General features: G+C 38.1%; 1 pseudogene; it reads left to right on the forward strand.

The window, feature by feature from the left end:
- Window positions 1–14499: 14499 nt before the first annotated feature.
- LOC138398778 (tigger transposable element-derived protein 1-like) lies at window positions 14500–25519 on the forward strand (annotated as a pseudogene).
- Window positions 25520–72089: the final 46570 nt, after the last annotated feature.

The following is a 72089-nucleotide window of genomic DNA, read 5'->3' on the forward strand; positions in this document are numbered from 1 at the left end:
AGTCAGGAGAGCCTTCCAGGCCTCCTAAGTCATGCCTCAAGGGCATCTAAGGATTTGCCAAGGTGGTAAAGCCCCTCCTCTATGTGTTGCCCTGCTTGAAGCAATTTGGTACTTGATATGACAGGGAATATTAATGGTTTAGGAAATTCTAGGGAGAAGGAAAACTAGACAATCCAGTTATTTCCTGATGATAAGAAATTTTGGTAAAAGGAGAACTGTTTAAAGTCATTACAGTGATATTTAACAAAATATTCATATTCTAAAGAAATAAAGATCCTCCTCTGTGCCCACATAATATAGCCATCTAAAGAAATTCTCTCACTTATCTTTACAGACTCCCCAGAACCCATCCGAGTGCCTGGCCAAATAGATGCCCAATAAATCTCAACCCGACATCAACTCAACATCCACGCAGCCAACAAAGTCAGAATATAGAGCTCGCATTGTCTCCTTATACATCTAACTGTGGCTATGTGCCATGGTTAGACCTTACAATCAAGCACATAAACAAACCATTTTCTCCTAATTAACAGAGCCCACAGCATTGTATATCAGGTATGGTTGAGATATTTATTCTCCAGGAGCCAAATTTAAAAACTTTCCAATTTCCCTTTAATTTCTAAATGTGAGCTTCCTTGGGAAATAATTCAGTTGTGATTTACTATAGAACTATAACAAACCTAGAAATCCCCATCTAGATTAATTCTATTAGTTCGTTTCATGTTTCTCTCAGGTCTTCTCAATTTATCTCTTTCAATGCTGTCTTGAAAGGAAGAGTCACTGATAAAACATCAGTTCACATTCTGCCAAACTAAGGCATACAGAAAACAGGCTTTCTGATTTATTTTTTACAAATTATTTCAGTAATGTAACAATTCTGAATTTTTTTTTTTTTTTTTTTTTTTTTTTTTTTTTTTTGTTGTTGAGACAGAGTCTCACTTTGTTGCCCAGGCTAGAGTGAGTGCCGTGGCGTCAGCTTAGCTCACAGCAACCTCAGACTCCTTGGCTTAAGCGATCCTACTGCCTCAGCCTCCCTAGTAGCTGGGACTACAGGCATGCACCACTATGCCCGGCTAATTTTTTCTATATAGATTTTTAGTTGTCCATATAATGTCTTTCTATTTTTAGTAGAGACGGGGTCTCGCTCAGGCTGGTCTCGAACTCCTGACCTTGAGCAATCCACCCGCCTCGGCCTCCCAGAGTGCTAGGATTACAGGCGTGAGCCACCGCGCCCGGCCAACAATTCTGAATTGAAACATGTTGTAAGCACAAAATTCACAATGGATTTTGAAGACAGCATAAAAAAATGTAAAACATCTTGTGAATAATTTTTATGTTGATTATGTGGTGAAAATGATAATGTTTTCAACATTGGCTTAAAAAATATGTTATTGAAATACAAGGAAAAATGATTTCAATAGAATGAACCCAGAGTTTTCATCTATAAAGTCAATTTTTTGCCATGGACCTCCTTAAGAGTTTGGTCAAACCAATCAATAAATGAATAAAATGAAATACACAGAATTACAAAGAAACTCAAGTGTTATTAATTTTGACATGCCATGGGCCAACACTGAGTTTTCTATTCCCTGAAATGTAGATCTGTGAATAGGGCTCTTAACTTGCATATGATTAACTATTGTAGAATACCAACCCTAATATGCCTAAATTGACTTATAATTAAATATAGAATTAATAATTTAGCAACTTAAATTATTAAATAAAAAAAATTATTCATGACATTTGTTCGTTAAAGACAGTAAGACGACATTATCCAAGAGGGACTACTGCAATGGTGGCTTTGCAGTAGGGGAAAGAGATCAGGCTCAACTCAAAATAAAACAAGGACAAGAAGGGATTTACAGCTAAGGACTGGGGGTGGGGGTGGTCAGTGAATGGAAAATTACTAAGAGGAAACACCAAAGCCAGGGGGATTCTTGTGAGCTAGACTCAACAGGATTCTTGCTGAAGGCAGGCAGGGGTAATAAGATATTGAGGGTGAGAGAATGAGGAATTTGATCAGACATGGAAGGTAATCACATACCCAAGGTGGGGGATTTTTACTAAACCAACCTAGCAGGATTCTTGCTAAAACTGGACTAGGTGAGCCAATGACAAAGCCCAAGGATGAGGCCTAGAGAGAAAGAGGAATCAGAGGAATCTGACTCAAGTTTGGTCAAGGAGTGAATCTTTGTCACTCTAAATAAACAAATTTAGCAATCTTGGTGTTAGTCTCTCCTGGCCGACTGCTCTTGTACTGTACCTGCTTTGCCACATCAATATCACTTAGACTCCAACTTTTCCAAGTTCCACCCAAATCAAGTTAATTTCAATTCACTGAGATGTTCTTGAGAATGTTTAAGAATGGTTGCAATAGGATGCTCTCGTTCCTCCACAAACAACTTTCTTCTATCACCTGAAATTTTATGTCATTTGCCTCTTCTGCATATACATCTGGAATATATCAGTGAATACATTTTCTGTATACTTGCTCTCCTCCTCTCGACCAGGAATAACCAGTGAAAAGATCCTTCTTGGTCGTTGTTCTCTTGGAGGATGAAGATGCAGTTCTCTGTGACCTGACAGAGTTTGAACCTAGGGATTGCTCTACAGATGATTTGTTGCCTCCTTATCAGAGACTCTTCCTACAGTGTACTGAGTTCTGAAAGGTACTATGTGAGCTGGAGATGACAGCTGAAAAGGTAAATGAACTTGAGATTTAATAATAAATATTTATTTTTAACTTAATTACAATGATAATTAGCATTATTATCATGACTGTCATTATTGAGCCCACCTGTTGAATAATCTTAAATATATTATTTGTAGGACATGCCCTAAAATTGGATTTTATTGAAAGAGAGTATGTACAGTTCATGTATAAGCATTTGTGAATACATATGCTATGGAGTTTATTTATTCAACAAATATTTTTTAAGTGCCTACTCTATATCAGACACAATATAAACTATTATTCACCCATTAAGTTTGTCTTATTCCCCTGGGAACTCCGGAAATATGCTGAATTTAAAACAATAAAACGATGTTGATGTGGTCCACCCAACTAAATTTCTAACAGCTTCCAGCTCTAATTCTATCCAAGTGCAAAATTTCTAGCAATGAACAGTGGCTATTTTCATTTGGCTTTCAAATATGTTGTAATGACACTTTCAAAACTTAATCACCAAAATCTCATCTTTAGAAATTTGTGAAAGATATGAAAAACATCAGCCCAAAGGCAAAACAATTTAGCAACTTCAAAGTGAAAGCAGAGATTTGCTGGGGAAGGAATCTACCTGAGCTCTTGTTTTCCTTCTGAAAAGAGGAGCGTGTGTAGTCTGTTTTTATGAAAGGCCATTTCCACTTTGATTTACCAATAAAAAAGGTGCTAATTAAGGCTCAAAGTCAAAGATTTTTACCAAAAGGAATATGATGAGCCCATTCCAATGCTAGCAATTTATTTGGCTGATATCACAGCTTCTAAATATGAGAAACAAAAAATACGGAAATGAATGCAAACCTTCCAACGTCCTTTTTCCCAGCATCTTTGAGCACACAGCTAAAACTATATAATACCCTAAATACGTGTGTTAAGAATAGGGTCTTTTGCTAAGTAAAGATGATTCATTCCTAATCATACCAAAGCCAGTGTCTTACTTTCTGGAAAGACAACAGGACCAAACGTCTATTTGTTGGTTGGAATTACTTTAAATTATTTTCAAAACGTCAAAAAAGAAATTACATTTTCTTTCTTTTGTGTATTTTTCCAATTCCTTTTAAAAACAAAATGTTCATTTTGGGCCCTGACAGCTAAAATAGAAACATCTTTGGCATAAACTCAGCTTTTTAGCCTGCAGGCAAAATATAAAATTGTTGTTAAATTGGAGTGGACCAGAAAGTGGATGATAAAACTCATCCATGAAACTTCTGCTAATAACAAACATTTGTCCCATGGCACGTACTGTAAGTAATAACACATGACAGAGGATGGATGTGTCACTGTCCTGAACAGCAGGCTTTGGTGCCTGTAGGCCAAGTTCATCTAGCTCTTCAACTGTGGCTTCCTATGAAACTGCCAGGGTTTTCATTAAATGTCCTTTTTTAAAACGAGGAAATTTCTCTTTGGTGTTGTGGCCTCAGTTGCTGTAGAGTTTTAAAGGTAGCTTGGGTTGTTGTGTTATTTAACATGACCAAGAACAAGTTTCAGGTTCTATTTTCTTTTCTTTTTTTTTATTTGTATACATTCATGGGGTACAAGTGGAATTTTGCTACATTGATATATTGCATTGTGTTGAAGTTAGAGCCTTCAGTACATACATCACTGAAGCAATGCACATTATACCCACCAAAAAACCTCTCATCATTGATGATCATATGGTTTCTGTCCTTAATTCTGTATATTTGATGTATCACATTTATTGATTTGCATATGTTGAACCATCCTTGCATCCTTGGTACAAAATCCCCTTGATTGTGGTATATTATCCTTTTGATGTGCTATTGGATTTGATTTGTTAGTATTTTATTGAAGATTTTTGCATTTATGTTCATCCTCTGTAGTTTTCTCTTTTTGTTGTTGTTGTTTTTGTTGTATCCTTACCTGCTTTTGGTATCAGGGTTATACTAGCCTCAAAAAAGGGGTTAGGGAGAATTCCTTTCTCCTAGATTTTTTGGAACAGTTTCAGGAGGATAGGTATTCGTTCTTCACATGTTCAGTAAAATTTGGCTGTGACTTCATTTGGTCCTGGGCTTTTTGTTGTTGTTTTGGGGAGACTTTTTATATCTGATTCAATCTTGCTACTCAATATCGGTCTGCTCAGGAGTTCTATTTCTTCCTGTTTCAATCTCGGGACATTGTATGTTTCCAGGAACTTATCCATTTCCTCCAGGTTTTCTGTTTCCTAAGAATTATACCATTTATGCATTTTGCCTATATTTCTCTTTCACTCAGTAGTCAGAAAGAGACAGGAAGCAATTCTGAGAGAGGCAGATAGATGGTAGCAGGAGGGACCATAGATACAGTAAGTCCTTCCCTTTCTGCGGCTTTGTTTGATCATGTTTTACTGAATCTAAGACATCATTGATGATGAGATGCATCCGTATTTCATGTATTGACAAAGACTCTCCTTGACCAAACTTTGTCAAGCTCCTCCAAGCCCTCTTCCCAACTAGGCCTCAACCTGGCCCCTATCTTCCTTGGGCCTGCATAGACCAGTTATAGCAAGAATCTGTTAGGTCAGTTTAGCAAGAATTCCCCTACCCTTGATGTCTCCCCTTAGTAGTTTTCCATCCACTGAAACCCCCACTCCACGCTGTTCCGTGGCTGTAAATCCCCACTTATCCTCGCTGTGTTCAGAATTAAGCCCAGTTCTGTACTGAGGTTTCTTTTCCCCCGTTGCAGTGGTTCCTGAACAAAACCTGTCTCCGCTGCTTTAACTACTTCCCCGCTCTGGTTCTCTTTGATGGTACCAATACAAAAAAAGAATGTACACTTCTGATCAACCTAAGATATAACACCAAAAAGATAGTCCTCTTAAAGCCTGGGTGGGCCACACAGCTTTCATTGTCCGGAAATTTCTTTTTATCTATTCCAAATTATTTGGCATTTTCTCTTTCCTTCTGTTGCACTGCCTGGCCTGTAGTAAGAATTCTTTTGCACTTATCTCAGTAACAAAATGTAATAAAGCCTCATAGACCTGTAAGATTTCCCTTCTTAGGTCTCCTAAAGCACTTAGTTTCTCTTTCCAAGAAAAGAAGGAATTGTAGTCATTACTCTGACAAGAAACATTTGCTTCACTGATATCAAATCCATGGCCAGTTGCCGTGTTTCCTTGTCTTTCTGTATGTTCAAGTCACTTTCTGTGTCAATACTGAATAATAGTATAATGATGTTGAAGACATTTTAAATAGTAATTAAACTCAGCATGCACCTTTCCAACACTTAACATAAACTCAGTTGACAACAACAACAACAACAACATAAACAGTTATGGCCAAGTTTGCAGGCAGACTACTGATGACAGCAATGCTAATATGCCTCTCATTTCAGAGATGCTAAAATATGAACAAAAAATGTGTATCATAGAATTAGCAGAACACGGTGTTATCTGCTTACACACAGTACAGGGGTGGCAAACTCAGATGCTCACAGACCAATTAAATCATGGATGTTAGTTCCACCCTATATAGGAAACACGTGCCTTCTTTCCATGTCAAATACTTTTTGTCTCACTTTAACGGAAGTGTGGATTGCAAGGAATGCTGCACACCACAAGGAAAGCACCAGGCTCCTGTGTTGGCTCCACAGCAGGGAATGGCAGCAAACTGAGGAATGCATGTTCCATCTAAATGGGGCAGATACCACACAGCTCAGGCCAAGCAATATCTTGTCGACAATCCTTAAGACTTTGGATGCAATATTGCCCAATCTTCTGATTTTTCAAAAGAAACTGGAAATCTGAGTTTTTCAGTGAAATTCCTTAAAAACTTATTCAAAAATTTCAAAACACCATGGACACCACACAAAGCAAATCTGTGGGCCGTATTTGGTTCCCAGTTCCACGATCGATGGTCTGTGCAAGACACACCTAACATAGGTGAGCCATGTTATAAACATTACCATTTGTCCTATGGATACATTTAACCCAAAAACTATCAGCGTGACTTGAAAGGTAAGCATATCATGGTAACATCTTTGCCCATGAAGCATTAGGGCACATTAGGTACCAGTAGAAGAAATATTCAACCAGAAGAGTCTTTTGTCAGTTCATTTTAGATATGTTTCTTGTAACTAATCGTCTATGTGTAATAGAATCAACTCACTTGAAGGATTTCAAGGCTTGGAACTGGGAGGAAGTAGTTTTTCAGAAAGTTAAAATTGGTTGTTTTTTAGGCACAAAATATTTGTTAAAGAATAAGAATGACTGCTCTCATTCCGATTCTGATATTGCTTGGTGCTCCTTAAAAGACAGCCTTGCTGACCAGCAGACGTGCTGCTAGGAGCCTCCTAGCTCTCTTGGGGTTGTGTGAGGGGAAAGCCCAGACCCAGGACCCAGAGGACCTGGAATGGGACATGTGTCTGACTACTTGGGAATGCCCCTTGCATTGTCCTCTGCTTCCCAGGCTGAGAAATTATAGCTCTTTTTTTTTTTTTTTTTTTAATCTAGGAGAAGGGAGATGGGAGAATGAGAAAGTAGACATCAATTATGGCTCATCTCAATGCATTCACCTCTGGTTTAAAGGCTTGGGTCAGCCAGGGTTCTGAATCCTGAGCACACCTGCTCTCATAAAGGAATTCGAGGCATGAGATCCTCCATGGATACCTGATTTTCTGGGACTCAATTTTACCATCGGTAAAATAAGTAGATGACATTTAACAAGTGTTTTTCAATCTGTGCTCTGAGATATTTTAGGGACTCAGATAATGTGCTTAAGGAAGTGGGGGACTTGGTTTTATGGTTTGTATTTGGTCTTAAGAATAAGTTTTCCATTTAACAGGAAAATTCATCTTAAAAATGCAGTGTTTGAAAATCACTGTCTAGGTGATCTGAGGGATCTGTAAAGGGACTTCTCTAGCTCTAACACTCTGTGATTATAAAATTTCCTCAGCTTGCATGTACTTTTCAATACTGTTCTCACAAAGTAAAATGCAGAGACATTTTTAGATTAAATAATTACTCCAGCTTTTACCCAAAATATGACTCAACATAAAAGTTCTGGTAAGGCTGAGTAGGAAAAGGTACAAATGGCTTTGATTTTTTTTCTTCCAAATGAAGCTTTCTTTTTCAGATTTTCCAAGAGATGACAGGCAAAGAGTCTGAATCTGGGAAAAGTAGCTCACACTCAGAAAAAGGAGACCTCGTGTCTACCCACTGTCAAACACGTACTCCCTGATGGGTCGTGTATATACAAGTAAAGAAGAGAACTGGGAAATTTTCCACATATGAAGGCTCAAGACTATTTTCTCCTGGAAATGCAGGAAATTGTGGTTAAAACAAACCCCACTGTGCAAAGCAGGCATAAATGTAACTACTCCTTAAACATACCCAGTGATTTCCCTCCCTCCTGCCTGTGCCTCGAACATCCTCCATCCCTCTCACCCCCACCTGTCTAAGTCCAGGTCACGGACAGGCTGAAAGGAATGATGAGTCCATTTCCGATCTCTTCCTTCCTGAACTCCTCTCTTCTCAACCCCTATAGAACCTGTTTCCTTTTTTTAGTTTTTGTTTTTGGCTTAAACAACAGAAATTATTTTCTCACTGTTGTGGAGGCTAGAAATCCAAGAGCAAGGTATCAGTAGGCTTGGTACCCCCTGAGGCCTCTCTTCATGGTTTGCAGATGGCCGCCTTCTCGCTGTGTCCCCAGCGGGTCTTTCCTCTCTGCGTGTGTGCCCCTGGTGGCCCTGTTATCTTTTATACTCACTTTCTACAAACGGCTAGTTTCATCAACTCCATATGGACATACATATGTATAACTTTTAGCCACATACTCCTGAAGTGTGGACCCATTACTGCTTTTTTGTGTATCCTCTATGGCATCTTGCAAGAAGATAAATAGGTAATCAAGAAATCAGTTAAAGGATTAGATATACTAACTGAACAATTTTTGCATTTATGGGCAAAACACTATTACTATATGATGAATTATAATACAGGTTCAATAACATGGCACTTTGAGAAAAAAATGAAAACAACCTCATTGTTCCTATAGTGGTATTAGACTAGATAGTATCAAGAAAAGTGCTTATAGTTTAACAGAGAGTAAAGAAAGTAAGATCTTTTATAATACTACAAGTTTAATAATATATTTAAAGAAAAGTCATATTTAAAAACCTAGAAGATATTTCAAAATAATGCTTAGGACTATTGAGTTCAGAGTAGCGCTTCTATTTTTCAAAAAGTTAATAATGAGACATGTTATTTTTATAATATAGGATATAATAAAAAAGGAATGTGCTTTGAGTTTCTTTGCTAAAGGTGGCATATTATCAGTAGGACTTTGCTGTAACATGAATTCGAGGCCCACATAATAGCCAGTTTTTAGAAGAAGTCATTTATAGCAAATGCACTTTCTGGTAGTTTGCAGACTGAAAGGTGAGTAGCCCCTTCCGTGGGTGTCATTGCAGGCCTTCCTCTTCATTAATTCCGTTCCACGGAGAACAGGGCTGTAGCAACATGCCTGTGTCCTCCTACCAAAGAAAATTTCACAAGTAATTGAACCAATTTGTTTCCTAGTGTGTGTTTATCCTCATTAAGAACCCGGAGAGTGAAAAAACATGGCAATTATCTTCGAGGTCTCTAACACGCTTTCATGTTTTAAGCCATGGGCTGGATTAAGTCCTGAAAGATCCAATCTAGTAAAAGCAATAAAGTCTACTAGTAACCCAAGGAAAAGCCTCAGAACATTCTGTCCTCTGGCAAGTACTGACCTGGGTCTGTATGATGAGCCACTAGACAAGTGTTTCCAGGGATAAGGGGCATGCCTGCTCCCGGCCAGCTTTAAAGGGGTGTGTGCACGTGTGTGAGTGTACGCACACCCTCTCTCTCACATACATACACACACACACACACGTATGTGTGTGTGTATATGTATATATATTAGTTTTTAAGAAAATATTCTTTACTCAAGACATAAAAAAAGAAAAAGAAGGTGAGATGTTTCATCACTTCTTTCAGAAGGAGCTTGTTACTTCAAAAGACTTGCCCAAAGGAATATGTCTAAAATAACCCATTCTGCCTTCATATTTCTACAGCTTGAAATACACACAACTCATCCCAAGTTCCTTTTCTTGCCTCAATTCTGTTACTGCTCACCTTACCAAGAAAATGCCCCATTGAGCAACATAAAATTTCAGTGTAATCTCTTTCACAGCTCTTTGTTATGTGACAGAGTCCCATGTAATTAGATAGATTCACAAGTCTGCTCTGGTGTTGCTGGAAACTATTTTATCTTCCTAATTAAAAGAACAACCTTTCCCAAACCCTTCCCCTTTCTTCTCCTTTTTTTCTACCTCGGATGCAGTTGTGAGGGTCAGAGTTGCAGCAGCCACATTGCAATTATGATGGAACAGGTGAGAAGAATGCAGAAATCTTGGATCTAACATTGGTGAGTTGCTGAAATCAAACCAGAAATCAACTATCCAGTTGGATTTTTCTGTAGGCAAAAGTATCCTTAACTCTTGTAACTTGCTTATTGCCAACTTCAGTTACTCAGTTCCATTTGTCGTTCTGTTTCTCTGACTCCTTCTCCATTGTTCTTGGGCCCACGTGTGAAAATGCATCCATTTTAAAGTCATGCCTATTATGCACATTGCATCACACCCAGTGTCTACCAGTGTATATGCTCTAAGAATATGTGTTTGGAGACATACTTCTCCAAAATAGAGGAATAAGGACAGAGGATAGAGAGAATTTTGTGATCAAATATATTCGGGAAACATTGGATATTCTTGTTCCTTTCTAGAGTTTCACAATACACATAAACTAATAAAGACTTTGAAAAGCAGAAATAGTATAGTAGAGAAATATGAGTAACATTCAGAAGCTTCCAGACCTTATTGACCACTGAACTGATATTTAAAGCAATCCCCTTGTCATCTCTTGTGCATCCCTCAGAACTGGGGTACTGAGGGCCACATGTGGGAAACACTATACTGCATTCATCCATAATTATTTCAATAATTATCCTTTTACATGTTCTTATTTACAAATGGTCCACATGTTCAGAAAAATCTTAGAAAAACTCCTAGGAATTCAAAACAACAGATACGTCAACACATATCAAACAAAGGCAGGTAATCATGAAATACGTGGTTACTGCTGGCTAGTTACAAATTCTCCCATTTTCTTGGCTAGCAGATGCTGTCGCTGATACTATCAGCGGTTGTAGCTTGCATGTGTATTTCTGGACGAGACAACTCTTTCCAGACTAAATGCCTGAGACGTGTATTCCTCAATTAGTCTTTGCTGCTGCTCTCTGTGAGGACAATCGCTGTGATGCTGTGAAACCAGCAATTCTTTTTCTAATCTGTGACACATTTGGTTTGTCATGAGTTCCTAAGATCCCTCTTCATCTTTAATACCGAACTTGCTTTGCCTCTGGGTATAGTTTGTTCTCTCCGCAGAGGTAGCTGAAGTGCCTCCACGAAACTGTAGGTTGTAACCACCACCCCCAGCAGCCTTTTCCAAACTGCTTACCCTGTGCCATGAGCCCAACTGTAGCAATCAGGGTGTGTTTGTTTTTTTCCTTTGCTCTCTTTGCATTGTCTCAACTCTTGAGCCAGAGTAACTTAAGCACCAAGGTCTTGTCGGGTTTTGCAACCATGAACAGCCTTACAAAGTCTAGGCGTTTTGCCAGAAATCTAAACTTTGTTGAACTATGTTAAAAGGTTAAGCATTTCACAGAGTTGGGTTCCCCCACCCCCACTGCACTCCCAGCCTCTGCCTTGTTCTTAAATGTCTGTTTTATCAAGAAATAGAATAACTAATCATGTGCTGGATAGAACATTTTCAACCATCACACTGTAACCATAGCAGTGCTAAAAACCCCAAACAAATGTTAATCACACTTCTCTCCTTAATCAAAAAGAGCTGAGGATGGAGAGTCAATTTAGTTTGTTTTAAGACGAAATGCTAGACGCTTTCCATAAAATATAGTTTTTAAAGTGAAGTTCTTATTAACTGCTTGTAATAATTTCTACAAATGAATGGCAATGCGTAAAAATACATCACAACCTTTCCAGTATGGAGGGAAATATAAAATACTGGCTCCTTGGCCCCTAGTTTTGAAAGCTTCCTGTGTTCGTTTCCTGGAACACTAGAAGCCTGTTTAGTCTCGGGCAGGACACTTCCAAGCTCTTCAAGCCCACAGTCAACAAGGATATTGAACAGAAAAGAAGTAAAAAAAAGTCCAGGAATCATCCCTGATTCACCCAGTTTCCTCAGTCCCACACCCCATCTGAGGATAATTGCTGTCGGCCTCTCTGCTGAAACGGTTCCCATGTTTGCCTAGTTCTCTCTGTCCCCACTGTGGCCACCCTCCTTCCAGCCACCACCCCCTTTTGCCTGGACTCACACAGTAGCCTCCGAATCGCTCTCCTTTCTTCCACTCTGCCTCCTTTCCCAGAGCAACCAGGCTGTCAGGTTGCCTGTGCCTTAGAATAAAAATACAGGCATCTTATTCTGCTTTATGAAGCTTCATCTTAAAACCACCCCTCTTTCCCCTACCAAATTCATACCATTTGAGGGCCTTCCTTTTTTCTTGCAAGTATGCCATCTGCTTTTGGGCCATCATGGGACATGCCCTTCCGCCATCTTTATCTGGTCGGCTGCCCGCTGCCTTAGTTCTCAGCTTGAGAGTCATCTCTCCAGGACAGCTGTCCCCAACAACACAATTTAAAACCCTCCTCTGCAAACCCTCAGGAATTCTCTACAGAATCCCCTTTTTAAATATTCTACCTGGCACTCTCCCTATCTGATATTTTTTCTATGTATCTATGAATCACCTCTCTTCTGACTCCCTCCACTGGTCTTGAGCAGGAATCATATCTAGTTTATTGCTGTATCTACAGTGTTGTACCCTCCTGTGCTTGGAACACAGGAATAACAAAATAAATATGTACAGAATAAATACATGAGTGAAACAAGAACTGAAAACTGGGGGCTTCCTTCAGCTCTTGTGGCCCAGCAATCGGAAGATGAAACAAGAAGAGTTATCAGGTACTTTTGGGTAAAGGTATGTCAGGGGTTGGATACCCTGATAGATGTTTTGGGGTGTGCCAAGAGCCTTTATGACCTCAACCAAAGAAAATACAGGTTCTTACCTACACAGAGGGAGCTATGTTTGTGTACTCTCTTAGGGAAGTGAACTCTTCCAGGCAGCTGTTTGTATCTTTTCCATTTTTGGTATAATATTTCCAACACAATCTCCTCAGAAGAAATTTCCCTAAGCAAAGGACATATTATTTTTGCTTAACGTATTAAGGTAAATCAATGGGGGGGTTTCTACTACATTGTCACAACAGTTATAAGGAGTCCACAAATACTCTTAAGTAACATAGTGTCCTCATTTCTCAGCAAATAGCCAACTTAAATGACTCCATATACATAGGTTGAAAATTATATCTGCAATCAAAGATCAGAGCCAAAGTTGGTCACTGGAAAAGTGCTTAACAAATCTTTGGCTTCTAAGTCAGGTTTCATCTGGAGCCAGGATTAACAAGGGAAAGCATGACTAGAATGGAATGTGAGGTTTGAGCACTGGGGAGAAGATGTCCCCAGGGCTATGAACTGCCTTTGGTCAGCAACCCTGGCTTGTTTCAGTCTTATGCAATTTTGCTGTCTTGACCAGTCAATGGGATGGGAAGAAAACTGGGAAAGGAACCTGGTCGAACAAACACATCGAAATATGTTTTATAAGATAAGAGAAAAGGGAAAGATCATGTAAGGTCACTTCTGACAGAATGCAAATAATGACAAGCTTATTGATAAGAGGAAGAGCAAGGAAGTTGACTAGCCCCAATGTTATAAATAAGGAGCTTACAGAAGGCACCACTTTTCTGAAATTCTTGCTTCCACAGAGGCAACCAAAGTAGAAACTGATCTGTTAAAATTAGTACCTGCAAAGAGCTTCTCATAAAACTGTTGCCCTACCATTGGTCACACCATATAAATGTGTAAAAATAAAAGGTGATAATGATAAGGAACTAGGTACTCCAAAAATGTCACAAGGGAAAGCATATGACAAGGAAAAGAATTGCAATCGCTTTTGAAAAATAACATGAAAAGAAAGAAAAGAAAAGAAAAATTATAGACCTGGATCAAATAGGCCATTTCTATCTCCATTTACTTATTGAGTATGTCTTTATTGGGCAACACTTTGTGCCAGGCATTGCATCTGGCACTGTGGATGTAAACATAAATGAGTTATAGATCTTGAAGATAGATTTCACGAAAATGTGGTCTCTGGCAACTCATATACAAGTTGGAGGTGGTCAGAGCAGCACTACCAGGCCAAGGAGGGACTGTTCAGTGAGAAGGGAGAAATATGAGCATGGTAAGGCCCTGAGTCATTGCTGAAAATATTGATTAAATAGAGGCATACCTCCTTTTATGGCACTTTGCATTATTTATGGTACTTCACAGATATTGCAGGTTTCTTGGCTTTTTTTTTTTTTCACAAATTGAAGTTTTATATAAACCTCACTTTGAGCAAGTGTATCAGTTCCATTTTTCCAACAGCGTGTACTCACTTCGTGTCTCTGTGTCACATTTTGGTAATATTCACAATATTTCAAACTTTTTCATTATAATTATATCTGTTGTGAAGATCTGTGATCAGTGATCTTTGATGTTACTATTATAATTATTTGGGGGCACCACAAGCCACGCTTACATGAGACAGCAGGCTTAATCTAAGTGCTGTGTGTGTTCTGACTGCTCCACCAACTGGCCACACTGTTCCTCTCTCTCCTCAGGCCTCCTTATTCCCTGAGAAACAAGAATGATCGAAATTAATCCAAGTAGTAACCCCACAATTGCCTCTACGTGTTCAAGTAAAAGGAAGAGTTGCATGTCTCTCACTTTAAATCAAAAGCTAGAAATGATTAAGCTTAGTAAGGAAGCCATGTCAAAGCCAAGATAGACTGAAAGTTAGGGCTCCTTCTGTAAAAAGTTGGTCAAGTTGTGAATGCAAAGGGAAAGTTCTTGAAGGAAATCAAAGTGCTACTCCGGTGAACACATGAAAGATAAGAAAGCGAAACATCTTCCTTGCCAATATGGAGAAAGTTTTAGCGGTCTAGATAGAAGATCAAACCAGCCACAACACTCCCTTAAGCCAAAGCCTAATCCAGAGCAAGATCTTAACTCTCTTCAATTCTTTGAAGGCTGAGAGAGGTGAGGGAGCTTCAGAAGAAAAGTTTGAAGCTAAAAGAGGTTGGTTCATGAGGTTTAAGGAAAGAAACCCTCTCCAGAATATAAAAGTGCAAGGTGAAAAAGAAAGTGCTGATGGAGAAGCTATAGCAAGTTATCCAGAAGATCTAGATAAGATAAGTAATGAAGGTGGCTACACTAAACAACAGATTTTCAGTGTGGATGAAATAGGCTTATATTAGAAGAAGATACCACCTAGGACTTTTATAGCTAGAGAGGAGAAGTCAATGCCTGGCTTCAAAGATTCAAAGGACAGGCTAACTCTTGTTAGGGGCTAATGCAGCTGGTAACTAAGCTGAAACCATTTACCATTCTGAAAATCCTAGGGCCCTTAAGAATTATGCTAAATCTACTTTGTCTGTGCTCTATAAGTAGAACAACAAAGCCTATATGACAGCGTATCTGTTTACAACAGGGTTTACCGAACATTTTAAGCCCACCATTGAAACCTACTGCTCAGAAAAAAAGATTTCTTTCCAAAATAGTACTGCTCATTGACAATGCACCTGGTCATCCAAGGGTTCTGATGGAGAGGTACAAGGAAATTAATGTTGTTTTCATGCCTGCTAACATAACATCTATTCTGCAGCCCATAGATCAAGGAGTAATTTCTACTTTCAAGTTTTATTACTTAAGAAATATATTTTGTAAGGGGATAGGTGCCATAGATAGTAATCCTCTGAAGGATTTGGGCAAAATACATTGAAAACCTTCTGCAAAGGATTGACCATTCTAGATGCCATTAAGGACATTCATGATTCATGGAAGGAAGTCAAAATATCAACATTATTATGAGTTTAGAAAAAACTCTTCATGGATGACTTTGAGGAGTTCAAGATTTCAGTGGAGGAAGTCACTGCGGATGTGGTGAAAATAGCAAGAGAACTAGAATTAGAAGTGAAGCCTGAAAATGTGACTGAATTGCTATAATTTCATGATAAAACTTGAACGAATGAGGAGCTGCTTCTTATGAACGAATAAAAAGAGTGGTTTCTTAAAATACAGTCTACTCCTGATGAAGCCGTGAACATTGTTGAAAGGACAACAAAGGGTTTAGAATGGTACATAAACTTAGCTGACGAACCAGCAGCAGTGTTGAGAGGACTGTCACCAATTTTAAAAGAAGTTCTAATGTGGGTAAAATGCTATCCAACAGCATCACAGGCTACAGAGAAATCTTTCATGGAAGGAACAGTCAACCAATGTGGCAAACTAATTGTTGTCTTATTTTAAGAACTTCTCACAACCACCGCAACCTTCAGCGACCTCCACCCTGATCAGCCAGCAGCCATCAGCACTGAAGCAAAGCCCTCCACCAGGAAAACGATTAGGACTCACTGAAGGTTCAGATGATTTCTTAGCAATAAAGCATGTTTTAATTAAGGTATATACATTGTCTTTTTAGACATAATGCTATTGCCCACTTAATAAATTACAGCATAGTGTAAACATAATTTTTAAACACACTAGAAAACCAAAAAATTTGTGTGGCTCACTTTACTGTGGTAGTCTGGAACTAAACCCTCAATATCTTTGAAGTATGATTATACTTTTTTCTCCCTTTTTTAGTTATCTCTCCATCACAGTTCAGTGAATACTACCAAAATAGAGCTTAGTTTATTACTTTTCTGAGCAAGTGTTTTTTTATCTCCAAAGACAAGACAAAAACCTTCTAGATAAGTCTTTAGTATCTCAGCAATGTCTGCTCTTGATTTTCCATCCTCATTGTCTCCACGCATCCCCCCAGAATGAGACGGTTTCCCTCAATTACTACTTATTATTGTATTAAATGAGAAGCACCTGTCCACTAACTTAGACACATTTTAGCTGCATTTAAAGTACTCAGTACCCTGAACCCGTGCTAAAATTTCTTTTTAAATTGTAAAATTTCTTTGCCAACATTGTACAATTCTTCTTTAACAGCGACCTATTGATTCATTCATTCAACAATGTTTACCAACTGTATCTACTTTGTGCAAGTGAGTGAACTAGTCGATACAAAGACAGCTGCCCCCTGCCCTTGAGGAGTTGACATCCTAGCGAGCACAGGTACACGGGGCATCCCAAGGGTGTGCTGCGTGCTGTGACAGACGATAGGTGCCAGGCAGTGTGAAGGCACCCTGGTGCAGACCGCCTTCAGCCTGCTGGGGCTGTGGGCCACTGCAGACCCTTCCCGACACGCATATCTAGGATATCTGCCTTGCTCTGTCCCACCTAATGGATGTAGGGCTGAATTTTTCAGGAAGAGAATAGAAAAGCTCTGAAAGGCTTTTAACATAGAAAACAAAGGGCTTCAAGGATATTTACAGACTTGTGATTTGTCATTTTTTAATCTTAGTATTTACAACTGTCTGATTTTTATTATTATGAATTATTAATTTATCTGAGGTCAAAAAAATTCAGTGAGTTGATTGATAGCTTCCCAATATTCTGAGGAAAGGTTTATTTTATCTGATATCTATCTCCTATGAGCAGATGGAGTGAGCCACCCACAGAGTCTTTTGCCATTTTTAAGAAGAATGTGGTCTGGAAAAGTTTTAAGAATTGCAGTTCTGGCCGGGCGTGGTGGCTCACGCCTGTAATCCTAGCACTCTGGGAGGCCGAGGCGGGTGGATCGCTCAAGGTCAGGAGTTCGAGACCAGCCTGAGCAAGAGTGAGACCCCGTCTCTACTAAAAATAGAAAGAAATTATATGGACAACTAAAATATATATATACAAAAAATTAGCCGGGCATGGTGGTGCATGCCTGTAGTCCCAGCTACTCGGGAGGCTGAGGCAGTAGGATCGCTTGAGCCCAGGAGTTTGAGGTTGCTGTGAGCTAGGCTGAAGCCACGGCACTCACTCTAGCCCGGGCAACAGAGTGAGACTCTGTCTCAAAAAAAAAAAAAAAAAAAAAAAAGAATTGCAGTTCTATAGAAATTGATTCATAATGAATAGTAAACCATGCAAAATGCCAGCTCCTGACTTTGTAGTCACTATGGCTTTAAGGGAAGTCTGGCTTCAGTCATAATAAATCAGGTCTTTGAACTATAATTACTTCCTAGTGAATGCCTTTTTTTTAATTTTTCTTAATTTTTTCATGCTCAGTATTGGGTATTGGTGTACATTAAGAATACAGATGACATTTTTATAAGTTTTTATGAGATTAGAAAATAGATTCCCAAAATGTCAAGTTTTAAATAAGAATTCAGTCTTTTGATTTTGTTCATGAAGAGTCAGATTTGTTTGGAAATGTGGTGCATGTGTGTGTATGTGTGTCATCACTGTGCATGCAAGTTGGGTTTTTATTTGTTATTTGTTTGTTTGTTTGTTTTTTAGAGACAGGCTCTTGTTCTGTAGCCCAGGCTGGAGTGCAGTGGCATAATCCTAACTTACTGTAGCCTTGAACTCCTGGGCACAAACAATTCCCCTACCTCAGCCTCCTGAGTAGCTGGAATTACAGGTGTGTACCATGACTGCCAGCCTGCACGCAAGTTTTTTCTATTTAGTTTTATTTTAGTGCATACTATGTTAAACCACTTCTTCATGTTTTCACATTTGTGGAAGTGTATTTATTCTGATCATCTAAAATTCAATATTAGCCATACAAACAGATGCACTATCAATTTTTTTTTTTTATTTTACCTTTTTCCGGTATTGTGCATATGTTTAAGTAATAATCAGCTGAACAGTGAAACTGCAGATTTGATTGTTCGCTCCCATGAAGCTAAAAAAAAGAATGGGTCAGGCACTATTGAATTTAATTTTTTTCGTTGAAGGTTTGTTAGGGTGTTTTTCTTGTAAAAATCTATTCTTAAAAGTAGCACATCTCTAGCCCTATTTCTGCATGAAGCTTCATGTAAAATAAACTGTTTTGAAATGCAATAGTGGCCAAGCTAGAATGTCATTTTCTTCCTGGAGTAGGGAACAAGGTAATTTCTCTTCTCAAACACAAATGGCAAGAAATTTATTATTTTTCTCTGATATTAACCTATATTACATTTTATAGGGTTTTCTTTTTTCTAAGAATGCTGAAACTGCAGTCATTTTAGCAGCATATTTTCCTTGAATTTATTTTTTAGAAGTCTGTTATTTTAAAAAATACATGAGACTACACCAAACTCAAAGATTTTACAAAACAATTACAATAAAAATTTTAATAAAGGTACAATACCCTAGGTGTCCTATAATTTACTAGTTTTGCTAATGAGTTCACCTTTTACTAGTCTAATTGATTCTGTGAAAGATGATGACTCCATGTGTCCATCAGCTTTCAATCTCATTAGAATTGAGAGCTTTTGATGCTTTTTCCTGTCTTACCCTTTTGTTCTCCTTATCTTGAAACAACACACTTTTTCTCTATTAATGGATACGTGGGATTCAGGAGTACTATTATCCTTTCTGCTTGCACTATAAAATGAAAAACAATGAATGTGCAGTCCTCCCTGAGCGTGGCTTATGATTTAATAATGCCACAGCTCCTGGTCTTATCAGTATTCGTATCTCTGCAAACACATTTTGAGGCCACCCAATCTCATGCACACCTCATGTCATGTGGGTTTCAGGAAGAAACGGCAAATCTCCTAAGCGGTCTGCCTCTAAGCACTGGATCAGGTGCAAGGAAAAATGCAAATTACACCTTTTTGGCACAATTTTTCATTCCACTGAAGCATTTCCTTTGGCTAACTCATAACAATTTATATCTTCACTTTGAGTGCTTTAACCCTTTTGCCAATCTAATCACTAAATATATACCTGTTTTTAATTAATTGTTCAGAAATTGTCTTTCATTTACAATGCAAAATGTATAAACATTTTCACACCCTAAAATAAAATATAATGCTATTCTATAAAAGGATTATATATTATAATATAATGCTATTATAATAAAAGGATTATGTAGCCTACAATAGTCTATGAAAAAGAATAACTTAAAACAAATGTTATCCTATTTTTAAGTCTGGAAAATGTTTTGTAATATTTGATATAAAGCAAATGAAATACAGTGTTGTTACCAAAACCATATCTATATATGTTTTCCTGCTTTTTCTGAAACTTTATTCTCCAAACTCAAATGAATAAGTATGACACAGGGGAAAAAAATGTCTTTCACCTACAATTAAATTCTTGATTAGGTTTACACTTGCAGTTTGCTCTGATGGATTAGACTTTCTCTCCATCCCCAATGTTACTATAAGTTGCTTAAGGTTTTCAGAGGAAGCATGCTATCTAAGAGCTGGGACTAATTTTTAACATATGCATAATACACATGTCCAGCTGGTTGAACTGCTAACTTAAATCCATCTTTTAATGATAGAGTAAGGCTCTGCACCAATGTGGAAAAGTCGAGTTATGCTAATGAGAACCATTTAGTCAGCTGCTTGACACTTCATTGGACGTGATAATCAAATTGCAGTATAGACAGTAAACTCCTATGTATGGGATGGCTTTTAAATCCATAAGGTATGCAAGAAACCACTGTACCTTCACGCTGCCTTCAGCTTGGAGAAATGCTAAACCAAAGATGTGTGAGTTTGAGGCAACCCAGAGGAGGACGGAGGGACAAGGATGGCTTGTGCTGCTCAACAGTGACCCTGCTTGTGGACTAGGAGCAGGGACAAAGACACAGTGAAACAGCACATGTGAAGACAGTAGCCAACCTATGAAGATTTTGTCATAGGGTTGAGAGGAAAGGAAGAAAGCAGGGAAAGGAAAGGAATTGAAAACAAGACAAGAAGGAATAAAATTTCAACAGTGAACATACATGATATATGAGAGGAGAAAAAGGTCTTCACCTGTTCTCAAAAAGCTACATATTTGGAATAAGGTTGCGGGGGCGGGGGCGGGGAAATGGGGCCAGGGAGGAGCTTTTGTACTTCTACTAAGAGAAAACCCAGTACTGCATCACTAAATTAGAAAATTGACTTCATTGGTCTTTGGTATTAATTCATAGTCTAAATTGAATTTGAAAAACAACAGCAAAAAGGTAAATTAATTTAAATTCTGACCAAGCCCTTGTATTAATTTTATAATGGCCACAAGTCCTATGGTCATGGAGCCCGAAGACCTAAAACTCAAAGACTTACTGGCTGTTCTCAGGACCCTCCTAATAAACCATTGCCTATTTGCAATGATTCAACCTTCTCCGTAGGTCCAGGTTTTGAACTTTGCCAATATATATGTAAGTTAATGATCTCTTGTGCAATTACATTCCAATGTTTACACATTTTATGAATACAGCTAGTAATCAGAAATAATTACTAACATCTAAATAATAAACAGTGCTGTGCAGTATCTCCCAGTCTGACCAAATAGTAGTAGGAAGGGGAAATTTGGGCATTGTGATAATAGTGGATTTGTGAGATATAGAGAAGGTTGTCATTTTAGACTAAGAGAAACATTTTTAGATGTTAGCAAGGAGTACTCAGTGAGGAGATAAACTTTCAGTATGCTGTGAGGCCGGAAGACTCCTTTAGCAAATACTTGCTTTTTCTAGATTGGTTTTGCCCACACACACACACACCCCCCCCCCCCCCCCCATTGCAAAGGTTGTTTTAAGGAACAATGTTTCCAACAATGTAATGGTTAAAAAAGAAAAATGTTTCATGTTTAAATGATTGTGGGAATGTGGCATATTAAATCCTCCTCTTAGAGATTCACAATATATGTGACCAAAATAAAGATTATGTAATGTTTATACAGCTTTTGAAAACCTGTTTAAAATAGTTTCATTTATTTGACCATAAATACTTCCTGTATTTAATCCTAATAATTTCCTGGAACACTACTGTTCTGTAATATCCAAATTTAAAAACTGATATATTTTTTCCATTCATCTGCTTATCCATTCTTTTCTGAGGCCATGTTATTTTAATTAGCAGGGACTCAAATCAAGTTTTAACATCTGATAAAGTGCTCTCAGCCATTATTTTTCTTAAAATATTTTAGCTCCTCCTCACATATTAATTTATCTATTAATTTTCATATTGATGTTAGAATTTTTTCCAAGTTAAAAAAGAAACTGAGATTTTTTAAATTAGAATTCATTAATCCTTTCACAGGGAAGAACTGATATATTTATTTAAATAAATCTATTCTTTGAGAAAAGATCATGTCTTCATTTGTTCCAGTCATCATCTGTGGAAGGGAAAATAACTTAGTAAATTTTTAAAGTTTTCTTCATGTAGGATTCTTGGTTTTTTTGTCATTGATATTGTTAGTGAGATCTGTAGTTTCAACTAATAGAATATTTATAGAAAAATCTATTAATTTTTTTCCACATTTATTCTATATTAGCCAATTATCTGAATTATTAAAATTTGGGGGGTGATTTCCTTTAGTTTTTTAGATTAACTTATATTACCTGAAAATAATGATAATTTTTTAGTTTTCATTATCTTTTATTATTGATAGGCTTCTTGTTTCTGCTTTGTATCTTGTATTGAATTGAAATGCAAATGTTCATGGTAATAACAGAAGCACTTATCCCATTTTTTATGTTAAAAGGAAGGACTGGAGTTTTCCACCATTAAACATAATATTGGCAATTGATTTGAAGTGGGCACTAATTACTAAAGAATTATTCTTCAAGTCCCAGCACACAGAGTTATACAGAAAGACAGATTTCATTTTATCATGGGCTTTCAAAATCTTTCTCAATGATCGTATGGTTTATTGTTATTGACCTTTTGAAATGATTATGTTAATTGATATCCCAATAAATAAACCACCTTTACATTCCTGGCTAACCCTAGTTAATTATGGTGGATTGTTCTTTGATAAACCAAGGAATATGGTTTACTATTGCTTAATTTAAGAATGAATTTGCATATACCTTCCTAACAACAATTGCTCTGAGGTTTTCTTTGGCTGGAGAGGATGCAGGACAAGAAAAAGATCTTTTTAAGGTATTTTTACAGGATATTGTCCATCATTCTATATGATCCAAAATGGTTTATTATTTTAATATGTAGATAAGAAATATGAGCTTATTAAGGATTCTTACAAATTAACCACAAAAATATGTAACCTAGACATCCATAAGAAATCTTTATAAGTTAAAAATCTTATTCCATGAGTATTGATCTATATGGTTTCTTTAAAAATATTATGTTTAAAATGTCTTTGTGTGTCAATTTTGGTAAAATTTAGACTCCCATTAAAACAGATTCATTTATTCTCTTGCATTTGTCAAAAAGAATGCAAAATAGATATTGCTGAAAAGGAAAAGATTGGAGTCAAGCATACTTGGGGAACACTGGGCTAAATAAAGTTCAATGGGTTTGTTTGCTGCAGTACTTCTCAGAACTCTGTCTATGGGAGAATCCTTTGAATCTCTCAGTGAAAGAGACGTGTGATAAACGGGGTGATTCCCAAACCTATTCACTGTGGAACTACTTTGCCCTGATCATCTTGCAGGTGGAATATACTTTGAGGAATTCAAATTTATATTATAATCATAATAGAGAAACAAATAGATAGGCAGGTAGATACAGACATACAGGCAATTATAGGGCAATTTTTGAAGTATTGCTATAACTTGCCTATGAGTTTTATCAATATTTTAAAATTAATCATAATGTGTCTGGATTTAAACTTTTTTGCAATAAGCATTTTTTCGACTGGCTTTCCTTGTTCCCCACAGCTGTGAGTTGTATAATGGTCACTTCTGGTCAGTCTACAGATCTTCTCGAAAGTTCAACATAAGCAGAGTATTTTTCCTTTGACCTTTTACCCCATCAATATTTTCCCTTCAGCATGACTTGAATATTTTCTTTTTAGAAAGGGCTACAAATGCATTGACTGCTATTTAGGAAAGAAATTCTGAATGGAGACTAACTAAAATGAACCATGACATATCAGAGTGAAGGATTCTTAAAAAGACATGACCTAAGAGAGGGAAAACATAGACACATTTCTTACATAAAATTACACTGCCCATGGCAGTACAGAACCATTCTTAGCTGAAGATTTTTAAATGCTTCACCAATGATACACTGAAGGTGTAGGTTGAATATGATCATTTTTGGAAGACTGGGACTTGACCCACTGGTAGACACAGACACAGAGTTACACGTGTATTCACGCAGATACATACACACACACGCTGAAATTTTAATTAGGCATAGCAAGGAAAAACGCACTAAAGGGGAAAAGATAAACTTTACTTCTTTCCTAATTTTGCCCAGACTCAGCCTACACAAATCCAATTTTTTCTTTTTAATGACACCTCCCTATTCCTGCAGTTCACTAAGATCCATATTAATACTGAATCGTGGAATGTGGCTTATTTAATCTGCTCACATGTCATAGTGCATCACCAGCTAAAAAGGGTCATTTGCTTAATGTGTTTGAGTGGCTTCAAGGCAGCAGAGGCTCCTTAGATCTCATCAGACCTAATCGGCTGGGCAGTGCAGAGCCCAGAATGGGAAGCCTCCTACTGCACAACTTCAGAGGAGGGATAACAACTAAAATTTAAATATCCTCACATAGTTTTGTTACTTATCAAGAAAAATGGGATCAAACTTTGTATCATTGTTAGTGAGCTCATGTAGACAACATTTCTGAAATATCAGCATATAGATTAGAGCACTAAGACTAAAATGTAAAACATTCAAGTTAACTAACCCAAGTGTTCACTGTGATCCATAGGTACAAACCAGGAACTACTTTTGGTATCTGATGAAAGACCATCCATGCCATAGAAACAAGTCATGGATGTGGTTTTTGTGTCCCTACATTCTGAAGCCACCTTAGAACTCACTATTCAGGCAGGACAAAAAGAGGCTGTAGCAGCACATCAGGTTCTGAAAGGGGCAAGGCCCATCACACAAAGAACTCGGCTCTTCCGCTGCAGCAGACATGGTCCTCATTATCCCTGATCCCAACTGTCAAACCACTGGGAACGGAGTCTTGGTCTGGAAGAATCCCCTTGGCAAGCAACAAACAACAACAACAAACCCAGCCACAATTCCCTTGTTTTCATGGTTTCAGTCAAGGCAATTTCGTTGGACCTCTCTCTACCATGAAATGCAATTAATGAATTAAGTGATCCTAACTGGCACGGCTGCACTGGCAGGAGTTACAATTCCAGCCTGCCCAAATGGTTCACAAGAACAAGGTGTATGAGAAGCACTCTCCAGCCCCTCATATTAGAGACAGGGTGGGGAGTTGTGGGCGGCCAGAGGCATCCTTGACTATGGGGGTACAACTGTTCATCTTTGAAACTGGCTCTGCAACAGGAACACTTTTAAGTGTGATACATTCTAAGGGACAACATAGTTCACATTTTAGCAGGCAAAAAGCAAAATGAAGTAGTTTGTGTGAAAATTAGACCTGCCCAGCCCAAATCATTCACCGGCTTTGCTGATAAATCCCGAAATCCTGTTTCTGACCCCATTCCCTGGGATGGACGCAGCACGGCCATCACAGTGCAGAGGGGTGTCCTCATTCATTGGCGTCCCCCACCACTGCCTGCAATTCCTGCACTCATCTCTACTTACCCCTCTCTCTTTTCTGGGCCTTCTAAATACAAGACCGTCTCCACTTCACCGGAGTCCTCCCTGGCTTTTCAGAGCCCGCTACCAGCATTTAGAGCATCCATCAAGTTCTGAAGACAGTTCTGAGCAACTGAAAGGAGGTTTATCTAAAACCCTTGATTGAGGAGAAGAAATCACAGGAAGGTTGAAGGGGCAGCCATGTGGGAGGAAACCCATTTCAGCACTGTTGGGAAATGTGGAAACAGTGATTCATTAGGTCCGTGGCCCCCAAACACTGGGCAGTACCCAGTCTGTGTCCTGTTAGGAACCCAGCACACAGCAGGAGGTGAGCTGTGGGCAATGGAGGGAAGCTTCATCTGTATTTATAGCCGCTCCTCATTGCTCACGACACCACCTGAACTCTGCCTCCTGTCAGATCAGCCACAGCATTAGATTCTCATAGGAGCACAAACCCTACTGTAAACTGCCTATGCAAGTGATCTAGGTTGCACACTCCTTATGAGAATCTAATGCCTGATGCTCTGAGGTGGAGCTGAGGCGGTGATACTAGTGCTGGGGAGCAGCTGCAAATACAGACTATTATTGGCAGAGAGGCTTGACTGCACAATAAAGGTAATGCCCTTGAATCATCCCCAAACCATCTCCCCACCTCTGTCTGTGGAAAAATTGTCTTCCATGAAATCAACCTATCCCTGGTGCCAAAAATGTTGGGGACCACTGCACTAGGTCATCGCTTGACCTCTGGTCAATCCCCTAGTCCTTTGTGACTCCTTTCTGCCCTGGCACCTTTCTGGCTTTCATTTATTCAATGACCATGTACCCATTATACATATCAGGCCCTGTGTTAATTGTGGGGTTCAGGGGAAATATTTTACATTTTACCTAACAAGATGTAAAAGACCTAGTTTTATAAAGTGTCAGCTCTATGTGAGCTTTATATTCCCAGTACCTAGAACAATACATGGCACACCCTAAGCCTCCAGTAAGCATTTGCTGCAGCAGTTAAATAATCATAGTCACTGCCTTGCAGCTGCCCTGGGTGGAGTGGCTTTATGTCAGGTCGAGACCAGAAGTTGCAGATTTTAGTTAGAAACAGGGCTCTTCTCTGCTCTATTGCTAATCAAGGGTGAGATTCGTGTCCTCAGAGGGGAGTACCTGCATTCCCAGTGTCATCTTTGCCTCATCCCTCACCCTGAAACTGCACACACTGAGCCGGTTTGGTAAACCGCGGCGTCCCCTCCCTTCTCCGGGGCCGGATAGCAGCGCCAGGCGGCTGTCAGGAGGCACCGCGGCTCCCTCCCGGCCGGTCCCGAGGCAGGCGCCCGCCCGGCGGGTCAGCGGGGAGTCGGGGCTCCCCGGGCCTGTCACTCAGGAAGACTGACGGCATGGGGCTCCCTGACAGCCCTCCCGACCCTAGGGGATAAGCGCGCGTCTCTCTGCCGGTTCACCAGATCACAGGGAGCGAGGCGCGCTCCCTCGCCCTGGCCTCCCATCCCCAGTTCCTCCTTCCCTGGAATGTCCAGGAGCTCTGCTGCTGCTGCTGTTCCCTCCTGCTTATTCACAGCTCTTTGGTAAACACGCACCGCTTTCTCTCTCTCTCTCTCTCTCTCTCTCTCTCTGAAAGCTAATGGTGGGAATAGGAGTTTGGGTGCGGATTCAACTGGAAAAAAGAAATGCAAGCGGGAAGCAGAAAAGAATGAAACCACTTAATACGTTTCTAGACATGCAATTAATTTCTACTGAGAAAAAAATACTGATGGCGATTTTTTTTTTAAGCTCAGTGAATTGAAAAGATTAGAACTAGAATAAAGTTTAAGTACAAAAGAAATTCCTTCTCTGAACCAATTTTTGGTTGTCCACAATGCCCAGGATACATGACAGCATGAAATACATGATATTGACCAAATGTTATCAAAATATACATATATTTCTGATTTGTTTTCAATAAATGTTATACTAGTAAAATTCATTAATCGTATAGAATATCTTCCAATGATCACAACAGATTTTAATTAAGCTGTTCCATATATCTGGGTCGTGAATGTTTTAAGGTATGGCCCATGGGCAGATTATCAATCCCTATGCAGATTTTATAACTTTAAACTTGCATTGTGTGTCTTTTAAGACAGACTTTGTAGTCAGGAGACCTGGGTTCAAATCCTCATGCAGCCAGTTACTGTGTCATGTTGGGCAACCTTTCTGTAGATTTTTTCAACTGTACAATTAGGGATAATAATACTAATTACTTTGTGGGATTGTTGTGAGCGTTACATTAGTTAATACATGTAAAGATTTAAAACTATTTCTGACACAGAGTTATCACACAGTAAATATTAGCTCTTTATGTTTGCTGATTAATTCTGATGAAATAAGAAAACCATGCTCCATTTAAAATGAACTATGATATCAAAATATTTTTAAATGGACTATTATTGTCCTCTTCATATATTTTGGCATTTCTGAACTTTTTAGCAATAAATACACAAATTCAAAAATGATCTATAACTATAATTTATAGTTATAATTAGTATATTCAAAATGACAGAGCTCATTAGTAAGCTTTTAAAAATCAATCTGTCTTTAAAATTTTGGTTTTGAAGAGATTGAGAGACACATTCAAATCTCGAGCTTATTTTGCACGAGAGCATTAATTCTACATATTTGAAGTCAAGGTCAACAGTACAAATGCTGGGGAGGGTTGTGAATCAATTTACAAAGGACAAGTCAATAGTAGATAGCAGTCCCCTTCCTGACTGCAGTCAATACCATACACACTGGCAAGTGCGTAGGGTGGGACTAAAGGAGAATGTGTCATCCATCTAGAAATAACAGAAGAACCTATCATTTTCAATGCCAACTGCCTCATGGTCTATATTTTTGTGTGCAACAAATATATAGCTAGGATTAGTTAAATCCTTCCACTTTTCAACTAGCTTTTGTGCACAAATAAATCCAAACAAACAATACCAAATTATTAACTTTTAGTTGTGCTCTGTCAATCCATTCAATCACCTTGAAAACAGGTTTTTATAGAAGCAAAATAATTAAAATTTAATATAAATATTTATTCTCAAGTGTAAGCATAGGGGCATCACTCTCACATCATTTCAAACAACCATTAAAAACATAAAAATATCCCACGTATATTCTCATAAATCCCTTGTAACCTCTTAGATCTAATCGTATTTCCTTAATTACATGATAAATAATAGTATCTGATGAAATCTGAAAATCATTTCTGAGACTTTTAGTTTACTTTAAAAAAAAAAAAAACCTAAATCCTAGGAAGTACAAATTTTGAAAATATTTGATTAGGAGATAAGGTAGATCTCCATTTAAAGATGTTTAAAGACCAAAAAAAAAAAAAATAATAAAGTTTTCATCCCTCTGCTGTTCCCTTTTGATAGGATTTAGCAATCTATTTTTTCCCTCTGAAATTTCTAGATATTCATCTTCAAGTGATGGTGGTGATGGTTGGTGGTTTTAGGAAAGTATTTTTTTGAGAATACAACCTTTGGAACACTTATTCAAAGCCCTTTACTCTGAGGAACTGAGTTATAATTCCTTTGTGAGGAAGAAAGCAAGTGTGTCTTAACTGACAAAAGGAACAATCATCACAATGAAAAAAAAAAAACAATCAGCCCTACTCCAGTTTCACTCCTGCTGGAGGATGCGTTTTTCTGTGCTCCCATTTCAGACTTGGTACCTCCAGCCTGCAGCTGCAGCTCACAGCCACCAGAGGTCAGATTTTTACATTCGTCCCAAATAGACGCTAAACCGGAGCCTGAAACAATAGTGTTTGTTTTCAGAGTACCACATTTCTTCTTCAATTCACCTTTATCACCGCCAAATACAATATAAGAATATATATAATATATATAACAGACATATTTTACTTTCCCAGGTGGAAATGGCTTCTAGGAGAAAAAGACAAGGAATAGGAGGACATTAAGAAGACAGTTCTTTCAAGAAGATAGTTGTAGTACTAAGGAGGAAGGGCGAATACCAAACAGCCTTCATATCATTTTGAAAAGACAAAGGAGAAGGCAAAAATTTATATGAACATTTTGATGATCAAAATCATATTAAGATATCTGTTTCCATTCATGCAAATAAAGCCAACCTTCCCCCAGGTAATAATAATAATGGAAGTCATAGTGGTGGTGGCAGCAGTGGCCACCATGTATTGAGTGCACTGTTCTGAGCACTTGATATACTGTTATAACCTCATTTTAGGGATGAAGAAACCAAGCACAGAAGATTTTCTAATAGTTATCAGGATCCTGGAAAATATTCCTATCTTTTGCAACTAGAATCTCACATGTGAGTGTTTGGCTAAAGAAAAGAATTCAAATGGGTGGGGGAGGGGGAGCTGTTAGCAGGAAGCTATCGCATTAATCCCAGGGATATTTATAACAGCAGAATTTGGAAACAACCCAACTATCTAATAATAGTAGACTAATCAAATAAAATAGCAAACAATGTGTAGTCATTATAATTAAAACTATAAAGATTAAAAGCAACAAGGAAAATGTTTAGTGGAAAGGAAAAGACAGACAATTGAGAAAAAATTATCTGTACCATAAGTACAATTATGTAAAATATGTGCATATATGGATAAGGAGAAAGAAATCTGTTAGAAAAACATGTTTGTTAGGGTGTAGGATTGTAGGGATTACATACAAAATTTCAAAAATTTTAGAAGTAATAATCCTGGAAAACATTTTTAAAATATAGCCAAAGGATGCAATGTGAAAAATGTATCCTCCTGGGACTTCCGAGCGTAAGCCAGCTCAACTTATTTCACATAGCATTTACCCGAGCCTAGTCCACAAGCCACACCCAGGCCTTCCTGCTTACCATGTCCAGACGGGGCAGCTGCATCTCTCAAACAACACACCAGATTCACCAATAATAGTTACTAGTTGTTTATTATTAGTAATAATATACCAAATTATTGGTGTATTATATTGGTGTATGTAATAATGTATTATATTGGTATATGTAATAATATACCAATGTGTATAGAGTTTGACGGTTTTAAAAATGTTATCGTTTAGCTTATTTCAAGTCTAATTCCTTATGAATAAACATTGCCATATAAAATCCCATAGTGCTGCTAGCAAAATGATATTACAGAATAAAGCAGAGAGAAAAATACAAATGAATCTGAACTTTGGGAAACAGAGAGGCCAACTTGCACCACCAACAGGGCATAGCCTCACCTGGCCTTCCAACAACCCCATGGCACCCCTGAGCACAAAGATACAACACTGGAAATATGAAACATCTCCTAGGAGCATTCTTACAAAAAGCAGCAGGTTTTTACTAGACATAACAGCTACCCTCTTTCTCTCTCAATTTCTTTCCCTACCCTACTCCACTCCAACAACCTCTCTTTCATTGCAATCACCTGGGAATAAATATCCAGATTTTTGGGCTACACCCAGAACAAGTGAATGGGTACAGTGCCTACAAAATTATATTTTCTAAAAAGTTTCCCAGCTCTTAAAGTGATATCTTTTTTAGAGAGCAAAGCCAATGGGGTAGAAAACTGTACCCAATCTTTAAAGTTGTATCCTTCCCCCCATGGCTACACAGGTTCTTCCCCAGCCATGAATGTTCCATTTAAGGAATCACCTACCAATAGGAAATAAGACACCTATTTAATCCTCACATCCTCCAGCTGTTGGTCAAAATCCGCAGCTGCTCTTCTTCATATCTCCCTACACACTGTCCACATTGAACACATGCAAGTTAGAGAGAGTTTCAGAGGCCTCTTTCTTGACCACATCATGGCAGAGAATAAACCCAGAAATGCAGTCATGATACTCCAATCAGAGAGAGGCAGAAAATACAGCAACAGACATTCCCATGTGGTCAAGCAAATCATGCGGCTGGCTTTGTTCAGGAAGCAGACAGCGCTAGCAAAACAGTGATGAAGGCTCTCAGCTTAGAAAGAAGACAGCATAGGGTGACAACAGTCTGGCACACAGAGAAGAGGATAAGCGCTCATTCATTTACTCAACGAATACTTATTGAGCATCTGCTATGTGCCAGGCACTGTTCTAGATACTTGGGATACATCAGTGTACAAAACAAGACACAATGCCTGTCCTTTTGGAACTTACATTCCAGCAGGAACTTGGATAATGCAAGAAGAGGAATTCAAACCAGATCAAGATCAGATACATTCTTTTGGCCATATTCCAGGCCAATTCCATAGGGAAAAAGAATTAGAAATTATAGCAAGACTCTACAGCACATTCACATATTCTTGGTCATTTGGTTTATGCGTGTATGTGTGTGTGTGTGTCTACATATACATATTATCATTCCACAGTGTTGATTAATTGTCAATCATTTATTTTTATACGTTTTATAAATAAGTATTGAGTGCCTCCTCTTTGCTCAGCCCTGGCTAGATCATAAGCTTTTGCTATCTTTACAAAATTCTTAGTTAAAGCATCCCTTCCGGGGTTGCGACATGCAGATACTCAACTGGGTAGAATCACCCTGACTATTAAAGTCAAGATTCTGGTCCTCAGGAAGAACCACCCTGGCAAGTGTGCTCCTAAAGAATACTTCTTTGTGGAAGCTTCTTTTAATCCAAGTTTTATGTTTTTTACTGAAGTTCCTTCCTTTCTGAAGGGATGGCACAAGACACATGCAGTGCCTTGGGCATGAACACACACTTACATATCGGCTGAGTAAGATGATGCTACGTGATTCCCACGTCAAGGAATAATCTACAGTGAGGGCTTGCACCACCATCAAATCTCTCCCTCTCATTGCTCAAATACTGCACTCGGGATTGTAAGGTCATTGACTGGAGAAGATGACAGTTTCATGCCAAAGTATTGTGATATCAGCACAGGGGGTCAAGGTCCTTCGATTCCATGACTGTCAGTTCTAATAGGAAAATCTCTTACTTGATATGGAATTTTTTTGAGAATGTCATGAAAATGAAAGCACCATTATAAGGAGAAACAAAACAAGCCCAGAGATGTGTCGAAAGGCAGAGTCCTCGTTCCCACAGGGTTGAATGATGTTTAGAGTTCACTCATTCTCCCTGGTGAGTACAGCAGGTCCTCGAATAACATCATTTCATTCAACATAGTTTCGTTACAATGTTGATGAAAAAAAAAGAAAATCGATTTGCGGCTGGGGCACCGTCTGGTGTGGGGTTTGCACATTCTCCCCATGTCTACTTGGGTTTTCTCTGGAGACTCCGGTTTCCTCCCACATCCCAAAGCTGTGCAGGTTAGGTGAACTGGCATGTCTACAAGGTCCCAGTGTGAGTGAGTGTGTGCGTGAGCGCCCTGCGATGGGACGGTACCCTGGCCTGGGTACCTGCCTTGCACCCGGCTCCCGCCACCCACAACCCTGAACTAGAATCAGCAGGTTGGAAAATGAATGAATGAATTAATTAATTAATACAAATTATTATAAAATAAAAGTTGTAGAGTATACAATAATCATACAATGCATGACAATAAATGACATGGTCAGAAAGTACTCCTCGAGCCCTCCATCTTTGTGATAGCTTGTTCTTGAACTGCGTGGTGGTGGGGTGCTTTGCAAACAATTTTTGCTTTGCAAACTTTTATTTCTTGATTGAACCCAATACCACTATGACCAGTGTCACTCTCTGTTTCACAAAAAATTGCGTAAATAATTATCCTGTTTTTATTAATCTTCCTTAAATGTGGTATAGCTCACATTTATTTTAACATTTAATATTAAAGTGGTCTTGATTTAGAATTTTGGTAATATTTTTGTGACCAGAAATATGCCATAGAAACTCAACTCCTGCCTATATCAATTAACCTGGTAAAATTGGTTTCATTATGCTTCATTTTGCTTATACCTGTGGTTACCAAGAACCTGTTGAAGACACTAAGTGAGGACTTACTGTATACAGACGATTCTCATTATTTGTGGTAGTTATGTTCTATAAAGTAGCCTTCACTGAATTAGTAAAGGCTGAACCATTGCTCCTATGGGCAATACAGGGTTAGGTTTTTGTGAGCCTCTGATCATAGTATTTTCCTCAACCAAAACACTGTGTATATTACATAGGTTCATTGAACAAACCAGTCTCATCAGCATTGAAAACCTGCTCTTCCATGTAACACTTCTCTTGTGTAACATTTAGCAAGTGTTTTTAAAATTCTCTGCCACTACCAGATTTGCAGAACATGACTTGACTGCAAGTTTAACATGTTTCATACTGTGCTACCTTTTGCAATGTGAAAGTCAGCCAGCACTGCAGAAGAAGGCTTGTACATTTTTCTTACTCTTGCTGATGAGACTGCAAATTTCTTTGACTTTCAGCCTCACAATAATGCTGTTCACTATGCTTTTTAAAATCAGTTATCATCTCATGAACCACAAATTTGGCCACTTTTCCATCTTTTCCATAGTTTCATCCTATACCATAGATGTTACTTTAGCACTTCCCAAAGTGGTCTCATGTATAGATGAGTGAATTTCCTTTTTTTTTTTTTTCTAGATGTTGTTGCTTTGCAATCCAGCACATCTATATCTGCAAATATAGAATCAATGAAAAATGAGGATAGACCAGTGCTTTGGACAAAAGATATTCTTTCATATTTCGAAAGGAAGAGTTCCATGAACATTTAATGTTGAATATACCCATAGGTGTTGTTTAAGATGATACTCATATGACAGGAATCAAGGTGCCAAATGTGGTCACGATGTCCTAGTGTCACGGACATAGGTCTCCACAGGCCTTCCAGATCTCAGAACAACTAGCCACCGTAGGCTAGAAGCACAATCCTCATGCTTTACTTTATTTAAAGCACTCAGGTAGAGCCTTTTATTCAACCATTGCCACACTCCCTTTCTTTCTCCCTCACTCAGGCTCACAAAGGAAATAATCCTTTGTGGAAAATTAACAGTTATTAGTGGTTCAGTTATGAGTAAGGAAAAGTAATCCTAAAGTTATCGGGACTCATTTATTAGAATGCCAAGTGAAGGTGTTCCCCAACATGACCATCAAAATCCTTTAAATACAGACAGACAAACTGTATCTCCCTCAGATACCACCTGAGAAGCCCTTTTAGTTGATTTCTGGGAGAACCCCAATGGAGACTGATGGTTGACATGTGTTAGCTCCATTTGGCTGATGGGAAAAGCAAAATGCACAAAATCTGATTACCCTGCCCCTCTTCCTCTAGCCAGTGGGTGATGAGAACAGAAAGCATATATTCTGGTTCCCTACCGGGGACTATTTTTTATCCATCAGATCTTATTCTATTTTTTTTTTTCATGCAGCAGCTCCTACAGGACAGAGCCCATTCTTTCCTAGGAATACTTACCACTCACAACTTGATGACTCCTGTTTCATCCCAACATGGAACTAACCAAATAAAATAGTAAAACACAACTCCAGAAGAAAGCATATTGAAAAGTGAATTGCAATCCTACAGCGTAAACATGCCTTTAAAAATAATTCTTGAACATCATCACATGTATTAATATTAAAATAAAGTTTGGTTTAGTCCCACTCATTTGAACAAGTGGTTCCATGCCTCTTGATTCTACTTAAATGATTCTACATCACTGCTGAGTGTGTTTGTTTTGCTTTGGATGCTGTAAAAAAACTAAAGTTTGTAAAAAGAAGTAAACAAGATGGCCATCTGATCAGAAGGGGTGAGGGTGGCTCAGAGGCACCCCTGCTTCTCCCCTCACCCTACCTTCCACTGCCATTGCCAGACTCCGTAGCTCTCCTGGGCCTCTGTAATTTGACAACCACTAATTTTAGACCAACCCTTTGAGTTTATACTTGAAAAAACTAATATCCACTGAGTAAACAACAGGCACAAATTAATCACAAAACAGAGAGCGACACCAAATAATCCAATTCCTAATTCATTGTTTTATAGCATTGCCCCCATCTTGCCTTCCCTAGGTTGTTATTCAACTATAATATATTGTCTTTAACTTCCCTGTCCCTTTTCTCTGTATCATAAAGAAAATAAGAATTTCAAAAAGCTTGCCTCCTAAATTTTTGTATGTCCTAGAGATAACACTAAAAAGTATTTTCATGGCTATCATAGAGCATAGAATAATTTCACATAACATGCTCATAGCTCAAAACTGCAAACTGGTGAACTCAGCTTTCTATTCGTTACATTTAGTCAAAGAGCAAACAAACAATGACTTTCGTCCCTGGCAATAATGGTTCTGCAGTAAATTAGACAGACATTTATTCATTCATTAAGAACACTATTGAGTACTTAACAGGTGATATGTATGTGAAATAGCCAAATGTCCACAATACCTCATTTCATATAAAATTTATCTGTCATTTACAAAACCTCTACAAAAGAATTAGCTGTGTACACTTATAGTTTAAATTTACTCCTTATGCAAATAAAATGTGACAATTTTATAATATTATAATTTCATGTTTTAGTCTGTTCAGGCTACATAACAAAATACCTTCTTAGACTAGGTGATTTATAAACAACAGAAATGTATTGCTTACAGTTCTGGAGGCTGGAAAGTTCAAGATCAAGGCATCAGCATATTGGGTGTCTGGTGAGGGCCTGTTCCTCATAGACGGTGCTTTCTTTGTGTCCTCAGAGAGCAGAAGAGCAAACAGGCTCCCTCAAACCTCTTTCATGGCTCTCATGACTTAATCACCTGCCAAAGGCCCACCCCTTAATATTTTGGCATTACAGATCTGGTTTCAACATACAAATGTGGGGGGAGAGGAAGGGAGGGACACAAATATTTACACCATAGCATTGCACTAGCTTAATTTTTCATCTTTTCACTAAAAAATATAAAATTTAAACCTCATGTTTTTTATATATTTCACACATGGGGAATGATAGTTATTTTCATATTCATCTTTAAAATGGCCCTCTAAAATGATAATATGAGAATTAAGTTCCCCTAAAAATATATTCAACCAACCTTTTACCTGTCCCATATAGCCCAAATCTCAGGATTAAATATTCTCCATATAATTCTAAATCTTATTCAACATAATTTAGAACTGGTAGATCCAGACATGGAATATTTGCTGTAAGCATTTTTCTTTCTTTTTTTGTTAAAAATAACTTTTCCTCATTATAATAAGAGTATATGTTCATTGTAGAATACCCAAGAAATAGAAAAAAAGCATAAAAAAGAAAAATTTACTATAATGCTAACACCCAGAAATAAATACTGAAGACATTTTGGTTCATTTTAATAATTTTTGCTTCCTGTTGCTTACCTCTTTTTGGTAATAATGAGTATTTTACCATGTAGTTACATATTTCTTAGAGAATGTGATTTTTGAATGACTTTCTCATAATCCATTTAATTACAAACCATATTTTATTTAGTCAATTCCTAATGTTGGATATTTAGGAGACCCTGTCTTTCAAAGAGAGCTACGACAACCAGTCCTAGAAATTGGGCCACTGCCATACATAACACCAGCCTATCTTGTGACAATCAGGGACAGATTCAGCGCCCCATATCCTCCCTCACCCAGCAGGTTTAAGAAGACAGTGAGGTCTGATCATACTCGGTCAGACTTTGATGGAAGAGGTCCCTCTGGTTCAGCAATCTGATAGTCTGTAGAGAATGCCATTAGTTTACATGTTTATTTGGAATATTAAAGCAGATATTCACAGAGCCTATTTCAATTCTTTACTGCTGGGCTGCCATTCCCTCCAACAATTGGTTCCTCTGAAACTCCAAACCTAAGGATTTGTGACGATCTTTCTCATACATGCCTTTCCTGGCCTCTAACCATTCCCAGTTTTTCTCAGGCAATATATATCTCAATGCAACCAATTAGTACATGACCAATGCAACAACCACTAGATATAATGACTGCCCTACTTTGCAGGCATGTTTTTTAATTGTTGTTCCCAAGCCCATATATGTACTGATTAGAAGCAGAAATGCCTGTCCGGGCCCTGTGAAGGGAGGTGATGAATGGTATGTCTGAACAGCTTGGTCCCTGGCTTAGTGTCACTGAAATGCCACACTCCTCACTGAAGTCTGTTGATAAGCCTGGTGGCACTCAGCAAGTTTTACCAGCAGACTTTCTATCAGGGGACCCAAGCCCAAAGTTAGCACATGGGGTGTTCTGTCAGCACAGAAGGATTACACCGTGAGTAGATCTGAATAGTGTTTAGATTGTGGGGCCCAACAAAAATCTCAGTAATTAAGTGCATGAAAGAAAAGGTTACAATGACTCCATTTCTAATAAAATGTTATTTAGGGGGAAACAAAGAAATTAATCTTGCAGTCTATTGGTTACCAAGACACAGACTCATATATTGTTTTACACATACATATTACTGTAGTGCCATTTGGACCAGCTTATTCTTCAGGGTTTTTGAACTATGAAGCACAGAGGGTGAGATCTGGGGTATCACCATAAGAGATATAGGGATTTTTTAATATAAAAACAAAAAACAAACAAAACCTTTCCAATTTCTCTGGAAAGCTCATCCCCAGAGAATAAGTAAATATTATAATGCCATATAATTCTGAAAATCTAAAAATGTCAAGGAAAATAATATGTCCATGGGAATTCTAATTCATGAGACAATATTCAAAGAAGTTGTTCATAGAAATTTAAACCCTTGACATTTTTAAAAACACAATGTAAAGTAGAATAAAAAAATAGTTTTCACACTATAAAATGGATGCAAAATGAGCTGGAAAATTTTCAATAGTTTCCTTTAGGGACCATTAGAAGCTATGATATCTGCCAAATATTCACCAGAGTTGAAAGGTAATGGAAAACATGTGTAAAAAGTGTTTGATAAACAGATTTTAGTGCTCAATACAGGAGAAATAGAACATCTTTGCCCTGAGTACACTCAATTATGAGATGAGAAGCTTCTGACATCTTCCCTTGTCCATTTTTTCTTTATATGAGAATCAAAACTGATTAAATTTAGTTCCATCAGTTATTTTTATCCATCCTGTGCTGGAAATGCCAATGAGAAAGGGCATTTCTGAATAATGAAACTTTAGGAGAAATTCCTGAAAGAGCAAGAGAAAGCCATAAGCAAGGGAAATAGAGAAATATAACCTGAATAACCACAAATTTAAATCATTATGTAAATGTAATCATGGGAAATCTCCTTAAGAAAGTCACATGATTCCTTCTATAACAAATACAATCTGCACTTCCAGGAAAAATGGTGTCCTGAGTACATTTATGTAACTCTCCCATTGAACACAAAATAGAGAAAAAATAGCATCGGTAATGGAAAGTTGGGAAGAATATCAAGATGGTGCCAGAAATGTTAAGGAAGTATTGCTAGATATCGTGTAGATAGAACACAGTTGAAGAATATATGCAGACTTCGGTAGGTAGATTAATGGTCCCCCCAAAGATGTCCATGTCTTAATCCCTAGAACCTGTGAATATGTTACATTATATAGCAAATGGGAATTAAGTTTGCAGGTGGAATTAAGATTGCTAATTATGTGACCTTAAAATAGGCAGATTATCCCAGATTATCTAGGTGAGCCCAGTCGGATCCTTACCAGTGAAAGAGAGGAAGAAGAGGAGAGCAGAATGATGCAATGTGAGGAGGACTTGACTCACCTTTGCTGGTTTTGAAGATGGCAGAAGGAACCATGCATCAAGAACCGCAGCAAGCCTGTAGAAGCCAGAAAAGGCAAGGAAATATATCCTACCCCGAGCCTACAGAAAGGAACACAGCCCTGCCAATGTCTTAATTTTAGCCCCATGAGATAGATCTGTGTCTGACTTCTGACCTCCAGAACTGTAAGATAATAAATGTGTTTTTTTAAAGCCACTAAGGTTATAGTAACTTCTTTTGGCAGCAATAGAAAACTAATACAGAGCCTCTTGAGAATGTAGCATAGAAATCGATAAACGATATCCTGGAAACAACAGAAGAGATTCTTTCAAAAGCCTCTAATTTAGAGGGTCAAGGTCTGATAACAGAAGGTTTGAAGAACACTTTCCTCTTACTACTTAGAAAGCCCTTCTGCGAATGCAATCAGCAACATTCAAAACAATTGTGCTGAAGGGCCCAAAGGCCTGTAAAATGGGCACATCAAAGAATGCTAGGAGTAGGGTGAGGATCCTTCAAGGTTTGAAGGGTGGGCATTTATATCTGGATGTGGACGGCTGCATCATAAAGAAGGAGACTAAGCACAAATACGCCACATAGCTGATTTGGACATCCAACAGAAAAATGGACACAGGAAGCTGATCCTTCAAAACCAGAAAAGAAAAGGTGCCCCAGCTTGGACTGCACAAGGGCAAGGTCCCTTCCCATGCCCTTCTGTGGCAGCCCAACCAGTGAGCAAGTAATGGAAATTTATATCAACCAGACATTGAATATATGTGACAGGACATAGCCAGAGATTGCAAGGCACAGCTTCCCATACTGCTTAACAGTCTGTTCTTCATTCAGGAATAAAAAAGAGAAAAAGATTCTCCCATAGAAAAGAGGGAGAATATATCATGCAAGATATAGAGGAAGAGAATAAGAATATAATGTCTTGATAAAAGCATTATAGAAAAAAAGAAACCTTGGTTAGAAATATAATCTATGTTTTCAAAAATGCACAATGTGAAATAAAATATGAGATGAAGAAACAACTTTAACAACTATTAAAAGGCGGTAGATAAAATATTCCTCCAAGAAAACAAAATCAGTTAGGGACATTAAAATCTACATTAGAAGAGAAGAAAGAAAACAGAAAATTATACAGATGAATGACACAGAGAACAGAAAACAGGGATCCAACGTAAGAACGATTATTAATTTTTTAAAGAAGAGTCTAGAGCAAACCGAAGTCATTACCAGATATTTTCCAGAACTGAAAAAGATAAGGGCAGATGTTAGTGCAATTGAAAACCAAAAATATAATGATTAATAAATAACACAAAGTAAGTGAATTTTAAATCTATCTAAAGTTTTGGAAAAGCTAAGAGGGAACCAGCATAAATATTAGAAATGCAAATATATTTACAAAAGATTTAAAATGTAAATGGAATATTTATGAATGTTATGATTATTATGTGCAACTCTATGGTAAAAAGATGACAAATGTATATGAAATTGATTAATTTCTAGGAAAACACAAATACAACTAACTTAAGAAATCAAACAAAATTAAAAATAATATATGACTATCAAATAATTATAGAAATTGGAAATTAGTATTTAGAACATTCTCAGAATAAATTTAAACTACTCACTCTCACCAATTTTCCATTTCCAGTCAATCACCAACTTGTGCTGATTCTACTTTCTAAATCTTTGTTTAGAATGCCCCTTCCCACCCTACTGCTGTGAACACCACTGCTTTATTCCAGGATCTCATTCATTACCTGCGTAAGTACAGGGAGTTTAGTTCTCATCTCTCCAAACCCAGCACTTAGCAAAGAGCCTGGAGTTATAGAGGGAGTCGGAAAATGTTTGTTCAAAGTTTAAAAGAACATGATGAAGCTGTCATAAACCAATCATAAAATATAGGTTAATTATGGTAGTCCCCTGGTTTGGCCAATTTAATTGACAAATGCATACCACTGTGGAATTCTGTCTAATACAGATAACGAAGGAGGATAATACTGTGTCCATCTCACTATGAGTCAAAGAACCTTTATGATGCATGAACAAAGAGGATGGGGGGACATGCTTTAAGGAGCCATCAGGGTCCAAATGTCCTTATTTCCCTAGCTAGCCTATATGTACCCTGAATTAATAGGCTTTGCATCGTGTTCTTTCCATATCCACCAGGGTGTCTTAACTGTGTTGGTTTACGTAAAAAAGCCCCCGCTCCTCTACATGTGTTTTAGATTATGTCCCCTCTATCCTACTTAAAGTGATTACTCCAGCAATTTCTCTTCTCTCCAAATCATCAAATTTTTGTACTCTCTCTGGGTTATTCCCATCAGCATACTATGATGATGTCATTTCTCTAATCTTTAAGTGCACACACACAACTTTCTCTTGCCCCTTATTCAACTTTCCCACTAGTACCTATCTTAAGTCTTTGCTTTAAAACTCCTTAAAAGAACCATGTCTACTTGCTGTTTCTAATTCCTCCCCTTCCATTTCCTCGAAGGCCTAGCAGGCGTTATCTCCCACCACACCAACAACATGCATTCCCTGCACTCACCCGTGACCTCCATGGTGCTAGACCCAGTGGTACATTCTCTGTCCACACGTCACCAAGCGACTGGTCAGCAGCGTTTGACACAGTTGATCCCCTCCCTCCCTCAGCTTCCAGGAAAACACTCTCTTGCTTTTCTTCCTGCCTCACTGGATCTCTCTTCTCAGTCTCCTTTCTGGTTCCTTCTCTTCTCCCTGATTTCTTAACAGTGGATTGACCCAGGGCATACACGTCTCTCCTTTATTTATGCTAACTGGCGATCTCATCGAACCTCATGGTTTTAAACACATGTTGGAATCTTAAATTTGTATCTCCAACACAGATTTCTCTCTTCAATTCCAGATTTGTACACAAAACTGCATACTTCACATTTACCCTTGGATTTCTAATAAACACATCAAATTCAACATGCACAGAGCTGAACTCCTGACCTGCCCCCTAAAACACACTTTATCTATAGCCTTTCTCATCTCAGTTGAGGGCAACCCCATCCTTGCAGTTACTCAGGCCAAAAAGTTTGGATTTTTTCTTAATGATCTTAATCACACTTTCCCCATCTAGTCCATCTTTAGATCCTGTTGGCTCTCCTTCCAACATACATTCGGAATGTGACAGCTTGGGTCATCTCCACAGTTCACCTTCCTAGTCTGGGCCACCATCATCTTTCACGTCAATTACTACAATTGCTACCAGGTCTCCCTTTCTCTACCCTCGTCCTTCCACTGCCTACTCTCAACGCAGCATCCAGAGTGATCACCTCTCAGGCCCCCTCACTGCCATTTCTCAGGCTGCCATTTCACTCAGAGTAACAGCCGAAGCCTTAAAGCAGCCTCAAAGCCCCATAGGGCCTGCCTAGCCCCAAGGCCCCTCTGACCTCAAGGCTACTACTCTGCCCTTTGCTCACTCCTCATTCATCAGAAATGTGTCACTTGGCCACCACTGGCTTCAAGGGAGCCTGGGAAATCAAACTTTTTAGCTGGGCACATTGCCACTCAACCAAATATTAGCCAGGCAATTGGCAGTGTCATGCACTTGTGATTGTTATTTTACAAAGAGGGAAACAAAGTCTCCAATATAAGTTAGCGTACTTTCTGGGAAGTTTCTAGGAACTTCCCTAGAAGTTTGGTAACTTTTCTAGAAAATAACTTAGCTAGAAAATGGTGAACTGAAATTCAAATCCAGGTCTAAGTCTACATTCCCTTATCTTTCCGTTCCATCAGGCAACCTGCCTCCTTTAATAGAAAAGTACCAGCCTTTGAATGATTTTGAGCAGAGGATTTGTTCTTTCAAATCACCTAGCCCAAAACAGCCATCTCAGAAATGTTCTTGATAATGATTAAATTTATGTTTCCAGACAATGTCAATCATTGATCATGCTCCCTGTGCTAGACTGAGATTTAACAAAAAAAAACTTATTTTAAGTATTTATATGTTTCTTCTGTCGATAGCCCCTGAACTACAGTCTATCAAATATTTGTTTGCATTTTAACAATAACTTTAGCTCCATTATTCTCAACCTAGGTTACACATTCTATTCATCTTTGGAGCTTTAAAAAAAATTACAAATGCCCAATTCTTCTCTGCAGATTCTGACTTAAGTAGCTTAGGAGGCCTGGGAATGAACTTTAAGAAAAAGCCTCCTTTATCATTTTAACGTGAAGCCAAAGTTTAAAACCACAGGCTTAGTTAAATAACGTCTTACTAGCTCTAAGCTCCTACTTAGAGGATGCAAGTTCTCCTCAGGAGATGGGGGGTACAAAACTGTCCTATCTCATTTCCCATCACTTCTGTCCTCACTCTTCTGCCCCAGCTTTAGCAAAGTAGGACACTTCCTTGCCACTGCTGTGGTGTTTCATATTTCTATCCCTATGGTCATGAAGCTGCTTCGACTGCTTCCCTCTGTCTTCCCCCTCATCCACAGCTGAACCATTCCTCCGTCCAGACTCTGCGTGCACATGTCTCTGGAGGGATCTCCCTTTCTACCCCACTGCACTGTTGCAGAGATGGCTAGAGGCCACTGGATATGACTGCTCTGCTTCCTTGTAAACTTTACATCCATTTTCTCAGAATCACCTAGCAATTTTCCAGCCCCCTTGCATCTAGGTGGAGCCAAGTAACAGGTTGTGCCTGATGGAATGTGGACATAATGATATGTGTCATTTCCAGGAGGAAATGACTAAGTATCAGGAGTAAGACCCTCCATGAGCTCTTCCCCCTACCTACCAGCTGGGTGATCCCGGGGTGACCATCACAGTACAAGATGGCAGAGACACAAGGTCAACGCAGCCCCAGTCTCTGAGTCATTGCTTGGAGGAAAGACAGCCAGGAGAACTGTTCATTCAGGAGCATCGGTGTTGAATTTTGCATGAGCAAGAAATAAATTTTATTTCTACTATGCCACCAGGTTTTGGAGTTGTTTTTTACAGTAGTCATCCTATCCTAAAACATGAACTTTGCCCTCCATTCCATTTGGATGACACTTATTTCTTTACAAGATGGCCTCTCTTACCTATTTGTGCACTCTGAGTCCAGAGCCCAGCATGTGGTAGGCTCCTAATTAAAGTTTGTTCAATTGAATTCAATAAGGAATACTAAAGCACAATAAACCTTATGAACTGAGGTATAATGTGTCACTTAACAATGGTAAAACATTGTTTTAATGGCCTAATAATTCTTAATAAAGAAAGCTGTCATCAGGTAAACAAATAATCCATTAGGTTGAGAGCATTCATTACCTGCTAATTTTCTGACCATTGCACAATCATTAGCCACATCACCTCTTCACCCCATGCACTCACACAGAGATACACACTTGCACACACGCACACACATGCAAATACACAGAACATATACACATTTTCATCAGGCTGGTCCCTGCCTATTTATGGCATCTGGTCTTTTAATTTTTTTCCTCTTGATTGGATATGAGACCTGATTTTTCCCCTTGTCTTGGTTTAAATTCTCCTTTTTCTGCATATGGGAATGACTTTTATACCTGCTCTACTTAAACTCAGTATCTTGCTCCAAAATGGCTGTGCATTGAGGGGTTGATCTAAGGGCAGGCTGTCGGATTGAGGAATGATCTCTTTCGGCCCAGCGTTAGAGGGCTTGCCTCTGTTGGTCTCAGATCAAGACAGGCAGGATTCTGGCTCAGTCTGGGAAGCTAAAATACAGAATATATACTTGATAAAGGCAATCTTTGCATGAGCAGAAAGACTATGGCTTCTAATTCATTCAATTTATTAGCCACAAAAAAGAAAAAAATCTAACAAGTGGGAAGCACAGGAGGAAGAACACTGAAAACGGAAGGTGGCCAAGGCCTTGCTTTACGTTTCAGCCATAAATCCCATACAGACCATCCTCAGCCTGAGGCTGGTGACTGGACTCCACAGAGTGGCTTAGCGCCAGGGAAAGTCCCCTTTTGCTACTCTTGCCTCAAACTCAGAGCCAGAGCCAAGGCTCAGCTCTGCAAGGCTCTCACCCGCCCCCGCCCCCCCCCCCCCCCCCCCGCACATCATCGGGTGCCCAAGGCTTGTCTTTCTTTCCTTTAGCTGATGCAACTGTCAAGGCGGCCTGATCTGCAAACCCTCTCCCCACCCGCAAAAGAACCAAGCTGGTGCTTTCCCTCCTGTACTCTGTGAAGGGTCCCTGTAGGTATCCAAACTTTACTGGACCCCATGCTTTTACCTGCTGGGCAGATAAATCCAACTACTGAAATTCAACCCATTCTTTAGTGAATTCCCAGCAATGCGAGTCCCTCATACCTCACAACTTCCATAGCATTTTATTCATATTGCCAGTAGAGAACTTATTTTAGGCTCTGCCTATGTCCTTTTTCCTTGCTAGATTCTGTCACTAGCTTGTCTCTTTGCATCCTTGACACCAGTTCTATACTTTGCCCAGGACAGGTTCAATAAATGTGGGGTTTCTTTTAGTTTAATAGCACAAAACAAGTTACCGGAGTAGAATTTAAACACAAGATTCTCTTATTGTCCTCAATAAAGAAGCTGATCTGTAGGAAATATTCATAGCCTCCCTGTAATCACCCTCTGACCTACTGACTATGGCTCTCCCAAGACCTCGGTCTCAGTCAACCTAGTAGTCTATTCCAAAAGCAATGCTCATCTCCAAAAATCACCTACTGAATGGAAAAGTGAGAAAAACAGAAAAGTGGAGAAAATGTCCTCAGAAGATTCAAGGATTAACACACTTTATTCCCACTATGTGCTTGGAAAATTTGTAGGAGCAGGTTCTGGAAGATGTTAATAATAAAGTTTTAATAGAATGGCTTATATTTTTCAACTTATAAGGAAACCATAGAACAATTTTAGAACCTAGAGATTGTTTTCAAAGCTGTACATCTTGAACAATATTTACTCTTACTGGAAATACTTAGCTTAGGAATCCGTACTGTATTGCTCCAAAATTCTTTGCATTCTAGAAAGGCTGGGAGGTCTCAGGAGCTATGTTTCCCTCTGTTTGTCAGAATGTGTGGACCCAGGGGCTTGGATGGATGCTAACTGCTCACTCAGTCCAATCATGTTGCCTTTTCCTTATTACAGGTCAGAATTTGACATCTTCATCTATGTCACTGCATTCCTCCCTGTCTTTCAAACCTCAGCATCATTGGCCAGTTTTATAACCAAATTAAGAACACATATGTCTGACTTAGCTATCAGAAACTGGAACTGTTCTGAACTTAAATCTGCACAACCCTCTGGTTTTCTTAATACCAGTCATTAAAACTACACTTGGCCCTCTTTATTCCTTAATCTGCAAGTTTCAAATAGAGGACCTGGGAATTCAGAGTGTACGTTTAGGGTTATTCAAAGGAAGAATGAGCACATAGGTCTTTGCCAAGTTGTCCTGACTTTGGTTCAGCTGGACCAGTAACCCTCTATCAACAAACCAAGTTTAGAAAGGTCCAAGCCCATATTTCCAGGGGGCATCTGGCTTGAGTTGGGGCTGTCAGACTGACTGGGAGATTTCCAGCTAGCTGTAAAGAACAATTTGTTGAAAGAGTGTTCATGTCATTCGTGTGCCCCAAACTCAGAGCTATGAGGAAACCTCCTTATTAGAAACAAATCAAAATCCCAAGAATCACAGAAACAGAATAACATGCCCTACAAAGAGGCATATTGCTTCAGCAGATATTTAAGACAATGTGTAAAAAATCAAGCATATAGATTAAGCATGAAATGGAACCCTTCACCCAGTCAAAAGAGCAGCCAAATCAAAACCCAGAGACTTGGGCTCCAGGCCTCACTCTGGGCCTGGGATTCTGATGGACAAATGTGAGGGGCTGCCAGGTCCTGCCTCTGCAGCTGGCACCCCTGGGCCCTCTCATGCTGTGGTCCCCCACCCTCAGGCTGCGGACCAGTACCAGCCTGTGGCCTGTTAGACAGTGGGTGAGCCAGCAAAGCTTCATCTGTGTTTACAGCTGCTCCTCATGCTCACATCACCGCATAAGCTCCACCTCCTCCTCCTGTCAGATCAGCAGCGGTATTAGATGCTGATAGAAGAGCGAGCCCCACTGTAAACTGCACGTGCAAGGGATCTAGGTTGCACACTCCTTACGAAAATCTACTTCCTGATGATCAGAGGTGGAGCGGAGGTGGTGATGGTAGCACTGGGGAGCGGCTGCAAATACAGATTCTCATTGGCAGAGAGGCCTGACTGCACAATAAATGTAATGTGCTTGAATCATTCTGAAACCATCCCCCTACCCAGTCAGTGGAAAAATTGTCTTCCATGAACCTGGTCCCTGGTGCCAAAAAGGTTGGGGACCACTGCTCTAGTGCATTGACTCTCAAAATTTTGTAAACAGGCCAACCCTAGCAAAATATGTGATGGGGTGGGGCGGGGGGCAGTTAATAATGCATATTCCTGGGGCAACCGCAAATCTACTGAATCAGAATCAGTGAGAATGAAGCTTCAGAATCTTCATTTTTATAAACACTCCAGGTGATTAATATCCACAGTAAAGATTGGGAACCACTACTCTGGCGCCAATCCTGATGTTAGGCAAAAGTTTAGATTTCGGGGACAAAGCCCAAGACTCTGGCACTTAGCATCAAGTCATCCTTGTCAATATTCCAACCCTGACTTTCTGCCCTGAGTCTGACCAATGGATTTCTGCCACTTTATTAGATGAACTTTTCATCTGTGTCCCAGTTCAAATAATTGGGATTTTTCCTTATTTCTTCATGACTCCCAGACTGCAACCTGCTTAAAATTCTGGCCTCTTCAGAAGGTCAGTTCTATGGCTTCCTGCCTGGGCAGCTGTCCCTGAGCGGCTCTGTAACTGGAGTCTGCCCAGGTAATGGCTGGTTCCCCTGCTGCTGCCTGCCTGCCCTGCCTGACATGGAAAACCACTGTCTGGATTTTCCTTTGCTCTGTGCCACCTACTGGACCCATCGGTATGTTTTTGCTCCTTCCCCAAAATCAAAACTAACACCTGTTGCCCATCTCCAGAGGCCTCAGCTACCACGAGCTGGGTGAACTTTTCTTTACACCTGGCTTTGTACTTCCAGGACCCGCATAACCCTAGTGTGTGGGTCGAAGTTTTCCTGCCTCCTCATCTTCTTAGGGTTATCTGAGCCACTTCCAGCCATCTCTCAAAATATGGTAAGATACAATCTAAGGTCACTTGCAGCTACAGAGCTCTATCACACTCTGACTTAAGGTCCCCAGAAACACATGTGTAGCAAGATAAAAAATAAAGATATTTATTAAGGAGTTCTTCCACATTCCTCCAGGATGGGAGAGAGAAAGCTACTAGAAATGTGAAGATGAACAGAGAAGACAATCCACATGGACTAGGGCTTCAGGGAGTTGGGGTAGAGAGTTAAAAGCAGGGTGGGGGCAACTGTCCCGGTTTGTCTGGGACTGAAGAGGCTCCTGGAACATGGGACTTTCAGTGCTAAAACTGGAAAAGTCCCTGGCAAACCAGGTCACCCTAAAGAATTTGAAATTGTCTAGAGTTTTGCTGAATCAAAGATTCAGGATATGAAAGAATTATACACAAGAGAAAACGAAATTAGATGTTCCCTAACACATTTTGTGAAAAGATGTAAATATCAGAATTATTTTTAATTATTCTTAACTATTGGGCTATACTTCATTGAATGCAACTTTGTTCAGAGACTGGTTCCCGGGGGCCCCTAGATTTTGGGTTAGTTACATACCTGTTAATGAACAACAATAATACTGTCAAACACTTACTGAAGACTTAATATACTATCCACAAATTGAAGTGCTTTACATAGATTATCTCTATTACACTCAAATCCACCTTACCAGATGAGTAGTGGTATTAGCCACATTTTACAGATAAGGAAACAAAGGCACAAGTTTCAGGCAGTTTTTTCTAGAAGAAATTCTGACACTAAATTGACGTATGACAGGTGATTCAAGGACTCTCAACTCTATCCCAACAAGGTAGAACTAGCCGCCAGAGTATAGGGGTTAGCTGATCACGTAGTCTCACTGAAACATTTGCACACATCCAAACTCCTGGGTCCATATATTCTGGCAAACTTTAGGTTCAAGTCATCAAGACCACTGCTGAAGAAATTCTTATTAAAAAGGTTGAAGCATATGAGTTTTTTTTTTTTTTTTTTTCAGCTAAATTTTCCAGGTCAATGGAAATGCGAAGGCATTTTAGGTGCTAGGAAACCACTCCGGACATTTCACCAGCTCACATGTAGGTTAACCCTAGGGCAGCAGGGAGAGAGGAGGGCCCTTGTTGTCAGGTTGGGAATGACACTCTAGAACGTCCATGATTTCCATTTAATGTCCTCCCTTTATAAAGTTAGCATTAACAGAGTATGTTCTCAGTGTCAGGTGCTATACGTAAACTATCTCTTTCAGTCCTCACCACCAACTTATGAAATAGAAGGAGTTATTGCAGGTTTAAGTTTACGGATAAGGAAACAAGTGTACAGAGTGATTAGTAACTCAGCAAGATCACAAAGCTGGCAAATGGTAAACCCGAGATCTGAACCCAGGCAAACTGGCTTTACCCGTTTAGTTACCTCAGTTCCCTACTATAATGCACATGGACTACAAGGGTGTTAAAGTTATAGGAAAACTTAGCAATTAGTCATTAGCCCAACCTCCTCATTTTATTAATGGTAAAACAAAAGCCCAGATTATAAGAGATTTGAGAAGACAATGTGTATACCAGAAGGAACAAGGTATTTAGAGACAACCTGGGTTGGATCATTTCATCCATACCTCTGCAACCTATTAACTGTCATGTGTACAGATTACTTAATCTTTCTAAACCTCAATTCCCTCATCTGCAAAATGAGGGTAATATCTATTTATCAGGGAGAATTCAGGATTAAATAAGATAATGCATGCAAAGCACGTAGTAGAGCTTCCTGCATACAGGAAGGAATCAAAAGATGGAATTGCTATTAAATTTATCATTAATAATATTATTGCACAACTACCCAGTAGTTCCACTGCTACTACTAGTACACCATCATCATCATCACCATCATTGCCATCACACCAGATCATACAGCAGTCAATTGCAGAAGCAGGCTTAAAATCTGGTTGCCTAACTTACCATCATGACATATTCCCTTACCTGTTATAAAAATGACAAAAAATTCAACTAGAGAAAGAACTTAATAAAGACCCTTGGCATTCAGAAAGTTACTTGTAATGTGGCCACAAAATTGCAGATAAAAATATACAAAACTTTAAATGGCATACAGCACAAAGAAGCAAATTCAATCATGGAATCTTGGGCACTAATGATGTTTCTTTAGAATATTTTCCAAGTAAAATATAAAACAAGTACATATATTGGTTTTTGGCTTTATTCTTTATTTCTTTTGGCTTCTGGATGTGCATGATGAACACGTGGAAGATGGTTAATCCTTCTGGGTTTTGTAGCATGAATTTGAGAGTGTAAAAATAGAGAGTCCACAAGCTAACTCAACAGAGGTCTAACTTTATGGAGATATATTTCTGCAAAAGTCAACAAAATAACAGACCCAAAGCAATTTCAGCTCTCTGAGTAGTCATATAGCATTGCGAGAAGCCATCTGGCTTATCTCTTCTTCATTTGACAAAATGAGAAGTTATTAAAATGCTCACATGTATTAACTTCTCTAATAAGGGTACAGAGAAGAACAGCTTACAACACACTCTGTCACACACAAACCATTCCACATAGTCACTTTTATTACATATGTAACACACACTATTAGAGAGAAAAATTAGAAAAATAAATAAGCTAAAATAAGAAAATTAAAATCATCCATAATCCCACAATATGACCACAATATGAAATAACTATTGTTAATAGTTTGTTGTACATATTTTATGACTTTTTCTAAGCATATAAAAACTCATAGATAAGTATACACAATTTTAATGTATTGTACTATAATTCTATTTCCCATAGCAAAATATAATAAAAATTTTCCATACAGATTATATATAATAAGTATATTCCCCATCATGGTTTTAAATAGTCACCTGACATTCCATTATGTAAGTGTACCATAAGTTATTAGTCAATCTGCTATTAATGGACAGTGGGGTTGCTTTCAATTTTCTTACTGTTATAAACGACTCATTTTTTTTTTTTTTTTTTTTTTTTTGAGACAGAGTCTCACTCTGTTGCCCAGGCTAGAGTGAGTGCCGTGGCGTCAGCCTAGCTCACAGCAACCTCAAACTCCTGGGCTCAAGCGATCCTCCTGTCTCAGCCTCCCGAGTAGCTGGGACTACAGGCATGCACCACCATGCCCGGCTAATTTTTTCTATATATATTTTTAGCTGTCCATATAATTTCTTTCTATTTTTAGTAGAGATGGGGTCTCGCTCTTGCTCAGGCTGGTCTCGAACTCCTGAGCTCAAACGATCCGCCCACCTCGGCCTCCCAGAGTGCTAGGATTACAGGCGTGAGCCACCGCGCCCGGCCAACAACTCATTTTTATAAACATCCTTGTTTATATACCTTGGTGCATTATTTAGTATTTCCTTAGAGATAAATAATTCCTAGAAATGGAATTACCAAATCAGGGACTGCATACTTTTAAGAAATACGTATGTATTTGTAATATGCATGTATACATATTGCCATGTTTATCTACAGAACCAGGGTACTGATTTGCACTCCCAGCAATGGGTATAAACAAGCCTGCCCCACTTCCCTTTATGGCTGAGTGAGCAGTAGCTTGCCTGGGTGGTCATGGTTTCCAACAGAAAAAGCATATGAGGACCCTCTCACTTTGTGACACCAAGGAAAGACAAGAGACAACACCCACTGCCTCATGGGTTGGCCAACAGCTGCTTACAACACCCACATGTACTGCGATATCATAGGCCAGCAAAAGGATGACATCATCCAAAATAACAAGGCAATTGAGAATCGCTGGACACTATTACAGAGAAAAGTTCTGATTTTTAAATGCATACCTGTTTTCCCTTAACAAATGGGACAGATAAAAGGGGCTGTCACATTTGGCAAGTAAGAATACTTTTTTCTCTGAAAAACAATTGAAAAAGAGAGAGGAAAGGGAATCATGACAGATTTGCAATAATCGGATACAAATTTCCTGGCCAGTTAGAGTAGAATACTAGAATGTCCAAAGGGCAAAAACAAAACAAAACAAAACAAAAAAGCCCACTTTCTCTTGTGCCTGGGTGATATTTTAAATCATTTCCTACCAGAAGATTTAAAAACTGAAACTTAAATATCTTTGTGAATGTAAGCAAGAGCAAAGCAACAGAATGAGCTAGAACATCCTTTTCTTAGTATTGCTGGCTTTGCATGGAAGATAGATACTGCCTGCATCTAACTGGGCTGCTCTACCTTCTCCTGGAGCCTACAAAGTGGAAAGAGACTCGGAGAAGTCAGAGCTGGGAAGACACCAGACATGTGGACACCATCGGTGAGGATGTAGGAGGGGAGGAGGAAATGAAGTGCACACTTGAGGCAAACTAAGAAAGAAAGTACTTTCTTCTACATGGTAGGTCACGTGAAAAGAGTATCTTAATTATTTTACAAATTGTTGCCTGGTGCTTCCCCAATAGTATCTCGCTGAAGTTCAGGACAAATTATCTCCATTTTCCAATGGGGAAACTGAGGCATGCTGAGATTAAATATTTTGCCTAAGATAATATAGCTAATAAGCCCGGCTCTAAAATCCACACTCTTCCCCACATTGGTATACTGTCCCTCAGGGCACAGTTACAAAGAAAGTGTAGGACTAGAGGCTTGGAGACTAAGGTTCCAGTCTCAGGGCCACCTCCTATTAACAGCACTAAGCCACCAAATGCATGTCGTTTAATTTCTCTAAGCCTCAGACTCCTCTTTGGTGAAACAGTCGAAATCCAGACATCAGCTCTATCCTGATCCTCACCCTCCAACCCATGACCCACGCCCACCTGGATGCAGACCAACCCATCTTTTTGAGTTCCCCATCCCACTTTGTTTCTATTGAATTTCAATCTGCAGTTTGACCCACTATCCAAGTGTTTCTTATTTACAATAAAGCATGCTTCTTCCCCCTGGAGAATCCTTTGATGTAAAAGCCTTGGAACAACGAATCTTGTTTTTCTAAACATTTTGTAGGTGACTCAGAGGAAGGAGGAGAAATATACTACCTATTGCAGAGAAAACTCCTTAAAAATTCCCTCTAAGTAGCCCCACTGGTTCCTGAGCCCCACACTGCCAAGTGGGGGAAGGTGCTTTCAATGCCATTTCTTTCAGTTCCCAGAATTGATAACTATCTTCTCTTCTGAATTTTTCCCTGGGTATGTTAAAGTCTTATCTATTTCTTATAAATCGTAAATAACTTATTTATTTATAAATAATTTAACAACTATGATGCTCCAATGAGATGATGGATGCGAAAGTACCTCATAAAAATGAAGTATACCATTCATAGAATGCATCATTAATATTCCCCTGCAAGATGGTAAAAGCTGAATAACATAAAACACTGATTTATCTAAACTTGTGATTGACAGGTATGTGATGAGTTATCAGAGAGGACATTTCTATGCATTAGTGACTGACACCAGGTTACCACGCTCCCAGAAACCATGCCCTTCCTGGGCAGTTGCATTAGAGTCAATATAAAGCCAGTTAGACAAATTTCTGAATCTGTGTTCAAGCTCTTCTTTCTTAAAAATGCAAACAGCTCTCTCCCTCAAGTTTTTTTTTTATTCAATCCTACCGGTCTTTCTTTCACCATCTTACTTGTCTCACTTTACGAAAGGTTTAAATATATATTCCATACCTACTCTCTCCATTTTTTTTTCCTCAACACCTAGTTTCTCCTTCTCACCTACAAATGTGGACTTTCTCTCTCCAATGCTACACTGAAATGTGTGGACGACAAGGTCTTCTAAATCCACCGAGAGCTCCCTGTTGTGAAATACAATGACCATGTCACCTTCCTCATTCTCTGGCCCTCCTGACAGAATTTAACACTTTTAAGGAAATCCAGGGAAAACTTTGAAGTTAGGGGAGTCCTACTTATAGGCAAATAAGGTTAATCAATTTGTCCAATGGTCTTTTTTTTTATTCCATGAAATCATGGGGGTACAAACATTTTGGTTACACGTTATGACTTTGCCACATCCCAACCATGATTTGAGACGTGCCCTTCCCCCCTACAATGCTCACCACATCCATTAGTTGTGAGTTTACCCACCCCCAAACCCCCTACCCCCAAAGAATATTACTACTGTGTGAGCACCTTAGTGTTGATCAGTCAGTGCCAGTTTGATGGCGAGTACATGTGGTGCCTATTCTTCCATGCTTGCGATACCTCACTTCAGAACCAATGGTCTTTTTTAAAAAAAAAAAAGTTATAAAAGAAATATTGAATTACCTGCTTTGCCAACTCACACAGTATCATGGCAAGAAGGTGCAGCTAGTCTGCGGAAAACTCTTCCAAATCAATACAGCTCATATACCAAAAAATCTTGAGACAGGTCTTCCCAAATTTGATAGCAACCCTAAAAATTCACATGGCATTACCAGTAACATGTTATAAAGCTGAAACAAATTTTTCTACATTATTAATAATAAGTAAATTTTAATCAACCAAGTTAGAGAAAAGACTGAATTGATTTTGCATTCTCTCTATGGAAAATAGTACTAAATTATTATCATTTGCAGAAGTGACAAAAAATAATGTAGCCCAGAAAGGTAGGGGAAAAAGGTAATCTGGAATTAATCAAGGCAGTATATTAATAAGAACATTATGTTATTTCTCTGGGTTTTAAGATGTGTGTGATATTTCTCAGATTTTATTCATCGGTAACGTCTTGTGATTTCTTGTGTGTAATATTTACTGTTTATATAATTTTATATTTATAAATTTATATTCTTTTTTTAAGGAGAGTGTCCCCCAAATGTATAAGCTTCAGGTCCTTCCAGAACTGTATCCCACTAATTATACACTAGTGCTTCTATCATAGAAATGTAGACTATTAAATCAAGTGCTTTTCTGAGTAATAGAAATTAGGTGTTATTATCAATATCTTGTGAAATGCCAGAATTCCTCTGTCATTTTCTCCTATCTTCCTGGACCCTTTACCATATCTATACCTATGAGTATGTTCACAACCATGAAACATAAAGATAAATAGATACTACCTGTGTCTTGAGTAGATTAGAGCCCAATGAAGGGAAGAAGACATGTAAGCTAATAATTATGCAATAACCTAATCACTGCTCTAAACGAGTTAAGAGCGCAGAAGGGAGAGAGACTGATTTACCCTGAGAATTCAGAAAAGTGTCATAACAAAGGCAAGAGCTGAACTGGATGTGAAGACTAAGAGGGAGTATGTCTGGCAGGGGAGGGAGACAGCACCCCCACAGGGAACATTGCAGGTTAATTTACCTGAGCAGAGCATCAAAGTCATTCTAAAGAACGTAGGCCAATAGCTGTGCTGGCATACCAAGAACAAGCAAAACCAAGCCACTCCCCAAAAGGAAAGAATCACCAGCTTCTCAGAAGAATTAGAGAATGATAAGCTTATAAGTTGCATCCTCTAATATACCAAACATTTATAAACCTCAAAAACTGTGGGCTCAAACTTTGGTATCAAAGAAGTCTGGGCACCGAATTTCCCCAGAGCACAAAAACACAAGAATTTATGCTACCAAAAGTATTATCAACCAGACCTGACTCCCCACTATATAACACTTTTTAGTTGTGTCACCTGGAGCAATTGTGTAACTTCTCAAAGCCTCAGTTTCATCATCTGTAAAATGATCCTATTTGTAGATATATCAAAAATTTGTCATGACGATGAGACTGATTATGTGTGGCATAAAGTAACGCTGAGCAAATGTTATCTGTTGCCATTAAGCGAGGCTAACATATCCAGGTTTTTCTAACATTAAAAAAAGATAGATGTGAATTGTACATCTCTTTTTACACTGATAATTAACTAGAGGAAAGTCAGCACCTGTCAGCCAAAAACAATCAGGCTGGAAGCATGAATGTTCTTGCAAACAGCCAGGGCATTCCAAAGAATTCCAGAAATTCTCTCACATCCTCTATCACATTCCTTTAAGCACAGATTAATTTAAACAAACAGCCGAAGCTCTCCACATCAGAAATGTACACATAGGGGCAAAGGCCAAAAACCAAATCCCCATGCAAAATAAGCCTCTTGTGAGGAAAGAAGCACGTAATTCTGCATGATGTGGTTCCAAATATATTCCTGCAGAAGCCAGAGTCGCTTCACGTTTAGGCTCCTAAGGGGCATCTCCAGGCTGAGCTCTCTTCGAGAGAGCCCTTTGATAGCCAAGTGCACTCCACGCGATAGCTTGATCCCTTTCAGCCTTAATAGACGAGACTGCTTGTTTAATGGCAAAATGTGTGCATTTGGAAAGAAGGGGCATCAACCTCCTTGATTTCATTGGAAACTATTATAAAGGAGAGAACTGTGTTGTTCTTTAGTCCAGGAGGCTGTTAATCCTGTTACTTTAGAATGAATGGGCAGATCCGGGGTCCTCAATATACTGGGGGGGACCAGACCTTCCCAGTAAGCCAACCTCTTGGTTTTTGAGACTGAGGACTCAGACTGTCAATAATTGCAAGTTGATCCTCCTAATGAATGTGGCCATAATAGCAACAATCTGTGAACATTGGTGGGGGTTGGGGTTTTTTTGGGGGGGGGGGTTGGTAGTATTTTGGTACTACAATTAAATCATGACACAGAACTTGAAATATATAACAATGTGTTAGGCATGTAACAATTTCCCCAGGGCCCAGAAACACAAGAATTTATGCTACCAAAGCGTTTTCAATCAGGCCTGACTCCCTACTGGCCATTATCACATGAGAATGTACAAATGGAGAGCACCTCTGAATTTACTCATTTCTTGGGTTTTTTCTCATCACTAATGTCACTCAAAGCGTTGTGTCGGAAGACCATAACAACCCTGACCGATAATTTGTTATAAGACAAACAAGGGGCTATGAAAGAAGGCACCAATAACTTCTTGAAGGAGGATTTATAGAAATGAGAGTTGACTTGTTTAATTGGAAGGGGCTCCTCTACAGATCTCATTACATGAAGCAACAATGAAAACCAACAGGCATGAGACGGCAGGGTACAGTCCTGAGCAGCTCTGTAGCCAGACTTACATATTTAGTTACAACTTCTGGAGACCGTAAGCACTAATGGACTTAATGACTTTTTATTACCCAACTGAACAATTGAGCCTGGCCCTCTGAGAGCAAATGACCCTATGACAAAATCAGAGAAAATATTATACAAGGGGTAATTTTTGTGGCCCATCAGAAGATCACTATATGGTGGCATTGCATTAAATCTTTACTTAAGGCTGGGTGCGGTGGCCCACACCTGTAATCCTAGCACTCTGGGAGGCCAAGGCAGGAGGACTGCTTGAGGTCAGAAGTTCGAGACCAGCCTGAGCAAGAGTGAGACCCTGTCTCTACTAAAAAAAAAAAAAAAAAAAAATAGAACAAATGAGTCCAGCAACTAAAAATAGAAACAAAAAAATTAGCTGGGCATGATGGCAAGCACCTATAGTCCCAGCTACTCAGGAGGCTGAGGCAGGAGGATTGCTTGAGCCCAGGAGTTTGAGGTTGCCGTGAGTTAGGCTGATGCCATGGCACTGTAGCCCAGGCGACAGAGTAAGACTATGCCTCAAAAAAAAAAAAAAAAAAAAAGGAAAAAAGGAAAGAAAGAAAGAAAGAAAGAAACCTTTACTTAAGGTAACATGAATTTTGGAGAAAAAATTTTATTTAAGGGTTTTGCCTTTAAGGACTCAGAAAAAAATGTCGTACATAATAGATGTCATCAGCCTATATCCAGCCACGCACCTTTATCCTTATGTTCCCTCCCCAGATCAATGTTAAGAAAGAATTCCCAAATATGTTTGATGGAGGGAACTGTGAAGGGTTCCTGCTATTTCCACATCCACCTTGCTCAGAGATCCACTTCACCAGTCACACTTGAATAAAGTGCAGTATTTGCGTTAATTTGCAGATAGCTAGAGCACCAGGCAGTCTGCCTTCATCCTCTCAGTTGGTCCCAGCATCCCTGACAGATCTGGGATATATCCACAATCCATAGAATTTCATATTTATCTAACTAGAGAAAGTTAGAGCTGATGATATTAACACTTAAAACCATGTTTCCCAAGTCATGATTCTTAGAGAAAATGACAGTATGTGTTTATACCCAAGGGTAAACAGACAAGGCAGTATGTGTCCAGAAGTAGCTAGCTGGGGGAGGAGAGGAAAGCACGGGGCGGGGATGAGGGGAGTCCAGGCAGCCTAGGTCATGCCCTGCCAGCCTGGGCTGCGTGGATCAATGTCTACACATGCCAACAACCCATCACACCATCTACCAGGGAAACACTCCCTTAAAGAATGTAGATGTTTCAAGTGTTTTCTTGGAACATGAGTAAGATTATAAGGTCCTCATGGTGTCTTTAGCCTTTATGTGATGAAATCAGGGAGTATGAGTCAATGTTATTTAGTCTCATGAAGAGAAAGGGGCCTACATGGTTGGTGTTCCAGTAACACTTGCTATTGCATTAATGTTTTAAATACCAACCAGTATAAGAACCTAAGAATGCAAAATTAAGCTATGTTATGGATTCACAAATTAGATACAAACTTATTTATCCTCAACCTAAATGAAGTCAGGGTGAACCTAAAACTTAAAAGAAATTTATTAAATCTTTACAATTCCTTTTTTAAAAATTCTTCATTTTGTTTTCTTCATTGTCATCTGTGATACAGGAAAAATACAGAATGTATTTAAAGTGGGCTAATGTTCTATGTGTTTCCGTAAACTAGTCATCTAAAAAATGTAAAAAGAGGTTGATTATGACAGTGTGGTAGAGACAGCAAGAATTAGCTCAAATTGGATGATTTCCACAAAGAACTTGCAGGCTGGGATACATCTACAACCACTTTCTGAGATGCTTACTTTAGTAGTTCAGATGTTATGACCTTAGTTGGACCAAGCAGGCTATATACCATCTTAGAAGGTTTGTAAACAAAATATCTAAGTGGTTTATAAAGGAACAAACACTAACCATCTGAAACTGTCACTGATATCAAGCAAGCATAGAAGTTGAAGACCATATGAGTCATTTTAATAGTCATCTACAAATAGTTTTGTTCAGGACACTACATGTAACTCACAAAATAATTAATAACTACTGCTATTCTCTGTGATGCAATCACCCACAGAACTATAGACATGGTCAGTCATGTAGGGAAAAGGCTTTTTGAGTGCGGTCCCCAACCATATTGATAAACTTTTTTTTTTTTGGATCAAGTCTTTTTAATTGAGCATTAATGATTGACTCTTAGGTAAAGAAGGAAAAAAACACATGAAAGTTTCTTGATTGGCTATACATTAGTAATAAACTTTCAATAAATTTGCCTATGATATGTAAGGTGCTCTCTAAGGGTACAGTGATAAACAAGACCCACAACTCAAGGAGAATACTATACTATTAATAATACTAGTATATTAGCATACTAATACTAATATACTAATACTAAGAATAGTAATACTATCAAAGACTCCAATTTTATTACCTGGCTGAGAAAAATGGGTTCCAGTGGACTTAGTCATTTTAGAAGCAAAAAGTAATCATATGTATATACTTCACAAAATTATATGAATGCCTCTATATTAATATCTCTCCGATATCTCTATATTAGGAATTTATGATTCATTTACATTCTCTCATGGGAATAAGGTTTCATATGATTCTGCACCATATTGTAATAGGATTGCAACGTTGGGCTGGGGCAGGATAACTTAGTTGCACAACCACAGGGGGCACCGTTCACAAGGCATTCAATGTGAAGAAGAAATGGCTTGATCATTGGGGGACATTAGAAAACAAAGAAAATATGTTAATATGTTTAAAATGGAAATGATCAGCTCATCAATTAGAAAAACAAAAGTCCGCAATGAAAGAGAGAGAAAAATAAGTTTATAAATATAGGACAAACATTAGAGCTGCTTTGTTGTCACAGTAGGTTCCTTAATCAATTGGAATAATAAAAGCTCTTCTTATCCCTAATGTCCACCAAAGATCCAACAGAAGAAAAAGCCTTAACCAAATGACACTCATCAGAATTATTACAAAAATAGATAGGACCTGAAGGCAGAAAAGATGAAAGAGGTGCATCAGTTAGATGGGGGACAAAGGGATCTGAACAAAAATAGATTGACTAGTTTTATGTTGTGAAAAGTAGAAACAGTAAGAGGCTTGGCAGAATAATGGAGGAAGACGGAAGCAGACAAGTTCTCTGAGGGAAGCAAGGGTGGGGAAGGGAGTCACACAAAGCACAGCCTATCATGTCTGTCTGCTGCAACTTGCTCCACCCACCTAACCTGCTACTCGACCACGCTACCGTCCACAGCCTTCATTACTGTCAGCAGCCGCAGCTGGACGCTTACTTACTATGGGCTACTGTGCTCTACTAAACACGGCATGTAGATGGTTCGCCTGTCCTTTGAGCACCTTTATGAATGACATCCTATTCCTGTGTCTACAGAGAAGAAAACCAAGTCTGAGGAAGCTGAAGTAATATTTACAACTTTTGTTGGCTGTTTAGAGTTGATAAGATTCTTCACCACGCACTCAAACTCTTATAGATTAAAATTAACTTCTATCCTGCCTCATTCAGGTGGTTGGAATTCTATACTTCTCCACCTGCATAGCAATATTCACATACAAGCTTTTACAAGATGAGGCATTTTCTTATCTGTTTCATTGGCCATTATTCTATAATTATCATATTGCAACACCCCCATGTCAATGATCCAGACGATTGTACTACCAGCTATGAATTTTTGTTTTTAATAAAACTTCACTAATAGCCCCAATAACAATAAAAGTTCTACATTAATAAGACAATACTGCAAGTTGATTTTAGCAGGCCATCGTTTGACTATATCCTTCCAATTATGTAGCAAATTATTTGCTCTTAAGTGACTCAAAGAAATTCCTCATTTTGTGAAGAACATTTGTGTTTTAGAGACTGATCTTCATGTGGATTACAGTTCCTATTTGGTGGCATCATTCAACCGCTGGATAGTAATAAATGAGGTTTTCTAAGTATCTTATGCATCCTAACATTTGAAGCATACACAAAGCAATGTAATGTGTTACCATACTTCTATAAATACAACTTACATAATGACCATAAAAGGTATGATGAACATGATATATTAAAACTGTGAGACTAGACTAACTGCTTAGAAAGTTGTTGCTTGCCAGACTTGTCAGGCATTTGAAGTACCAGAGAAAATAAGACCCATGAAATTTTTAAACACTATTTGAAATGGTTAATGAATTTAATTTATAAATGAGTTTGTTTGGGAATATTGAATCTTACTTGCAAACAGCATATGAAGTTGTTGCCAGGGGGCAAGATGGTTCATGAAGTTCTTATACAGGACTTCAGTGGTCATTTGATTAATTTTTTATTAGCTTATGGGATTAACAAATTTATTTATCCTACCTTAGAAGGTAGCTCTATCCACTTCTTCATGCCAGGATTGCAGATTTGTAGTCACCTAAACAAGAAGACCAGAATGATCTTATCAGTCTATAACCAACTAATGCTAAAAATTCACCTTATCAATAGAGATTCTGCATTCTATTTCCAAGGATGATTCTTCTGAGGCTACAGTTAATCAAGCTAAGACCACTTTTGTTGTAATGGGATTGTAATAATCTAACCTCTTTCACAATGTTTAATTCACACTTGAATTATATGAGTCTGATAATGGACCAATTATATGCAATGGTAAGTGGGTTCTTAGAACATATAGTTTTGGATGTATCCAATTCAAATATAACTGCATTTTTTCTTATTCTGTCCCAATATAAAGTTTTTCAATTTATTTCCCCTTTGTTCTGAGCTACCAGTTTCCTCCTCTGTCATATATAATATTTTCTTAACCTTAATATACTATCCTAAATATTGTCAAACCAAATTATTTAAATTCTTATTTAAAGTTCAGTAACTTTAATTTTTAAAACAAATTTATATCTATTTCAAGCATATTATATTATAATATTATCCATTGGTAAGGAATTTTACTAACATCATTATTTTTTAATTCAGAAAATTTTAGTGTTAGAGCTTGATTTTTAAAGGTCTTTAGATAAATACAATTATTATTTCCTTCAAAGTATAAATGTAAAATAATGCAACCCAATTAATATCAAGTTAAATATATTCACAACAAAGTGACTATAATCAACAATAAGTCAGGGTACACTTTAAAATAACTAACGAGTGGAATCAGAATGTTCCTAAAACAAAGAAATGTTAAATGCCTGAGATGATGGATACCCCAATTATCATGTTTTGATTAATTCACATTGTATGCCTGTATCAAAACATCACATGTACCCTATAAAAATATACTATTATGTACCTATAATTAAAAATTAAATATATATAATGTAAAATTAAAATAAAAAATTATTAGAGAAATGGATCAAATATAGTAATTTTAAAATTTTGAGTAATTAATTTTAAAATATAAGAGTAATAATTTCTATAAATTTATCTTGTCAGGATTCCAAAATAACCAATTCAGAAAAGCAGCAGCACATTTTTATCAAAAGAGACCTCAGACTTAATTATAAACACCCGTGATAAGTACAAATCCTCCATTATAAGTTCAAGTAGTGGTATGATAAAGAATGTTTTAAGTAAAAGCAAGATAAAAAAATCAGAAAATTATAGCCATAGAAAATTTTAGCCTGTTTCGCTCCAGTGGAAAAACCAGAATCTTTCTTGGATCAAAATATAACATTCTTAATCCTTAATTGTGAATGCTATTGACAATACTTAATCACCATTTAGTAAACACATTATTTTTAAAAATTTATTGTGCACATGCACAGCTACACACTTAATATATTGATAATTTTCTTTATTGCATAAGATAATGAAATCACCAAACTAAAATTTCTGAACTTTACATGTTCATAAAATGCATTTTTAAATTTTAATTTTAAACTAAAATATTTACTATGTAAGTCCCAAAATTTGAGATTATAAGTTCCATAGGAAAAAAAAATATCATTGCCTTTTCTTCTTTGCTCAGAAATTAGGACCCCAAATAGTCAAAATTGGCTTTTTAAAAAATTGATATCTAAACATTGGGGCAATTAAGCATGTTACTTATTTCTTACAGAACTGATTAGATGTATTTTTATTATGAAATTATTTAAATAATCTTCAAAAAAGTTATTGTTCTAAAGTTTCGTTTACTGGTTGGGATCAAACTCGGGGTAGAGAAAGGTAATCTCTTATTAGTAATCACACTGACATACTCATACACATTCATACATGTTGATTCTTGCTGAAACAAACATTAAGATTTTCTAACAGATTCATATACACATTTAAGTTCTGTTATTTTCCTGTTTAGAAGGTGCCTAGCACAAACAGATGATGTTTGAGACTCTGGTCCCTTTGATCACAAGTTTTTTCTGTGGTAATCTTCTCATCTGCTTGGTCAAATCACAGAGTTGAATTCTAGAGCTAAAAAAAAAAACCTCTTATCAGAAGATACTTGTTTAAAAAAACAAAATAGTCATTCACAGTTTAAAGTGATGATATATTCAGTTCCATATTATGGCAAGATTGGGTAAATTTTATCAATCTTATTTTCTTTTTCTCAGAAAAAAAGAAAGACTAAAATTCCAAGTGTTCCATATAGTTAAGTCCAAGTGACTGGGTTTTGGCCAATGATATGTATGTAGAAAGAATGTTATTTTCATGCCTATCTCATAAAACCCAGTGCAGGATCATCCATGAAGGCAACAGAGGAGATCACACAGGGAAGATGGCAGCTTCACAAGGTGAAAGGGAGCAACTTCACCTGCATCAGACAGTGATTTGAGAAATAAGTGAACTTTATTTACTAAACCACTGAAAGTCTGGAGCTTTGACTCCTGCACCATCACTGAGCCCAACCTGATTAACAGAGAAAGTAGTACGGGTAGCAGAGACTACATTACAGAACTTTTAAGACATGGCACCCCTGCCCATCAGGCACCAAAGAAGCTGGAAATATGGTGATCTAAAGTTGCACAGTGGGAAAGCAGGTTGTAAAACTATTATCAATGATAACCTGATAGACAAGACCACAGCCTACGAAGTCAGAAGCTCTAGAGGACAAAGGTGGAAAAAAAATCATACCCTAACTGTATACTGACTAACATAGGCTGCATTTGGTAAGGAATTACAGTACATGAAAAAAATAAACTCAGAAAAGAATTCGCTAGTTTGGAACACTCTAAAATAAAATTAATCTCAGGAATCATTCTTCACTGAAATAGCCATATTTTCAAATTTCCACAGAGCTGCTGTATCTTTATCATTAAGCAGAATGGCACTGTCTGCCTGAAATTCAACAGTCAAATGTAACCAACTCCTCTATTTTTAAGCCAAGTCTATTCATATTGGGTGGTGGGGAGAGAAAAAGGAATTAATGCAGCCGTTACCCCAGGCTTTCCAAAAATCCTTTCTGAGTGAGAGGGTTTGAAACTAATTATGCTCCAGCTAACAATACAGTTTATATACATAGCATTATGGCCTCTTTTAAATTTCAAAGGAATACTTTTAAAAGGTTAGTTAACTTTTCATACCAAGAAGGAAAATAAGAAATACCATTATCCATTATCCATGCAACGTTCTTAAGGCAGAAAATACATAAATCCAAACACAATATTCAAATTATCTTGACAGACCCACAATAGATCTTGGGTGGAGGGACTTGGAGAGTGTGATCTGGTACTAATTTCAGCAAGCTGAACTTAATTTTCTACTTTGCAAGGCAACGCATGATAGTCATTGTTTAACATTGTTCCACTTAGGCTTAAAAATCTCCATAAAAGAAACCGTATGGAGAATTTATATGCTACACATTATGCCAAAGTTCTACGAAGGGTGACCTTAAACTTGATGACCAGAAGAGTTTCCCTCTTGTCTAAGGATTATCTTTGGTCATGATCTGGACCACATGAAAAGCACTGAGAACCTGGTCAGGCAGAGCCAAACAAATCATGTAGGTGTCATCTGGCAATACTAGAATCTGGAAAGGGGGGTAAAATGCCATGGGCCTGTCCTCAAGAGACTACTATGCCAGAGAAACAGTGAGATAGGGGAGGAGACCTGCTAAAATAAGAATCAGGAGATTTAGGGTCTGAATTAGACTCTTCCACTGAGCAGATATGTGACTTCTGGGCCAAGTCACTTCTCCATTTTGGACTTTAATCTCCTACTCGATAAAATGAGAGAGTTGGGCTTAATTATGAGCTGCCAACTCAGATACCTATAAAAATCTAGCAGATAGTTAACAGAGAGACCCAGGCAGAGTGGGGACCGTGACAAAGGGAAGAATGCATACCCTTCCAAAGGGGCAGGTGCTATTCAACTCCAGTTTATCAATAGTTTGCAGTAATACAGGCCCAGAGTACCCAAATTTTCAACTTTTTCAAGATAAGCTAGGAATTAAGGACTTTTATGTAAAATCTTCCCATTTCTAAATGTTCACAACTAATTCAATTTGTAAGCACTTTATTTCCCAAACAAGAAATATCTGCTAGTGTGACATGGCCTGGAGATCCCATTTGTCCCCCAGGTAGTCAGATAACTATCTTTGAACTAAATAATATCTAAATAATATATTACCTCTTTGAAGATAAATTTAAACTAATTGCCTGATAAATGACACTTTGTTTCCTCTGTGTGAGCTTCAAAATGTGTTGGAATGAACTCTGGTACATTCTGCTTGGACCTTGAAGATTTGGCTTTCTCCTCCATGCCCCTGAAACTGTGTTCCTGATGTTATCCATCATCTCCTGACCACAAACTCCAAAGGCCTTGCCTTCATTCTTTACCAATTTGTAGCAGCAAAAACTGTTAACACCACCTCTTCTTGAACACCAGTCTCTGCTGGTTTTTCACATGTTTCTAATCATCTTGTCTCAGATTCCTCTGCTGCCTCCTCTTTTCCTTCCACTTGCTAAATGTGGGTGTTCCCTGAAACTCAGTCCCCAGCCTTATGTTAGTCTCTTTAAGTTCTTACCCTGAGATCTCATCTATAACTTCAGCTTCAAACATCCTTAGACTCATTTATGTACATAAATAAACATTTCCCCTCCTGATCTATTTCCCAAGCTCCAAATCTCCATTTCTAATGGCCATTTGAATTTCTACTTGGACTATCTTGTTTATCCCTTTAGCATGACATTCCCCAAATTTATTTATTATTTTCTCCAAACTTCCTCTCCCTTATGTTCCTCTTCCTACCAAACATCTCCGGCCAATCCTCCAGTTACCCTGAGTTAAAATCTTGGTTATCTTTGACTCACCTCACTCACCTCCACGTTCAATGATCTAGTCACAATATCAGGAACATTCTTCCTTTCTAGGGAAGGCTCCTGTACTCACCACTTCAGGATTGGATACATCAATTGCACCCTTCTTATTTCCTCTCCAATCCATACTAGACACAGCCACCACGTTATCTCTTGTGTCACATTACATCCTCATTTCCATCGCCCCATGGGATAAATGCCACTCGCTTCATCTGGCACTCAAAGCCCAGTAACTCTTAACTCTTGGTCATCTTCTCCACCTGCTCTCTCAGTACTGAAGATTTTCTGCTCCAGTCAAACCAGTTTAATCATTATTCCCCTAAGACTGTATTCTGTTTGTGCTTAGAATATCCTCCCCTATAATTTCTACCTGTTCATATTCTACCCATTCTTCAAGGCCCAGCTCAACCTGCATCTTCTTCAAAAAACTTTCTAAATTACCTAGGCCAAAGTGATCTCTTCTTATCAGAGCTCAAAGAAATATTTGTCAATACTGCTTCCTTACCATGATGCAGATCATGAAGGAATCCCAGATATTAGTTCTGAAAGATTTACTGTTTTGTTTTTAACATGCAGGTCTAAAGTTAGTTTTGTACATGGTATGAAGTAGGGGCCCAATTTATTCTTTTTGGGGTGGATACATTATTTTTCCTAGCAGTCTTGCTGTCTTTTTCCCATTATTATGCTGTTTCAGCTTCATCATAAATCAAGGATTCACAAGTGTGAGGGTTAGTTTTAGGCTCTTAATTTGAATTTGTCAGCCAATTGGTCAATTCTCGCACCAGTTCCATATGGGCTCAGCTAATATAGCTTTTATGATAAGTCTTGATATCCAGTAGAGATCATATTCTCACTTTTCTTTTCTCTTTCACAGTGTCATGCCTGTGCTAGGCCCTTTACATTTCCATATAAATTTTAATGTCAGCTTGTCAAGTACCCATCCCCCCTCAAAAAACCAATTCAGTTGGGATCTTGGTTAGTATTAAATCCTTAAATTTTAGATCAATCTTTGAATTCTATTAATAGATCAATGTGTCTCTTATTCTTCTGTGGTTTTTTTATTTTGTTTCCTTCCTATTTTCTTGTCAGGGCTTCATTTTGCATGCTTTGGATTTAATTTACTTTTTTTCTGTTTATGAAGATGACATTTTTGAATATTGATGTAAAAGTTATTGCTTTTAATATAAAAATTTAGCTGGAGGGATATGGCTGGGAAAGTGTGAGGGCCCTCTCATGATTGAAGCCCCCAAGTGTTTCTCACTATTGGTAGTGGAACACTCAGCCTCCAGCAATTCATCACAATTACTAGTTAAGTTTATAAAACTTGGGAGAAGTATGGTGTTTGGGCATATATCTAATGTAAAGAATATTTCACAAAAAATTTTAATTTGGGAGCAAGATGGTCTAATAGAACCCTCCAGTGATCATGCCTTCACAGAAACCCCAAACTGAACAACTATCCACACAAGACAGCACCTTCATAAGAACCAAAAAATCAGCCCTCTCAAGAAGGATGGATACAAATGAGCCCCCACTGTGAAGACTAGAATAAATACCCAACTTTTCAATGCCCAGACATTGACAAATATTCACAAGCATCAAGAACATCCAGGAAAACATGACCTCACCAAACAGACTAAATAAGGCACCAGTAACCAATCCTGGAGTGATGGAGATATGTGAACTTTCAGACAGGGAATTTAAAACAGCTGTTTAGAGGAAGCTCAATGAACTTCAAAATAACACAGAGGAGGAATTCAGAATTCTGTGAGAGAAATTTAACAAAGAGATTGAAATAATAAAAAAAAAAAATCAAGCAGGAATTCTGGAGCTGGAAAATTCAATTGACAAACTGAAAAATGTATCAGAGTCTTTCAACTGCAGAATTGATCAAGCAGAAGAAAGAGTTAGTAGGCTCAAAGATAGGCTACACAAATATACAGAAGCAGAGGCGAAAAAAAGAATACAGAAAAATGAAGCATGCCTACAAGATCTAGAAAATAGCTTCAAAAGACACATCTAAGAGTTACTAGGCTTAAAGAGGATGCAGAGAGATTGGGGTAAAAAGTTCATTCAAAGAAATAATAACAAATAACCTATCAAACATGGAAAAAGATATGAAGGTCCAGGTACAAGAAGGTCATAGAACACCAAGAAGATTCAACCCAAATAAGACTAACTCAAGGAGTATAATAATCAAACTCTCAAAGTTCAACAATAAAGAAAGGATCCATTAAGCAGCAAGAGAAAAGAAGCAAATAGAGGAGCTCCAATACATCTGGCAGCAGAATTCTCAGCAGAACCCTTACAGGCCAGAAGGGAGAGGGATGAAATATTCAAAGTGTTGATGAAAAAAAATGTCTAACCTAGAATATTATATCCAATAAATTACTTATCCAATATCCAATAAAATAAATTCATGTTTGAATCTCCTTCAAACATGAAGGAGAATTAAAGATTTTCCCAAAAGCTGAGGGATTTCCTTAACACTAGACCTGTCTTACAAGAAATACTAAAGAGAGCTCTTTAATCTGAAAGAAAAAGACATTAACTTGCAACAGGAAATCATCTGATGGTATAAAACTCACTGGTAAAAGAAAATACATGGGCAAATACAGAATATTCTAACACTGCAATTGTGTGTAAACCACACATATCTTTATTAGGAAGACTAAGAGGTAAACCTATCAAAATAATAACTACAACAACTTTTTAAGATATAGAAAATATAAAAAGTTATAAATAGAAACAACAAAGTCAAAAAGCAAGGGGATGGGGTTAAAGTGTAGAGGTTTTTAGTTTTCTCTTTGCTTTTTTTTTCTCTTTTTGTTGTTATTAGAGTTGTCATCAGTTTAAAATAATTGATTATAAGATGTTGTCTGTAAGCCCCATGGTAACCAAAAAATCAAAACCTATGATACACAAAAAATAAAAAGCAAGACATTAAAGTAAGAATTTAATCCTATTAATTTTCTTGTATTCACCAATTTTATGCACACCCAATTTTTAATATTTTATATTTTCTTATTCATTATATTTCAAACATTTTCTAATTTCCCTTGTGAATTCCTCTTTTGACTCATAGGTTATTTAGAAAGTATGCTGTATAACCACATATTTTGTCATTTTTTAAAAATTTATTTGTGTCATTGATTTCTTTCTATTATTGATTAAACTAGAGTTTAATTCCTGAGAATTGAAATTTTCTGAGAATTAAACTAGAGAACACAATTTGTAAAATTTCAATTTTTGTAAGACTTCAAAGAGAATATACTTTGTAAAATTTCAAGGAAATTGTAAAACTTCAATTTTTTAAAACTTCAGTTTTTTAAAACTTATTGAGATTTATTTTATGGTCCAGAATATGGTCTACTTTGATGAATGTACAATATACATTAGGTCAAATTGGCTGATAGTGTTGTTACATCTTCTATATTTTTAGTTATTTTCTCTTGTTGCATTAATTACTAAAAGAAGCATGTTAACATCTTTAAGTATAATTATGAAGTTTTCTATTTCTATCAATTTTTACTTCATGTATTTTGAATTTGTACTGTGCTCCAAATACATATTTAAAATAGCTATGTAGTCTTCAAGAATTGACACCTTTATTAAAATGCAATGTCCCTTCTGATTCTTGATAATATTTCTGGAGTGAAGTCGATTTTGTCTGATTTTAACATGGTCACTTTCTTCAAATTCATGATTGTATGGTATATCTTTTTCTATCCTTTTACTTTTAATAGATCCACATCTTTATATTAAAGTAGTTTCTTATAGATAGCATGTAATTGGGTTTTGTATTATTATCTAATTTGACAATCTCTGCCTTTAATCACTGTGTTTAGATAAGTTTTAAGGTAATTATTAATAGAGTGAGATTTAAATCTACAACCTTTTTAGTCCTTTTCCATTTCCCACATGTTCTTTTTTTCCTTTTTCTGTAATCATTTGAATTAATTATGTATTTTTTATTGTTCAAATTTTCCCCCTAGAGTTGGCTTATTAGTTATATCATCTTCTTAAAAATTTTAGTGGTTGTCTTAATGTTGATACTACACATCTTTAACTATCATCATCTGTTTTAAAATAATATTGTTATATCATATATAATGAAAGAAACAGTATATTTTCAGTTCCTCTTTTTTATAATTTATACTTTGTTATCTTACATTTTATTTTTACATATATTATAAACCCTATAGTACATTTTTACTATTTTTGCTTTAAAGTGTCAATTGTTTTTTAGAGTGAGTAAAATACTCAGTGCTAGGCTTATTTAGGAGAGGTTCCTTCTTTCCTGGCTCAGCCTCTATCTTAGGTAGGCCCTGTGTTCCTGGGACTTCATGTAGAGTATCAGCATTTCTGCCCTCCTTCCCATGACACCCAAACTCTACATTGCATTGGTGTTTTATCTTGGGTGAGCATTTCCTGCCCTCCCCTAGTGATAGAAGACCAGTGCTGGGTATCGCTATGGGATACAGAGCCCAGGCTGCTTTCCTGTTCTCCCATAGGGATGAAGAATTTTTTCTTCTATTCTTCTTCCAGCCACAATGGTTCTTTGTGCCCTTTGAGTAGAAGTGTTTGCTTTCCATCCTCAATGACTTAAGGATTTTTTATTCACAGGAGAGAAGAGACCCAAAAAGGATGGAGAAGCTCTCCCCAGCAGCCACATATCACTTCCTTCATGCCTGTGTTCCAGGGAAAGGTGGTCTCTCAAGTCTCCTGCCTGCCCTCATGAGCACCCCATGAAGGCTAATAGGAAAGATCTTTCTCGTGAATGTGCCATAGGCTGAATATTTGTACCCCCCTCCAAATTCATATATTGAAATCCTAACCCCAAGTTGATGGTATTAGGAAGTGGGGCCTTTGGAAGGTGGTTAGGTAATGAGGGAAGAGTCTTCATGAATGGGATTAGTGCCTCTATAAAAAAGGCCCAAGGGAGCTCATTTGCCCCTTCCACCATGTAAGGACGCAGCCAGAAGAAGCCATCTATGAGGAATGGGCCCTCACCAGACACCAAACCTGCTGGCACCTTGATTTTGGACTTCCAAACCTCCAGAACTATGAGAAATAAATTTCCATTGTTTATAAACTATCCAATTTATGGCATTTTGATATTAATAGCTCCCATGGAATAAGACAGAAAATGCACTTGCTTCAGACTGGCATGCTAGCCCACACTTGGCCTCAAACAATTGGTTAAACTTTTTGCTGATTTCTGGCCAGGTAAAATGGCTCATGTCTATAATCCCAGAACTTTGGGAGACCAAAGCAGGAGGATCACTTGAGGTCAGGAGATCAAGACCAGCCTGGATAACACACGGAGACACCATCTCTACAAAAAATAAAAATATTAGGTGGGCATGGTGGCACCTGTAGTCTCAGCTACTCAGGAGGCTGAGGCAAGAAAATCACTTGAGCCCAGGTGTTCCAGGCTGAAGTAAACTATGATCACACCACTGCACTCCAGCCTGGGTGACAGAGTTAGACCCTGTTTCTAAATAAATAAATACTTTTTGCTGATTTCTTCTTACCTGATTATATGGCACTTATCCCTACCCCCAGTAGTTGAGATAGTTTATATCCCATGGACTTCTTACTCTTTGGAATTTAGGTTACCTTGTC

This window comes from Eulemur rufifrons, chromosome 18 (assembly GCF_041146395.1).
Source record: "Eulemur rufifrons isolate Redbay chromosome 18, OSU_ERuf_1, whole genome shotgun sequence".
NCBI classification, from domain to species: domain Eukaryota; kingdom Metazoa; phylum Chordata; class Mammalia; order Primates; family Lemuridae; genus Eulemur; species Eulemur rufifrons.